The following is a 72,089-nucleotide window of genomic DNA, read 5'->3' as shown; positions in this document are numbered from 1 at the left end:
AATTTAGTTTAACCGTTAGTGCGAGAGAAGGAAATCAGTTGTACAGTTACTGGAAAAGAGGGAATCTATAGGGCGAGAGAGGGAATGTGGTTGTACAGTTTGTGCGAAAGAGGGAATTTTGTTGTACAGTAAGTGCGAGAGAGGGAATTACGTTTTACAGTTTGTGAGAGAGAGGGAATTTCTTTGTACGGTTTGTGCTAATAAGGAATTTTAGTAGGAGTTAGTGCGAGAGCGGGAATTTAGTTGTACAGTTTGTGAGAAAAAGGGAATTTAGTTGTACAGTTACTGGAAAAGAGGGAATCTATTGGGCGAGAGAGGGTATGTGGTTTTACAGTTTGTGTGAAAGAGGGAATTTAGTTTTACAGTAAGTGTGAGATAGGGACTTTTAGTTTTACAGTAAGTGTGAGAGAGGGAATTTAGTTGTACAGTTAGTGTAGAAAGGGAATTTAGTTGTACAGTTATTGCAACAGAGGGAATTCAGTTGTACAGTTAGAGCCAGAGAGGGAATTAAGTTGTACAATTAGTGAGAGAAAGGGAATTTAGTTTACAGTTAGTGCGACAGAGGGAATTAAGTTGTACGGTTAGTGCGAGAGAGAGAATTAAGTTTACAGTTAGTGCGAGAGTTGAAGTTTACTTGTACAGTTAGTGCGAGAGACGGAATTTAGTTGTACAGTTAGTGTGAGAGAGGGAATTTAGTTTTCAGTTAGTGCGAGAGAGGGAATTTAGTTTACAGTTAGTGCGAAAGAGGGAATTAAGTTGTACATTTTGTGCTAATGAGGCACTGCAGTTGTACAGTTAGTGCGAGAGAGGGAATTTAGTTGTACATTCAGTGCAAGAAAGGGAATTCAGTTGTACAGTTACTGGAAAAGAGGGAATGTACAGGGCGAGAGAGGGAATGTCATTGTACAGTTTGTGCGAGAGAATGAATTTAGTTGTACAGTTAATGCGATAGAGGGAATTGAGTTGTACAGTTAGTGTGAGAGTGGGAATTTAGTTGGTCATTTAGTGGAAGAAAGGGAATTCAGTTGTACAGTTTGTGCTAATGAGGAATTTTAGTTATACAGTTAGTGCGAGAGAGGGAATTTAGTTGTACAGTTTGAGCGAGAGGGGGGTTTAGTTGTACAGTGTTTGGCGTGATACTGTATAGGCATACACGGAAATCACTCACCGTCTTAACAAGTTTGCACAAAGGTGTAATTAATATTATTTAACTTTTTGAAATATTTTAACCACATGAGGACATGAAGTTCATATAACGAAGTGTACATGTAATTGTGCAAGCTAATTGAGTAACTGGTTAAAAACGTTCGCATTTCCGTCTTTCCTTCATCCTACAGAGCTATGGCCTCACGTCGCGATGTCACATTGCAGCGGTGTCACAGCTACAATGAACTACCATTGACATTTGTCTTGAGCAATATTCGACTCATCCTCTGTCATAGATAACACCGATATCTTTGACGATTTAATTTATTTATTTTAATTCTCGTCTGTACAGCTCCATTCTAGCAATAGACGCACTGAAAACATATCCAATGCACTTCCTAATTCACGGCTGATTCACCCTGAACTACTAGACTCGAGGTCAGCAGTCGCATTAATTTGGAGTCGCATTAATTTCAAGATTTACATTACTTACTGCGCATGGTTACTTTTCCAGATACATTCTCTCCCAGCATCGATAAATAGTATTGTTATAAGCCTAAAATGCCTCTCAAAAGCATTAGAAAATGATAACTAAATTGAAACAAATTAAACCGTTTATAGTTGCAATAATGAGTTGCATTAGATATACAAAGTCTGTGACAGAACTCTTAGTTCGAAAGACATTTTACATTTATCACAAGAGTATTCTGGACATTCCATATTTATCATTGGATTGGTTCCATGTTATCGTCGATTAGTTAATGAATCCAGCAGAGAGGTAAGATACTTTTCATCTGTAGCATCCGGAGTGAGCCACAAAATCAATAGAAAGATGATCAATCTGGCACGTAGGCTTCTGTATTTTTCCGATTACGACAAACATGAGTTCATGGTCAGATCTAACTTTTAACGAATCCAAATGAGGTATTGTGACATGTGACAAAGACAAGCTAGGCCCGAACACTGTAAAATTATACCTTCAACATTATAAGAGAGCGCGGTTTGCAGTCGATCGAGTCGAATCCCGATCGATTTAAGTTTTCCCATTTAGTGACGAGCCCGGTCTGATCCTGTCGTGATATTGATAGATGGACTGAGAGTAAGTAAAACTATGTGAGTATAAAGCTGGTGTTGCGTTTCCTTATTATGAGAGTATGAATGCTGATGGAGACAACTTGGAGTAAGCGTCGTTAGACCAATCACTCCTTGGAGCTGAGCCGATGTTGACAAGGCGAGTTGCACAGTCATGGCTTAACTGACCATGGTGACCAGGAACGGCAATACTTTCAGTAACTGTGTTTGTGTCGCAATTGACGCCCGAAAGCAGCTACGACAGGATGTGTTTTGATATTTGCGAGTTTTATTGTGTATTCGTGTTGTCATACAAGGTATCATGACGTCATAACATTCCAGAGTGACGCCATGTCTGTTTCAAGACTGAGAGATGTACGGAACATGGCTGATAACGTTTGTATCTCATAACGATAACAACTTAGGTTGAAACGAAGATTCCGTGCATGGAATACTCAATAACATCGCAAATCTCAAAAATATATTGACCTGTTGTCCTAAGACTGTGCGCACGATCTAAGATCCCAAAACGTGTTGTGCCTGACCTGTAATATGTGCCATATTTCCTCCATAGGGTCTGTCCTTGGCACATCTGATGTAGACACTGTCTGGATGAAGACCACCATTCAGGGCCACTTCTCCCAGTCACGGAACCACGGCACAGGCTCGACCTACAAAGAGGCGGCAAAGAATTTCATCTTGAAGGAGTTCGGTGACTACGGCCTGGAGACCCACACACATACTTTTGCCACAGGTGTCTCGACGGTAACGTCATCAACGTTTAACATTACCCAGCATTAGTATGCTTATGTCCACAGTTGGGATCCCGTTTTAGAATTGGTCCTCGGCAACCTGTGCTGGGTGTAAGAGGTGACTTGTCGGATCGGGTGTTCAGGTTCGGTCACTGGGTTGAAGGCGTGTCAACGTACCTCGACAGTGTGGATCGTTGCTCACAATATCAATCACGGGTTTGTATCGATTATTTACAGGCAACCTGTCATATAGCTGGAATACTGCTGAGTGTGGGATTACACAAGAAGCACACACACGCACGCATACAAATTTTTATTTTAATTTTCAAAAATCATAGATTGCATGTACATATGCAACCAAACGTACACTTTCAAAAAAGTCCATTGTGTTATGCTAAATAACGTTCTGCATTCTGCGCTCCTCAATAACTTTCCATGTTGCATTCCTGCGTATGTTCCATAATGCATTTCTAAATAACGTTCACTATTTCTCCCCTCACTACTATTCAATAATGCACCCCTCAATAACTTTCTTTATCATACACCTAGCAATGACACGAGGCATGTTGCATTTGCAATAGAGCCACCGTGGAGACGTTCCTATCACAGGGGTTGTAATAACCAGACACGTATTACATCCTCTGCCGGGCTGATATGGCTTGTCAATGCATTTTGAACGGGCGGACGATATGAGCCAGGGTGGTAAGAGTTACGTCCCTTAGTGGTCGTCTGCTCGTCTGCACAGCAAGCTTTCCCGAGCCAATGACTTCCAAAGAAGGTGAAACTGTTTGGAATTCACTTGCAAATAGATACATTTTACAATTTTATGTTATGGTATATGATAAAAAGGTTAGTATGTGGCAGTTTTCAAATCGGGGTGATATTCGGTATCGGGTTGACATGGGATGTGATATGAAAACTGCCATAGATTAACATCTAACTATTGCAGCCCTTAATGACGTCCTTTGTTACCGAAGTGGCACTGCATGTACGTCAATAGGTATCATAACACTTCTGTGGAATTTGTCTGGGTGCTACGCACACTTTGACCTTTCTGATACTACTTTTGATTGAGCAAGGGAGATACTTCTTTATTACAAATAATGGGACGTTTCGGTGTAATGTTTCGGTGAAATGTGAAGTAGGAAGGTTATATACATGTGGATAATTGATGCATATATGATACAGTCAATGTGTAAAATCATTCAAGTGGTAATGTGCCTAATTTTCACTGAGTCAATTTACGAAACGCCAACATATTTCAGTCACGATACAATTTAAATATTTTCCCGTCAGTGTAACTTAAAAGTATTGAGAATTTCATCATTAAAAACATCGATATACTTATTATGCTAGGACGAGTTGCTTTTATTCAAATTTCTTTAACTGATAGTTTCTCTATTTCAGGTCAAAGGCAACAACGTTATTGGCATTTCGAAAGGAAAGCTTTTCAAAACAGCCAATGACAGGATAGTTGGAGTCGCCGCTCATTACGACACTGCGACGGGTACTCCAGGTGAATTTGTGTTGCCAAACCCTCACTTGTGATATATTAAAAGGAAATACTTTAACATCATAACTTTATTCATGAATGAGTTAAAGTTTTTATACGCCTCAGTCAGAAATATGACAAATACATGTATGTATAAATGGTGTCTGTTAGCAAAGCCATTTTCCATTTGTTGTTTAACGCCGAAATATTCCAGCTTAACGCCCAACACAGCAATATTCCAGCTATATTGACGGCGGCCTGTAAATAATCGAGTCTAGGCAAAAACAATCAAGTGATTGACTTCATGAGCATCGATCCACACAATTGGGATACGATTCCATGCATCAACCAAGTCAGCGAGCCTGACCTCCTTTTACGACAAGCAAGGTTTGCTGAAGACCTATTCTAAACCGGGTCTTTACGGGACTACTACTACTACTACTACTACTACTACTACTACTACTACTACTACTACTACTACTACTAGTGCTGTTTATGATGTGCCTAAATTCTAACTAGTACTGCTGTTTAGCGGTGCTACATATTATTAGAGTGAGTGAGTATGATTTTACGCCGCGTTCAGCAATATTCCAGCAATATCACGGCGGGGACACCAGAAATTGGCTTCACACATTGTACCCATGTCGGGAATCGAACCCGGGACTTCGGCGTGACGGGAGAACGCTGTAACCACTAGGCTACCCCACCGCCCACATACCATTTGAAATCTGGTCATCAATGTATGAGTGTACACTCGAATTTCAATCTCATCTCCCTGGGCAGTAACTGCCCAATTTGCCTTCGAGGCGCTACCTGAAATGTTAACAGTCATTTGCCCATCTCATCGATCATCGACCTTGTATATTGGACAGTTATTATGTTCTCAACCAACGATATATGTACCTAATTCTATATTTAACTTTATCATAATTTCGCCTTTTAAACATGAGAAATATGTGTCAAATATGAAAGTTTACTTTATTTACCGGCCGCCTCCGTGGTCTAGCGGAGCGGAAGGTCCGAGATTCGATCCCCGGCCGCGTCATACCAAAAGACGTCAAAAGATGGTACTTGTTGTTACCCTGTCTGACGCTCGGCATTGAGGGGCTAAAACCAAGACTGGTCGTCTCGGAGTCAGTATACTGTGTCTGAGTGGGGGTATTCATGTTAAACTGCGGCATGGTAACTCGGTGTGCTAGCACTAAAAATCGGCATCAGTGCGGACTAATACAAGCTGACACACACACACACACACACACACACACACACACACACACACACACACACACACACACACACACACACACACACACACACACACACACACACACATACACACACTAATGTTGGACGCGACGTTAGACCACATTTCATCTCACCTCACCTGCATTCACCATTTTTTCAGGCGTGAATGCAAACGGAGGAGGGGTCGTGGCCATGTTGCAGGCGGCCAAACATCTCGCCAAGTTTACTCGAGACTACACCGTGGTGTTTGTTGCATTCGACTTCTTGGAGCCCGGATCAGGTTTGACTATTTTAAAGCAATGTTTTCCCCCAACAAACTAGAACCTGACATGAATTCAACGCATAACAACAATAACACCTCCAGGTGGTCACTCAAACAGGTTTTCCATCTATTTATTGATAATATTTCTGCCCGGAGCTGAATGTTTGAATATATTTGTAGAAATTTACAACAAGAAAAAAACGTATATTTTCTCCCTTAAAAATGACTTTGCATGTGAATTCCCTACCCACTAGAACAACAATGACACCTTCAGGTTCCCGTCAACTAAATGTAGCCAGCGATAATAGTAGCCACATTGGTACTTCATCACTACATTAGTCGCCCCCAAGCAATTGGATCATTGGAACCTTGTCTCTCTTGGATTGTGTACCAGCGCCGGTGCGTCCCTCAGTTCCTCCCTTTGACTTATGATCGCGGGTTTGAATGCCAGATTCCACCGGAGTATGATGCATAGGATAAAGCACGCTTCCGAGGTTTTGCTTGAAAATGTAAAACCGCTAGCCCGAGGCCTTTTCCCGAGATCAAGGTTTTACATTTTCAACCAAAACCGACAAGGCGTGTTTTATCCATTATGAACCGTTTAAATACCAGGAATATTAGAAAGCATAGGAAAACATCGAGGTACCTTAAAGTAAAACAAAACTGCGTGTCGCGGTCGAAGGAATTCGATCAAAGCGTTCTGGCGAAAAAACACGTGCAGCATGTACCAGCTGGAGTCATCACATGTAAAACTGAACAAATGTTGGAAAACTGAGTTACAGAACTTAACACGACAAGTGAGGTTACAGGTAAAGTGGTAACATGATATGCCGTGATATAATTGAAATACTGCTCAAAGCTGCGTTAAAAACATGATAAGGTTTTCTGTTTTGCATGCTTTGTCATTCTTTCGCCAATATGAACCGATGAATTACAGACTAAAAACATGAATCATAGATCGTTAAATATTCGGCGTAATAAACCATACCAGAAGTAAGATGTTCCCATTTACAATCCATGCATGGCTCACAGCATGACGGAATGAGGCAGCGCTGTAAGGTCTTTAAAATATGATGTCATTGTAGTGTAACCTTTTTGCGTGGCGTCATATTAATGTATAACGTAATTTATCAGTGGAATAGGGATTTGAATGAGAAATTAAGGGAATACGTAACTATGCCTGTTGGATAAATTTGTTCAACATTATTGACACCAACATAGAAAAACAACATTATGTAAAACTGTTAGCTTATTAAGTATTTGACCTATATGCCTCCAAACTGAGGCAGTTGGGTTTAACGCCGCTTTTAACAGTATTCCAGTTATATCACTACGTGTTAGCTTTATCAGGGAGTCCGAAGTGAAAAGGGTCTCAGACGTTTACCACTTTCGTGAAACGCACAAGCACAGGTATGGTGCTGACAAACCTAGAAACATAATCGGGGCGAACCTGGATTCGAACCCACAATCACAGGTTTTTGACATTCTCAAGGAACACAACTCTGCACAGCGAAGTGCGGCTTCTTAGACGACTGTGCGACGCTATAGTAAAGTATGGCGCGGCAGTTTACAGTGCTCATATATATCCTACTTATCCTAGAAAAAGTTCAATTCTTTTAAGAAGGTTTCATTGTACATCCATTCCCAGCCTGCACAAGTCTTGGATGTGGAAGTAGTGCGTTTATGACTGAATGGGTGAATTCATACTGGTCCACGACACCAACAGTAATCGGCGTCATTGTGATGGACAATATATTGAACTTCGATGACAGCGCGGAATCACAGAGTGTACCTACTGGATTTGACAAGGTAACGTTTTAGTTTTCCAAACTTTTCAGTTTGCAGTGACATAAATCATATCTAATTGACATCATTTAACAATGCGTTGCGTCATTTTCCACACCACTGAAGAATTGGATAGATTTTGTCGCTAGTAATTGAGATTGAACTTACAATTGTTTAGTCAATGCCGTTGATTGACATCGACTTGTGAAAACGTTTGAGTGTGAGTGAGTGAGTTCGATTCCAGGAATATCACGGCGGTGGGCACCAGATATGGGCTTCACACATTGTACCCATGTCGGGAATCGAACACATAAGTAAAATGTCAAAACTTGGACAATATGCCAGTGAGATCATGGCGGCGGACACCAGAAAAGGGCTTCACACATTTTTACCAATGTGGAGAATTGAGCTCGGGACTTTGGCGTGACGAGCGAAAGCTTTTATTTTTAACCACTGGGTTACCTCATCGTCCCTTTTCTAAGTATTAAAACAAAAGTATTTATTAAAGATCTAAACGATTTCGGAGTACTCATTTGCATACCCGAAAGTCCAAGTTAGTATTTAGGCTTGAAGATCCGTCTGACTCAATGTCTTGAACCCGGGTATGTAATGCTAGCACAATCAACCAAGTCATCGAGACGGATTATCCCATCACTTGACTCGCAGTCTGATGCTTGCCATTAAAAGGCGATTAATTGGATCTACACGACTGCTCGATAACTTAGTTAATAGCATGTTGTCACCTTGACACATGGATGGCTGTCATCGTATCTCAATTGTGTGGGTCGATGCTTATGATGTCAATCACTTGATTGACTGGTCCAGACTCGATTATTTACAGATCACCGTCATATAGCTGGAATATTGCTGACTGCGGCGTTTAACAACAAACAAACAAACAAAGAGTTGCTCGTGTATTTTTTCATTGGTTTATCTGGTCCACACTCGATTTTGTACATTCCACCTTGGTATAGCTGGGGGTTTCTGACTTCGGTGAAAAGACTCATGCATTTGTTGCAGCTGTTTCCCAGCGTTGTGAGCAGCATCGCCTCAAACAACAACAAAGGAGACTTCCTGACAGTCATCGGACGTCCTTTTGACTCAGGTGTTCTCAACTCTTTCATTCAATCCTACACCGCTCTGGGTCAGCCGGAGTTTGGCATGGAGAAGGTTTACATCTCCACCTTAACTGGGCCTTATGTTACTGCCGACGAAATCAGAACCTACAATGACCTTATGAGAAGTGACCACCTTACCCTCTGGTTGAATGGCATCCCGTGCATCTTCCTCACTGACACTGGTAAGAAGGGTTTGTTTGTAATGCCATCCAATCTCGTGCGTTATGCAACTATTCTAGTACGATAAATACTCTGGTAGATTCTACTTTTATATCTTCTTCGTTTGGAGATCATTGAGATGACACTTAAGTGTGCTTCTTCGTTTGGAGATCATTGAGATGACACTTAAGTGTGCTTCTCCGTTTGGAGATCATTGTGATGACACTTGAGTGTCATCTCAATGATCTCCAAACGGAGAAGCACTTCAATCAAACTATACTCACGATATTCAGAGACGTTGAGTGAGTGAGTTGGTTTAACGCCGCTTTCAACAGTATTCCAGTTATATCACGGCGTGTCAGCTTAATGTGGGCGGAAAGCCCGAAGTGATGCAGATCTCAGACGTTTACCACTTTGGTGAAACCCACGAGCACGGGTATGGTGCTGACAAACCTAGAAACATAATCGGGGCGAACCGGGATTCGAACCCGCAATAGGTTTCCGGCGTGCCCAAGGGGCCCAACTCTGCACAGCGAATCGCGGCGCCTCAGACGACTGGGCCACCCGTGCCCACGCATAGATGTTGAAACAAAATTGAAGCTTGATCGTTTATTTGTCATGATAATTCATGGCATTTGAGATATAATACACGGGTATTCGAGGATGACGCCTACATGACATTGGGAGTTAAATACCTACTGTTGCCACCATTCCGACCAGATCATAGAGGTATACATGGTATTGATTATGAAAGTATATTCGACGTAAATGCTTGTAAAATACTCGAACAGTCGTGAAGAAAGAGTCATCCACTACAAGGTGCATCCTAACGCGTGCAGTGGTCGCATTGTCGATGCATCGCTCACCACACTTACAACCCTGTGTAAAAATACTCATAGTCGGGGTGCAACCATTTCTAAGATGTTGCAAATGAGAAGGGAATTTAGGTCCACAGCAACCCATGCTTGTTGTTAGAGGAAACAAACGGGATCGGACGGTCAGGCTCGCTGACTTGGTTGATGCATGTCATCGTTCCTCAATTGCATTGATTGATGCTCACGATGTCCATCACTGGATTGTCTGGTCACTTGATTATTTAGTTGGTTGGCTGGTCTGTTGGTTTATTCCAGCTATATGACAGCGGTCTGTAAATAATCGAGTCTGGACCAGACAATCCAGTGATTAATATCATGAGCATCGATCCACGCAATTGGGATCGATGACATGCATCAACCAAGTCAGCGAGCCGGACCACCCGATCCCGTTAGTCGCCTTTTACGACAAGCATAGTCGCCTTTTACGGCAAGCATGGGTTGCTGAAGACCTATTCTACCCCGGATCTTCACGGGTCCTTGATTATTTAGAGACCGCCGTCATATAGCTGGACAATAGCTGAGTGCGGCGTAAGGCAACAAAGAAATAAACAAACAAATCAACCATTCTATTATCCGTGCAATTTGGACTCACACAATTTAACGTATTCTTGCAGCCAACTTTCGGGGTTACATGAAAACCTGCTACCATAAATCATGTGATGACATGAGTCAGGTCACGGACAAGAGGATCCAGTTCGTCGGGAAGACGACCCAGGCTGTCATTGACACTGTGGGCAAACTGGCGTCAGCATCAAGTGCAGGTAACTCTGCATGACGTACATTCCGAATGTTGTTCTCACTATGTGTCTAAATTGATTGGTGCAAGAATAGGGACCCTTCATTTTATATTTGTAATCCCTTTATCAGAATAAATAAAAACACTGACAGTCATGTCAGAACATTGATATAAATATAGTCCGTTCTTGTCATCGTCGGTCTGTTATTGTTTCCAGGAGTACACCGTCTAGATGTGTCTATGCTTGGAGTTCTCGTGGGGATAATCCTGTGGATCAACACTGCCTTTACTGTATAGACCCTCTGTAACCAGTTGCCCGCGCATTGCTGGCAGGACAGGCTGAAGTTTACACCAGTTCCCATTAAATGTTTTTGATCCGTTTCTCATCACCGACCAACTTTAATATACAAACTGGCCCTACTTTGTTGAACCTTCAAGCTAAATTCGGTTCTGATTCCGCAGTCTTGGACTTTTCGAATTTGCACATTTTTCAATACTCACATGACGAACAAAAATGGCGTTCGTGCTTTTTGCTATTAAAAGGTCATATTAACATATTCTGTACATATCTCTTGTTTAGTTTGTGCAATAGTAAATTATTATTACATAAATAGAACTTCCTACAAATTTAAAAAAGAGATGCTGAGAAACATGACCCTTTTTTCGTACGGCCTGATCTGAAAGCGTTGCTTCAAAGCCCAAAGTCTTCATCATCTTCAGGAAAGAATGGACAATCAAAGATTATATGTTTCTGTGTAGACAACAACATCGCCTGTTAAATAAATTCAACAAATATTACCATTTTTGCAAAAACGTGTATCGTAGACTTGTGTAGTTTATAAATATGTTGAATGTATTGTGAATAATGAAATTATGCTGTTTAGTATAATGAGTATTGTCAATGTAATTGTGGAGTAAAATTGTGACAAAGTGTTTTAATATAGTCCAGCTTTTACTATTTATGCTTTCATAACGCATATTAAGTTGTTGTCTGGAATTTCCAGATTAGAGGTGTTTGTGTTGTTCAGTGGATAGGTTTAGTGGTGAGCCTTAGTATTGGTAGTGTTATAAGGTTATAAGGTTATAATGCATCTCAAAAACATTGGAAAATGGTAACAAATGAAACCGTTATAGCTGCAATGAGGAGTTGCATTAGATATAGTTTGTGACAGAACTTTTAATTTGAATGGAATCAATATATAAAAGACATTTCACATTTATCACAAGTGTATTTTGGACATTTCATAATTATCATTGGATTGGTTCCAGGTTATCGTCCATTAGTTATGAAACAAATAGAGAGTTTCAAGGTATATTTCATTTGGATCTTCCGGATGCGAGTCACAAAATCAATAGAGAGCTAAGCAATCTGGCACGTAGGCTTCTGTATTTTTCCGATTACGACACACATGAGTTCAAGGTCAGATCTAACTTTTAACGAATCAAAATGAGGTATTGTGACATGTGACAAGGACAGGACAGGCCCGAACACTATAAAATGATACCTTCAACATTAGGAGAGGAGAGCGCGGTTTGCAATCGATCGAGTCGAATCCCGATCGTTCTAAAATTCCCCAGTTAGTGACGAGTCTGGCCGGTCTGATCCTGTCCTGTATTGATAGATGGACTGAGAGTAAGTAAAACTATGTGGATATAAAAAATGGTGTTGCGTTTCTTTATTATGTGAGTGTGAATGCTGATAGACACAACTTGGAGTAAGCGTCGTTTGACCAATCACTTCTTGACGGAGCTGAGCCGCGGCGGACAAGGCGAGTGGCAATGTCATGGCGTAATTGACCATAAGGACCAGGAACGGCAATACATTTGGTGACGGTATCAGGGTCGCACTGGACGCCCGAAAGCAGTTACGACAGTAGTGAAGTGTTATTAGTAAGAGTGGAGTATTTTAGTAGTCGTTTTATAGTAGCATTGGTAACAGTTCAGTATTAGCATTGTGATTAGTTTAGTATTTGTTTGGTATTAGTTTAATATTAGTAAGAAAAAAATAGGACTAGGCATTTAGAATTTAGTGGGAATTAAGTAATTGTTTTTGTTTTTGTTTATTTTCGCTTTGTAATAAATTGTTTTCTTTTAACTTTCTCTTGGGTTCTTAGATTTCATAAAATTCAAATATGTGTATCTATTCAGAATGTAACGGGAAAATGCTCAACGACAACAAAATATAATTGTATAAATGGCCTGACGGCCAACAATTTGTCTGTCTGTCTAAATATTTTTTTTCTACTGTTGAGTTGATACATTCTATTTACGCGTACATGTTGTTTTAAGGGAAGCGAAAGGCCCAACAAATTGCTATATACGCAGTTAACTTCCTTAGCCATGACTCGCCTGTCACAGGTTAAAATCTCAGATTGACCCTGACCTTGGATTGTGAGAACCATTTAGCTTATATAGTGTGTTTCACCAAAGTGGTAAGCATTGCTTTTGACTTGTCACACACATAAAGCTTACTCGCAGTGGTATATAACTGAACTCATGTGCAAAACGGCTTTAAACAAAAGTCCCACCCTCACTTCAGTGGCAGTAAAGTAGCTTCTGAAGGGGCTTTTTAATATACATTTCGACGTCACGTTCAATGCTACACGGTTTCCGTTGAAAGCGTTGTAAAATACATACAGTTGGGATTGATGCCTTTCTCATTTACCGTAAAACTGCAACGACCCAAGGCGCAGCAATTCTGGGGTCCTCTTGTATGTTCACCAACATGGAAGGTTTGTTTGTTTGTTGTTTAACGCCGCACACAGCTATAATCCATCTCTATGGTGGCGGTCTGTAAATAATCGAGTCTGAATTAGACAATCCAGTGATTGATATCGTGAGCATCGATCCAAACAATTTGGATGCGATGACATACATCAACCAAATCAGTGAGCCTGGCCATCCCATCCGTTTGCATGGGTTGCTGAAGGCCATCTCTACCTCGGATCATCACGAAAATCACGTGATATACTCGAAGTAACATTTAAGAGAAAGATTACACGTAGAAATACATTTGTCGTTTCCGTCGCATTGACGTCGTGCACTTGAAATCAGTGTATCATTGTCATTGTTTAAATCTATTTGTTATTACCAAACTTCAAGGATGTTACTGCAGAGTATTGTTTAGATCTATTTGTTATTACCAAACTTCAAGGATGTTACTGCAGGGTATTGTTTAGATCTATTTGTTATTACCAAACTTCAAGGATGTTACTGCAGGGTATTGTTTAAATCTATTTGTTATTACCAAACTTCAAGGATGTTACTGCAGGGTATTGTTTAGATCTATTTGTTATTACCAAACTTCAAGGATGTTACTGCAGGGTATTGTTTAGATCTATTTGTTATTACCAAACTTCAAGGATGTTACTGCAGGTTATTGTTTAAATCTATTTGTTATTACCAAACTTCAAGGATGTTACTGCAGGGCATTTTGGACATACACCAACTCATGTTATTATTAATTTTAGTCCCTACTTCTTTCCCGCGTGAACATTGGTAGTTACATTGCCACCACGTACACATGGAATGAAATTTGTAAAGATCCTTCGAGATAGTGTACACTGATGCAAGAAATCATTAAATTTGACATTCACTTTTGTGTGAATTCATTGGAGAATGAACCTTCAAAGACTGATTTGTTGGTTTGTTGGTTTGTTGTTTAACGCCGCAGTCAGCAATATTCCAGCTATATGACAGCGGTCTGTAAATAATCGAGATTCAGTAATTAATATCATGAGCATCGATCCACGCAATTGGGATCGAAGACGTTTTAACCAAGTCAGCGAGCCTGACCACCCGATCACGTTAGTCGCCTCTTACGACAAGCATAGTCACCTATTACGGCAAGCATGGGTTGCTGAAGACCTATTTTACCCCGAAACTTCACGGGCCCTTCAAAGACAGAGGGTCAAACATTGTATGAACGTCATCGCTAGCTCAGAGGTTCATACAGTTTCGCCCTACCTCTTTTAACACACGCAAAGTGAACGTCAATTCTAAATTGAAAATTCATAATTGTAAATCCGTCACTGTCAAGGAACCTGTTTTGGCTTTGAGCTATAGGATGGACCTCTTAGGCATCTCGTGATGCAACAGATATAAGAAAACCTTGAAATACGATATGACGTCCGGCATTATATTATTAAGACGCCGTAGAGTACTGTAACTAAATTGCGTGCACATATATTTATTTCGTGACCCTACAAGTACATGTGTGGTGTTTTGCCTTTATGAACTGAAGTTGGAGGACTTGAATCATAAGCATGGCTGTCTTGAGAGATGTTTCAAACACACTGGCAGTTGAACCCATGTCTAAAATGAAAATGAAAATAACGGTAATAATAATAATAATAATAATAATAATAATAATAATAATAATAATAACTGGAGTTTCTGAGAACAACCCATTGCAGACACTATGCACGAAGTAAAATGACATGCCGTAAAAACATGGAGCAAGGGAACTAATCTCGAGAAAATAATTTATGATACAAATTTTAAAACTCAGGCTTTCTTAGTATCTCCGAGATAAGCAACCACATTTCCATTCCTGTAACGTCAGTAGTTTCTTTCATTTCTCAAACTTAAACAGTTTTTGAGAAACTTTGTCTACCTTGAGAAACAGACGGACGGGGGATCAACTCCGTTCCCTTATCCTCACGTCGTGGAGGGCGTAAGCATGGAAATATAACTTGTCAGAGAATAATCAGTCTACATTTATCTGCGAATTGAATAACAAAATAGTGATGAACATTATATTATTGTATGACTGACAAAATCGGTGGTGACAACATGTTTTCGCGGAAAGGGTAAACCTGCCCTGTCGGTAGATAAAACAAACGATTGTCAAACAATAACGGTTTTCGCCGAAGGCCTCCTTTGCCCCCAACGGTTAAATTTACGTTATATCATCAGTTCTGTATTCACATGCCACCTTAAGTAAGCTCCCCACAACCTACGGTGTGTTAATACATGCACATACTTACGAAATTGTGTTGGCATTGTTGTAATGGATAACACATTCTCCGTGTCCACTGATGTTGTATTAGAAATGAGCTCCACTGTTGTCACATCCTGTGTCGTTGATGTTGTATTCGGAAACGCCATAGTGTTTACAACAGTAGTCGTCGAGGTTTCTGTACAGACAAATAGAATGGGGTGATGTGAGATGGCGATTTACTTTGCGTTCAAGACTATGTCACTCACATAGCGACGTGCACACGTGTGTGGGTGTATAGACATATGTACTATAGTCCTCGCAACCTTGAATAGAATCACGAAATATCGCGATGATTAATTAACGAAGATAGCTACATGTGTGCTAATTCTTATTAAGTCTTAGTCAAAACAAGCCATTCCGCCGATAAGGAATATCACGCACAGTTATGATAAAAAATGCAAAGTGCGGTTTTTAAGAAATATCCATAGTGTTAGCGATAAACATGAACATTGAATTATACACTGGTATATGGGAATATGTTTGGCCCTCACTCTATGAATGCTCTAAGAAACTCACACAATAGTGAAAGTCAGTTCTTACCAGCTGCAGGGTTACAACTGTGTGGGCACTCTGAAAAGAAAGAACACCTTCGTGATAGAGACATGTTATTTGATACCCTCAAGACACAGACACATTCTTGCTAACAGATCTTGACTTGCCATATCAATCAATGTCCTTATTTTATAGAATGTCCAAGTCATTGCTTAGAGTGAGTGAGTGGGGAATAACGGGGCTTTGAACAGTATTCTCGTCATGTCACGGCGTGTTCACTTGGTGTGGGAAAAAGCCAGGTTTTATGCCTTCACCACTTTGATGGAAGCACGGGTGGCCCAGTCGTCTAAGGCGCCGCGATTCGCTGTCTAGAGACCTATGATTGTGAATTCGAATCCCGGTTCGCCCCGATTATGTTTCTAGGTTTGTCAGCACCATACCCATGCTCGTGAGTTTCACCAAAGTGGTAAACGTCTGAGACCTGCATCACCTCGGGCCTTCCTCCCACATTAAGCTAACACGCCGCGATTTAACTTGAATACTGTTGAAAGCCGCGTTAAACCCAACTCACTCACCACTTTGGTGAATCCCACGGGACAAGAGACTAGAAACATTATCTGGGATTCGGACCTATGACCATGTGTTTCTGGTGTGCCAAAGGGACTGCAACACTGCACAGTGAATTGCAGCGTCCAGGGGTCCCCTGTTCCCCCGCATGCCTTTATTATAGATAGTGGTAGCGATTTTCAGTCGTGTACATTCCATTGTGATATCATTTAACTTGCTTCTTAACCCTACCCGCAGCGCTATTCCAGTAATATGATTGCGGTTTATAAATAATCGAGTCTGAACAAGAAAATCCAGTGACTTACATCCTAAGCATCGATCCACGCAATTGGAGTATGGGCATCAGCCATCTCAGCGAGCCTGAGTACCTGATCCCATTAGTCACTTCTGATGACAAGCCATGGTCCTTGAAGACAAATACCAACCTTTCATTTCACAGATGAAGTTTCTTGATTTGCTGCAACTATTATTTTCCCACCAGTACATGTTCTTAGAGCAGGCGAAGATACCACAGTTGTGAGAGCCAAATGTATCCTCAGGGACAGGTTTATGCGGGTTCCAGTCAGTATAGGGCAATCTTGTAGCATTGCTGCCGACATGGAAGTGTGGTATGGCCTCTGTACGAAGGAGGTCTATCCAGCAACGATATTCAGCCGCGATGTTGCCTGGTGGTTAGAATGGACTGTATCAGACGTTACAGAAATGCATAAAGTTATATGTTAGGAATGTTAGTGTCGGTAGAAACTATTGTAAATTTATTTATAGTAACTATCAATGGCAGCAAATGATCAAACTTCTGGTAGAAAATGTTGTCGTGGACAGAGTTCAGAGCTTACCAGAATGGATTTGTATTATGTGGTAAGGTATGGTATACTTTAAAGGCCCAACACATCCAATGTTTTTAAACAAGAGCAAACCGAGTAATGGAATTGAGATGATGAACGCATCTACTTCATGATCCAACTTATATATTAAAACAGCAGGTAATCACTATTTCATTTCTGAAAAGTAAGAAATAATTCCATAAAAAAACAGATCAGACAAAAAAAAGGACAAAATGTTGAAATACTCTTAATTTAATGAAGTCACGAAGCCTAATATTGCCCGCTGAGTTGAACCATGAAAATAGTGTAACCTTTTTATCAATGACAATGCAGGAAGCATTTGGCCCACTGTGTCCAAGACGAAGACTTGTAATAATTACCTCCCCACGTTTCTTCGGAATTCCGTCGACGAATTATCCTATTTGTTTTAAAAGAAGGACAAATTGAATTCATATGTCAGCCCCTTGTCCCATTACCCGACAACTATTCCCTGCTTGTGTTGAATGTTTTTGCTGACATTAAGTCGAAATCTTTTGTTTGAGATCTGAATACCGATGTTTTAACCTCAGGATATTGCAAGCGAGAGTTTGTCAGCTGTCTCATTTCCATGCAGCCCAACATGAGCTGGAATCCACACAATAACACACGTAATAAACTTTGAGTTAAAAAATGTATCGAACTTTAATATTTCATAAACTATGTCACTTTGTGAACCATTGATACCAGATAAAATTGCTTTAAAAGCTGCCATATAAGTCAGTAATACTTTCATAAACTCACACGAGGAATACCTTTAAGTACAGCAGCACATACTGAGTGATGGTCATTTAGCCTGAACACTCTTGAAATGCAAAATCCGATATAAAGATATATCTGGATAAGTTTTCATAAGTTGAAATAACGGAAAACATGACTTTTTAGCTTGTAATGAAATAGTCTCACAAGCTTTAGACCAGATAAACATGGAAGAAAATATAATGCCCAGGTATTTATAATGTGAAATTGCTGACATTTCCATAGATTTATAAAACCATTTTTTCCACTTTGTTAAGATACACACCATTTCTGAAAACAATAATATTTGATTTTACCATTTTTACCTCCATTGCCCATTTTCTGCAAACTTATTCTAATATATCTAATTTTCTTTGCAATTCTATCACGGAGTCTGCAAGTAGGACAACATCATCTGCAAAGAGCAGCAGCTTAATTGTTTCAATAACTTCACTTACAAAAATGCCCCGGCATTCACTTGCCTAAATTTCAGACACTAATTGATTGACAAAAAGGATAAACAATAATGGGCTCAACATACAGCCCTGTCTTACACCACTAGAGGTGTTAAAAACATCCTATCTGCTGTTACTTATCTTCACACATGCCCAAACATTTTTATACATATTTTTAATAACTTTATACATTTTACCATGAACACCTTTTTGGAGCAGTACTTACAGCAGTTTCTTTCTATCAACAAAATCGAACGCCTTTCTAAAATCTATAAAGCCGGTGTCACGAAATATATTCTCCCCCAGAATAAAATCTCCCCCCGGCGAATTTATACCGGTACAGTTCCGCCCCTCTCGAAATAAACTCTCCCCCACCCTACGAAATAAAATCTCCCCCCAGAATATTTCCTGCCCCGGTCGTTTCATAAATACTTGCCATGCAGTTGCCAATAGTTTTAATGTTAATTTGTTTATGTGTTTTTTTATTCATTTTTTTACTAGTACTTTAGTGTGTGTGTGTGTGTGTGTGTGTGTGTGTGTGTGTGTGTGTGTGTGTGTGTGTGTGTGTGTGTGTGTGTGTGTGGGGGGGGGTATTTGTTGATTTTTAATTTTTATTGATTTTGATGGTGTGGAAGGAGGGGGGGTCCACCTTTCCTTTCGTTTTTCATAATAATATATTTTTAAGTTGTATATAACGTATGAATTCCTTCTCAGATTATTTTATCTCAGTTCTATATGACGTACTATTTTACTTCTCTTTGTCGTTCTTGTTTTCCCTTCAGTGTAAGGTTAAACTGTATAATTTTTACTATTTTGATATTTTGCAATATGTTGTTGTCATCAGTTATGCAAATCAGTTTCGGTGTGTCTTTTTAACAAGATGTTCTTTATTAATATTCACCGCCAGCCCCATTGTAACAATTACATGTACACTTTGCTTTGACGATGCCGGTTGATGTTGTTCAATACAGGTGTTTTTGAATCTATTCATGCTAATCATTTTGGGAAGATGATACACATTTCTCTTTATTTTGGGTTACTTTGCTTATAAAGATTATACATTTAAACGTACGCAGTCTAAGTAGATTTTAAAGTAGATTTAAGCCACTGGTATTACACTGATACCATTTTAAAATCGTAGCCTGTGTTAAGGAATATATTTTAGATTTTAAATCAGAGTATAACGGCGTGGATATTTTGACAGTTTGTTTGTGGTTTGTATTGCTTGTTAGTTTCCAATATAATGGGGGTTGATATATGCCAGTATCAAATGGCAGTCGGGCGCTTTGCAACTATTCTTTATGCCAGAAATAGGCGCCGTTTTGACAAGTTTTTGTGTTTTTGTATAGTTTTATACCTATGTTTAGGGGTTCGTCACTTCTTAATAATATCAATATTGCTGCTATGCTCGGGGAATATTCACCCACTTCCGGGACCTCTTTCTATTGTACATCTGAACATAAGGAGCTTGAAGGATAAGGTTGATCTATTAACAGCAGAATACGGTAATTTTGACATTATCTGCCTTTCCGAAACCTGGTTTCATCCTGGCATTTCAAATGATGCAATTATGATATCTGGTTACCATCCACCGATTCGCAAAGACAGACATACAAGGGGTGGAGGGGTCGCAGTGTATGTAAAAGATCACCTGTATTTTACGCATGTCCCCGATCTTGATCTCCCAAACTTAGAAGCTGTATGGATTGAGGTCATTGTAAATAATAATAAATTGTTGATTGGTACATTCTATAGAGGGGACCTCAGGAACTACTACTGGGACTTAATTGATGAATCATTTGCGAAAGCTGCTGATAAAAACTCTAAAATGATTGTAGTAGGTGACTTTAATGCTAATATATTTAACAGACGTAACGACGTAAATATTTACAATTATTTTACAACCTAATACAACTTGTTGCATTTTCTGAACCTACACGAGTAACTGATACTACTAGTACTTTGCTTGATCTCATCTTTACCTCTATTTATAGCATTGTACATGAATCAGGTATTCTTCCTCCAGTATGCAGTGATCATAGTCCTGTATTCGTTTCCCTCAGGTTTGGAAAGGCACGTAAGGAATCTTTTAAGCGAATTATATGTGATTATAACCATGCTTACTACGATGGCCTAAGTGATTGTATTGCTGCCACTGATTGGAGAAGTATTATTGACCACACTGATATTGACATGTCTATTTCACTATTTACTTCAAAATTATTACAATTGATAGATCTGTACATACCCCCAAAAGAAGTGGTTGTACGATCAGGGGATTGTTCTTGGATGAATGGCTACTTGCGTAAGCTGATGAGGAATAGAAATCGATTGCATAGAACTGCTAAAAGAAGAAAATTACAGATTGATTGGGAGCGCTTCAGATTAGCACGGAACAAAGTTATTACTGAAGTTAGGAAAGCTAAGCGCGCTTATGATTTGAAATTAGATGATACTATTAATTCAGAATGTGGTACTAAATCATGGTGGCGCTTAATTAAAAAAAATATACAGCATAATAGAAATTCAAATACACAATCCCCTCCTATTATGATTAATGGGAACGTTGTTGATCATCCCAGTGACATTGCTGAGGCTTTTAATGACTTCTTTATTCAACAAGCCCAAGTTGAAGAACCCGAGAAGAAAACTAATAACTTACATGAGCCGGTAAATAAACTTAACGACTTGCTTTTGTCTGAAAAAGAAGTCCATGATATTATATTAAGTTTAAATACTACCAAAGCTAAAGGTCCAGATAATATTGGTAATAAGCTTTTAAAAAAATTAGCTAAACCTCTATGTGCTCCCATTACTTTACTGTTCAATTTATCGCTACGACTTTCCTCCTTTCCTTGTCAATGGAAAAAAATCTCTTATTGTTCCAATCCATAAAAAAGGTAGTGTTCATGATTGTAATAATTATAGACCAGTAACCCTGACAACTTCTCTTTCTAAGGTATTTGAAAAATGTGTATTTAAGCATGTCTACAATGTTTATTTGGATAATGATATCATAACCACTTCACAATCGGGATTCAAATCTGGAGATTCAACTGTTTATCAGTTAACTGAATTATACAATGTGATCTCCAAAGCCTTGGATGATGGAAAGGAAGTTCGCGCCATATTTTGTGATATAAGTAAGGCGTTTGATCGTGTCTGGCATGAAGGCCTATTAGTTAAATTAAAGTCAACAGGGATAGGGGATAATCTTCTGGACTGGTTTGGAAGTCTGTAGTAATTAATGGCTATATGTCAAATTATAAACCTGTTCTAGCGGAGTGCCACAGGGCTCAGTTTTAGGACTTCTGTTATTCCTTATTTATATTAATGATCTGACTCATGGGATAACAAGTAATATTAAACTTTTTGCTGATGATACATCTTTATTTCTAATTATTGAAGATCCTGAATCCACAGCCGCTATATTGATTAGTGATTTAGAATGTATATCAAACTGGGCAAGTAAATGGCAGGTGAAATTTAGTCCTTCCAAAACGGAAGCCATGTTGCTTTCCATTTTACTTCATGTTGTGTTACTCATTAATGTCTGCTCTATAGACTTCATAACAATCTGCATGTATAGTGTACAATATTAGGAGAAGCATTAATATAGGCCTTTTTGGCCTGTTTGTTAATCCTTTTTCCATTTTGTAATACTATGTAATGTAAAATCTGAACATTAATGGAAATAAAATACTGTTTAAACCATATTTTGACAGTTTTTACGTAGTTAGTGTTAACACCGAATGTTTGCGAGGATTAATAAGATTTCTGAAATCAGTAACATCAGTAGTTCCGGTGTCACGAAATATATTCGCCCCCAGAATACCCCCACCCCGGCGAATTTATACCGGTACAGTTCAGACCCTCTCGAAATAAACTCTCCCCCACCCTAAGAAATAAAATCTCCCCCCGTTAGATGTAAAGAATGTTTAGTAACTTTAAAAGTTCTAGCACAGTTATTAACACGTGTCATGTCAGCCCCATGACATTCGCGATTGTCCACTTCCAGAAAACATCCTGTGTTGGTTTAATATATAAAGGTTAATTAGGGATGCCCAACACGTTAATTAATGAAAGACGAGTAGTCATAACACTGTCATTTCCTGCCCAGGACATCACACCCCTACACGCTAAGGTCGGTGAGAAACATTCTCATCAAAGAAAACACACAGTCAAGACTTTTCTACGAGGACTCACGGAATATTTGCTCAATCCCCATTCATATATTTAAAAATCTGTTGAAACTAAATACATTGAAAATCCTGGTTTGTTTGCATTAAAATCAAAACAAAGGAATCTGTAATTTAAATGTGTAAGGTGTATAAAGCGTTTACATAAAAGAGCAAAATACATGGTGGAGAGTAAATACATAATTCTATATAATTTTCTTGAATGGAGCACATTCAAGAAAAAAAAGATAATCCAATTTATATCAGTCATATATTTCTAACTTAGATCACCGGTATGTAACCCAGGTAAAGCATGCATATCGGGGAACTTTGTAATGTTGGTACAGTTTATCATGTCTTCGGCTTTAGCATTACACATTGGCTTTTCATATTCCTCAAGGTTTTAATGTTTATTTGTTTATGTACTTTTTTATTTATTTTGTTCTCTCCTTTATTTTTAGTGTTAAAACCAAATGTTTGCGAGGATTAATAAGATTTCTGAATTCAGATACAACAGTAACCATACATGTATTTGTTACATTAAGTCATTTCATTCAAATTTGTTTGGTATGATATATAACTTATACTTATTTTAGGATGGAAGGTACACTTACCAAATATAATATGCTGAAATATCAATTCATTATGACCATATTTCCTAATCTATTTTTTAAAGCAACCCTCCTTACATTAAAGATATCTATTTAAAGAATATAGTAATTAAAGAAATTGCAACAAACCGAATATTCAGGGGGGAGACTTTATACTGAGGGGGGCGCGAAATATATCCGCCCGGGGGAGATTTTATTTCAGAACAGATTCTCCGGGGGGAGAATTTGTACGGGAGAGAGTTTATACCGGGACACCTGCATAAAAGCGATGTTTTGGTTTTCTTAAATACTTTGACACAATGCCTGCAAAACAAAAACATTATCAGTTGTTGAATGATCCTCTCTGAATCCAGTTTGGGATTCCGATAACATCTCGTTGATTTCACCCCTAGTATCTAAGTCTATGTTCAACAACAGAAGTAAATATTTTTCCCATTATATTTAGGAGGGATATTTCTCTATAATTGTTAGGATTTGTTGACTCACCAGATTTATACAAAGGAATTATAAGGCCAATATTCCAGGCACAAGGGAAAGTCCCTGTCTTTAAAATGGCATTGAAAAGTATATTTAAGTATAGGACGATATTCATGCAATATTTGTAGAACTCCATTTGTAGTATTCCATCCGATCCAGGTGCCTTTCCTAATTTTAAAGTGTTCACTACTTGTTATATTTCTTCATCTGTAATCATATCTGATAGCACCTCAGTTTCGTTACATTTCTCACAATTCAGAGGATCATGATGTCTGATAAAATCTGCAACAGATTTATCAAACTCATTATCAGAAACTTGTTCATGAAAGTAAGTCACCCATACAAACGGTGGCACCCCAGATTTTCGACTGCGATACTGTAATAAACGTTTAATACTACTCCAGAAAGTTGCCCCCCCCCCCCCCCCCCCCCGGTCATTTGCATAAGTGGTATTAAACTACTGATTGCATTTGTTGGTGCCACAAGATCATGTACGGTTGGATGTTGGCTGTGGAGTATGGAAAATTGTAACATACTCACAAGCCGGGTTTAGCCGTAGAAGATGTGACTTGATCTCGTTGTTAGCTACCAGAGTATCCGGGAAAGCTTTGTTCTTATAGTTGTCGTTGCAATAGTGTGTAGCCGAAGTCGATTTCTTCGAAGTATTTGCAATGAAGTAGCATTTACCTCCACTGACAGAGACAACATCATCTGGACAGCTGCCTCCTGTAGGGAGAATCCCTATTTTATAATTCCTACTTCGTATGCCTGCCTCACGCTAGCAACACACCCGAGGAATCCCATATTTGTCGTGAGAACCGATTGCAATATTTACACACCCACTTTATTTAATACATACAAAGCACGGTCGACCATAAACATTGCGAATCCATGATTCGAACTCATGACCATGTATCTTGGCACGCCTAATGCTTTTAATTCTGCACAGCTAATTCCGGCACCTTATAAGCTGACACAATAAACTACTTGTCAAGACAGATCATAGTCGTTTTCTGTCATTTTAAGACAAAAGTATCACAGTTAAATTTGTATTGCCTTTCAAACTGATTCACACTTATCGGAGGTGAAAGGGACAAGCCATTTTAATAAAGAACACAACAATTGTTCGGCCGAAACTGAATTTAAACCTATTATTTTGAGTTGTGCTTCTTGGTAATAGCTTGATCACAATTTGGTTTGATGACATTTGTACTTACCGTTAACTGAATGCTGCAAGATACGGGTGAGAAATAACCACAGTCCACGGGACAGCACCATCTCGTCGGACACCGTATTGCCCCACTGGGTCAACACATGCAGCTTTGTACTCTCGTTGCATTGCATGTTGACGACTCATCACCTTCCTCTTGACAACCTAGCGTGAACACAAGAATGTGTTTATGGGATAATACAAATTCAACTTTTGTGTCTCAAGGTGAAAGTTTAATGACAACGGTTCAAGTGAACAGTCACATGTGATTTTGATAAAAATAAGATATCAATCAGCACTTCGTATATCAATAAGACATGTCCGTGGCACTGCTATATGAAATCGTCGGGTTTGAGAGACAATGACGCAGTTGAGTTGAAAGGGACAGCTACTACTTTGTTCTGCAAAGTTACCTATAGTTCCAACGATGACATTATATGGTTGATGGTGATTGGTGCGGGTGTTGGAGTCTGCTGGGGCACGTGTATCACATAAGTCAAAGACATTACATCACAGAGTTGTGTCCCTTGAACTGTATGACACGTGAGTATCGGTTACAGTGCTTGTGTATCGGTTTGGTTTGGTTTGTTTGTTGTAGGTTATATTCCAGTTATATGATGGCGGTCTGTAAATAATCGAGATCCAGTTATTGCTAATATGAGCATCGATCCACGCAATAGGGATCGATGACATGCACCAACCCAGTCAGTGAGCCTTGACCACCCGATCCCGTTAGTCGCCTCTTACGACAAGCATATTCACCTTTTACAGCTAGCATGGTTTACTGAAGACCTATTCTATCCCGGATCTTCACGGGTCCAGTGCATCGGGGACGATGTTTAATCATGGAGTACCTTGTATTCTGTCTAAACATTGATCTTTCCCACCGAATAGCGTCGGAGAGATCGTGATACTGTTCATTTATTGAATTCCTAAAGGGTTTCTCCAGGAAAGTGGACGAAGCTGGTCCGACTGTGCTTTTGTCCCATGACATCTGACACATACCTCCAGTGAACGAATCATGAACAGCAAATTGTCAAATAGTTAAAAAAATAAACCACGAGTGGGAGTTGTTTATTTGATACATGGGATTTCAAAAAATGAACACGTTTTAAAGCTGTTTACCGTATTAAAATAATGATGACTCCCTGAATAGCATCCAACCTCAGCAATGTCGGACAAGTCCATTTCAGGAACAGGGGGGTTACGTTTGGTATTTCCCAGTTGTTCTCATAATTTTTACGTCGGTTATCTGTACCTTTTCATTCAATACCGACAATCTTTCCCAATTTTTAATACCTTCGTTCGGCAACTGCGTTAATCTGCGTTGATCAATAACGTCGTTCAATTTATGACGTCATCAAGCTGCGAGCGCATGTTGGAATCTCCAGAAATGACGTCATGTTAGAACAATGTTTCATCGTAATTTGATCACGCATCGTTCTTTGTTGTTCTTTGAGGTTTATCGCGTACCTTTCGTATATTTAAAAATTAAACGACGAGTGGGCCGGAAGTTGTTAATCGTACATTAAAGCACAACAGGGAGATAAAACCACGCTTCGTTCTTTATTGCTCTTTGCGATTTATCGCTTACCTATCTTATATTCACCAATCAGAGCTAATAAAATGATGGCAGAATAAACGGGAGTTATCCATGACAAACTGAAAGGGGTAGAAAGGACGGTTTAGTGTTGATCACGTGGCAACAAGTACGTCAGCAAGTCGAGCCCTTGGTCTTTTATTTACCTAGTGTAAGACCTTTGTCGGTATGCAACAACAAACTGTCACAAAGCTTTACGATCTATCAATACTGGTACACATGGCTCACTTGTGCAGTTACATCATGTGCCTGTTTGTGCTTGATTTTGTTTGTTTGTTTGCTACAGTGATTGTTTCAGGTTAATTTCTACCGCCGGCATATCAAACTAAGCTCAATACAGCAATACGAGCCGTACATTTACAAGCCAGCTCTTGTAGTGGCAAAAAATCCAGTCAGACATGGTCATGTTGATGTAAGCAGTGTTAGCTGAGACTGATCAATGTGCAGCATCAGGCATTGTACATCCGAAGGCATAATGACATAACATGCTGTGACACTTACCAAGGCTGGAGTATGGAGAGAAACACGACACAAGCTGCCCTGTGTATGTGCTCTGATCAATACAACGTAATGGAAATGTGGACATCAGCACAAGGTCTTATTGATAAACACACACACAATGTTTTTGGTTTGGTTTGTTGCTTAAGGCCGCACTCAGCAATATTCCAGCTATATTACGGCGGTCTGTACATAATCGAGTCTGAACCAGACAATTCAGTGATTGACATCATGAGCATCGATCCACACAACGATGTGTATACGATGACATGCATCAACCAAGTCAGCGAGCCTGACCACCCGATCCCGTTAGTCGCATCTTACGACAAGCATAGTCTCCTATTACGACAAGCATGGGTTGCTGAAGACCTAGTCTAACCCGAATCTTCACGGGTTGTTTTGATTGTAAACTGTATTTTGATACAATTCATATTGATTATTAATTGTGTGATCGTTCACGAGTTTAACAAATTCCGTGCGAACCGCTTCCTTGGTTACCTGCTTTTCAATATGGAATTTCGTGAGAATACGTACTGCAAAATACCTTCAATAAATATGGTTTACTTCATATGCATGCGTGAATACAGTGCATGGTTTTATAAATATTCCTGCCACGTTTGTTAATACATGTAGTTCGCAACAGCAATAGTACTTAGCAATATTCCATGCCATATACCAACCTGTATCATTCTCGAGGTTCGAGTGCAATCGTTTTCCAAACAAAATTCAAAGTTATTGAATCTTTGTTAAAAATCCATAAGTTGAAAGCTCACAAGGTTTATATCCTCATCGTGATCTAATCTTAGTAAACGAATCTAAACATTGAACGCACACAAGGTTTATTTCCTTATTTTTATCCTTATTCTGAAAATAACGTAACAGGGTATTGTCATGTGACTGTTAACTTTTCCTTTGCTGTTTTTTTTACAGAAGGACCCCTAGCCGTAACTCTCTCCCACTTGATCTTGTTTGTTTTACTTTTTGTTCAATCAAGAGACACTGGTTCGTACAGTTAACAAACTAAGATATGGTTTGGGATGATAGATGGAATCTTACCCCTTGTGTTTTGTATTACAAATACATCAACACTCTTCGGTAAAAGGTTATATTTGACATTACAGCTAAAATGGATAAAATTATCATTATAGCTAAAATGGATAGACTTATCATTAAACCGCCCGCATGTTATCAGAAATGAGCGGGCCACTGTAACTTGATAATGCTCTCATATTGCTTGACGACGGGCCATTATCACGCCGGTTGTTGGGTGACGTCATAGGATAGGGATAGGTGACGTCACGTTCAATAGTGACGTCATCTGGTTTATTCTATGGCGTTTCAATATTTGTAAAAGTGTGTCAGTGACATTCGTGTTGATTGCAGTAAATGTTTCAAAACCGACATTCGTCGGGAAGTTGGTGGAAGACTTCGGCTTCTGATAATGCCCTGAAAAATAGCTTTACCCTTATATTAAAACTACCGAGATACTCGGTTAAGATTTATTATAGGTGACTCACCGGTGGAAAAGGAAACAATTTTTCTGTATTATAGTAGGACCCGTAGCTATAACTCTTCTCTCCCACTGAATGTGATTTCTTCGGGTTTGAGGGACAAGGAAACATTTGAGTTGTAAGGGACATATACTACTTTGTTCTACAATGTTAACTATGATTCAAACGATGGCATATTGTGTGACTACAACAAGAACAGGTCGTGGCTTGGAATATGATGGTACACAAAAACGATCCAGTCATTGGTTAACTTCTTGATGATCTAAACAATGCCTGATGTATTGACGCTTGGTGTTGGGGCACAGGTGTCACATAAATATTAAACGTCAAGGCCAGAGAATAACCAGTCTTGATTTCCCGACAAAACAGATTCCATTGGTCGTTAAAGGCAAATTAGCTGATTATCACCAGTAGTTCGCAAAAAGGATAATCATGTTCGCTCAACGGGTATCAACACCCCAACTGATAGACCTGACATCCAGTCACACGATAACGCATTTACTAAAACCGCAATGTTAATTTTGAATAGTTACCGTGTACAAGTGCAGAGATCCTGCAGAAAGAAAAAGTGTGTGTGTGTGTGTGCGTGTGTGTTTCTTTTATAGTTGACTCCGTGTAAATAAAAGAAGAAATCCTTCTCACGACCTGAACTTTAACTTTAAGTAGTTTGCATTCAATGGTGGACCGAGAAGAAAAGGTTAGCTTTTGAACAGGAAAAGGCTACACATTTATCAAAAGGATATTAACCATACGTGTTTCTTTGAAAATATCGTGCAAAACGGTGACGTCTTCAGCCATGGAAGTGTCAGCGTTTTTATATAGTTCCAATAGAAAATATAATCATAAGCGTTGACAGCTTATCAAGGGAGTGTGGCTCAGATAGCTGAGTGAACGTGCTTTCAAAATTGTATGATCTGAATTCTAGCCGGTACATGACAAAGAGTTCATGAATATTGTTCAAAACCTCTGTCGTCAAATACATGAATGCACTCTACACGAGATAGAATATAGTCAATGAGTAAAAGTTATTGATGTGAATTGGACATTCAAAGTCAGAAACGGGCGTTTTCATTATGAAATACACAGAGGGTGTAATATGCCAAGAAGATCGAACGTTATTGCTTGTCAAATACATTGTGTTTTGTTGTATCCCAAGTTTGTTAAAATACATGTGCCTTCGAAGTTGCAAGTGGGGGTTATTCGGTGTCATAATACACTGCATACATAGGATGTAACAATCCATATTTGTACAGATGACTTCATGTAAGGATGTCAAAGTTTACATGTTCATTCCATATACGTTTTATGTATCATAAGAAAATGGCATTCTGAGCGTCTCTCACTTAACAAATATTTCCAGTGTAACAGTGAAAAATCTGTCCTGAGAGTCAATACTAGATACGCCCGGTAAAACGCATGCCGAGCAGTTGTTTCACACACCTGATACGCCTGAACAATGGGCGTCATAAAGGGAAGGGTGTGTGAAGTACACTACATATTAACCAGATGCGAACATGCACACATGCTTTTCATATAGTCGGAATCGGCAAATGGCCAATGTTGATTTCTTGTGATTATGAAACGGGTTTTTTCGCCTTTGTTTTCGAATAATTTGAACAGAATGTTCAGAATGTGTAATGTACAGCTAATAGAGGATGAGTACCATTTCGTTCTCATTTGTCCATTTTATCATAATTTACGAATTGCGTACCTACATGTACATCCATCATGATCAATTTCCAATATTTTTCAGTTTAATGAATTAATGTCTTCTACAAATATTTATGTACTGAAGCCTTTGACTGCGTAATGATAAGATGAGTGACTTAAGCAAGTAGAAATCAATATGTCCACCCACTACCCACAAAGATATTCACTATAGGCCTTTCAGTATACGTATTTCTGTAATAAAGATTGATGGACAAAGTGTGTGGGAGTGAATGCTAACACTATTTATTATATAAAATCACTTGAAATGAATTGGTTATATTAATTGGAGGAGTGTCAGCCTTTGCCCAAACTGACTGTTGCTCGCTAGCCAAGGTACTGGTCGATTAATAGTTCACATATGTCTGCCCTGCACATCATGCAGGAGAAGCAGATCTAACAACTCTGTTGTTATCTTTTATATGTGAGTTTGTCAGTGAGTGAACGACGATGTGATGGGAATACCTAGTCATATATTTCTGTGAGATCCGGGTTAGAATAGGTCTTCAGCAACCCATGCTTGCTGTAAAAGGCAATCCTTGTCGAAAGAGGCGACTAACGAGATCGGGTGATCAGGCTCTCCGACTTGGTTGATGCATGTCATCGTATCCAAACTGCGTAGATCGGTTGTCATGATGTCAGGCTCGATTATTTAGAGACCGCGTCATATGGCTGGAATATTGCTGAGAGCGGGATAAAATAACAAACAAACAAACATAACCATGTCACAGCGGGAGACAACAAACATGCGGTTCACACATTGTACCAACTTAGGAAATCAAACCAGGGACATTGGGGTGCCGTGCCACCGCTTTAACCATCCGTAGACTCAAGAATGATTTTATATCAGCCTCAAGTAAATAAAGAACCAGTTAAACCTGATGAAAGTTTTAATATATTATATAGATGATGTTAGCTTACGCCTCTGGGCAAAATGTAATGGTATATCCCTGAGAAACAATAATTTTATTTTTTTCCCCATTGCATTTGCCATAGAAACTGCATATGTTATGAACAAACCCTCCGTATCCCATTGTCAACATATCTGAGTCGGGTTTGTCTACAAAGTAGACGCTGGTCTGACAAATCAGCCAGTTCTACTGGTCCGGTACTGGAGTAGGTGGACAATACATTTATCCACCTTACTTTGAAGTACACTGAATGTCACAGTCAGGAGTAGTCCACATCTAACAAAGGCCTGTACATTATTGAGCCCAAGTAAATTGATTTGCACTCAGCCTTCAGGCATATGGTTCTAATTCCATATGACCAACACCATTAAGTTTTATTTGATTCATATAATACAACGGTCCTGGTCATTGTGTGTCAACGTGTGTGCATCTATCGCGTCAGAGACACGTTATTAACACATAAAACAACCCCTTGAAGTTATGTATTGACCTTTATTTCTTGTTATTTCGTTATTACGACAATACGTTATTTTCTGTTTAATAATGAAAAGGAAAATTAATACAGTTTGCAAAATATTAAGCATAACGGTTATCTGATAGAACTATGAACATCTAATTCTAAAATACTGAAACCGCTCTATAAAACAGACATATCCTCTACAGAAATCAGTTACATTTATCAAAATAGTTTGGACACAAGTTTATTTTATGTGTCGAAAAGAATCTCGCGGGACTGTACCACACTGAATGAAGTACTTTGTTTCTGGAGAAGGATGTCTCTCTATTCTGGCATTGCGAGTCTTGAGTACAGAGCCACGAGACATGCCAACAGGACAGCATTGTTCCCAGGGATCCCTGAAACATCAAACAAGGATTGTAAACAGCAGCATGCATTAAAACTTCATATATGTCTTGTGACTCAAAATGTGTTATTGACCCACAAGATCTGTTGAATTAGAGACCCGTGAAGATCCGGGGTAGCATAGGTCTTCAGTAACCCATGCTTGCCGTAAAAGGCAACTATGCTTGTCGTAAGAGGGCTCAGACGTCTAACGGGATCGGGTGGACAGGCTCGCTGACTTGGTTGATGCATGTCATCGTATCCCAATTGCGTGGATCGATGTTCATGATGTCAATCACTGGATTGTCTGGTCCAGACTCGATTTTTTTACAGACCGCCGTCATAGAGCTGGAATATTGCTGAGTGCGGCGTAAAACAACAAACCAACCAACCAACTGTTGAATTAGAAATGCAGAGATAAAGATAAGGACAGCATTATAAAAGTTATCAGATGTGTTCAAAGGAATAAGAATGTATGTGTGCCGTGTCAAACCTCCGACTGTTCGACCCTGCACCAGACAACATATGTTTTATCGCAGCAAACCAGTCTCCGAGGTATAATTTTGATCAAGACGGCAAATTTTCATAACTTTTATCCGACAACCTTCCATTGACAAAGAGAGACTTCAGGCAGTAATGGAAAACACCATCTGTTGTAGATACAAGGGGCGTTCAATAAGTTTTGCAACTTGGGCATTTGTGTTTACACAAACAATGTCAACTTGTGGAAGGTGTGACACGTGTCATAACATCAGATTGACACGTGTCATAACAACAATAAGTTAGATGTGATGGCTTCATTCACCTGAGGGTGGTCACAATCATGGATTCTCTCAAACATGAACAACGCGCTGTGATAAAGTTCCTCCCCAAGGAGGGATGCAAAGCAAAATTAATCTACGATCGCATGTTTAAAGTGATGGGTAAGGATGCTCCTGACTATTCCACAGTTTGCCGTTGGTCTCTACAGTAAGGTATAGGGAGGGAGTCAATAGACGATGACCCAACGTCAGGCAGGCCTTCAGATGGCACCCAACCGGAAACCATAGCTGCTATAGAAAGAAGAATTTTGTCTGACCGACGAGTGGAAGTATGTGAACTTTTTAGGGAATTCCAAATATCAGTTGGAACTGTTGGAACCATTATTCATGAGCATCTTGGTATGTCCAAGGTATCTGCAAGATGGGTACCTAGAAACCTCAGAGCTCAAGATCGCCATCAGAAAACTGAAAGTTGTCGAGACCTCCTGGATCTCTGTACTGCTGATGAAGCCAGATTTCTTTCTCGTCTAGTGACAGGTGATGAATCATGGATCCACCACTGGGACCCAGAAACTAACTTGGAATCCATGCAATAGAAGCACCCAAATTCTCCGCCTCCGTAGAAGTTTCGCACTCAACCATCGGCGGAAAGGTTATCGCCACCATATTTTGGGATGCAAGAGGCATATTACTGACTGATTACATGCCACCAAAGACTACAATCAATAGACAGTATTATGCTAATGTAATGAAAGAACTGCGAAAATCTATTCGCCAGAAATGCCGTTCGATGTTAACACGTGGAATGCTACTTTTGCATGACAAGTCGAGAAGTGCCGCCATATGTGAATGTGGATTCGAACAGTTAAATCACCCACCCTACAGCCCAGACTTAGCCCCCAGTGACTATTTCCTGTTCCCGCAAATGAAATCTGCCCCACGCGGAAGACGCTTCCAGGATGACGAGGACATAAAGGCTGCCACAGAGGCGTGGTTAGAGGGCCAATCTGCCGATTTATATAAAAGCGACATTAAAAGCTTGAAGGACAAATGGAATAAGTGTATTGAGGTGAATGGAGATTATATTGAAAAATAAAAGTGCAAAAGTTATTCTGCGACTTGGTCTTATATTGAAGTGGCAAAACGTTTTGAACGCCCTTCGTATATGTTTGGCAGCGTATTTTGTGTCGCCACCAACCAGTGTTGAATATAGTTGTTCACTGGTGTTCTTGGTGGCCCATTTTCAAAAGGCACCACAATTCTCTGTGGAGGGTTGTTATCCCTTGCTTCTTGTGTCCTTCTGATACGAAAGTATTATGTGTCACTTTTGTCGCAAATTCCACATTAATCTGACAAGCCCTGACATGATGTTAAAACCACTGCTTATCCATCGCAAGTCAGAGATAATATTTCAGGAATAAGCCAATGATTTTCATCAAAAGCTAACAAATAGTGTGTGATGGCTAGAGTTACCTGCCCCCGATACATGTCCGGTAGATGGTGCCAGTTTGTTGACTGTACCAATGACAGCTTGGGTCGTCTTGCCGAGAAACTGAATCATCCTGTCAGTCATTCGGCTAAGATTATCACAGGAGTGATGGTAGCAGACTGTCATGTACCCTCGGAAGTTAGCTTAAAAGATAACGTTTACATTATTGTAAGAAATAAAACAAAGTTCATGTTCTCACGAGATAAAGTTTATATATACTGGTGGATATTACTAATCACTGCAACAGATCATCGGGGATACTGCAGCGCAATCGTCACAGGGGCATAAATCAGCTATGCAGAGCAGTGTCCCTTGGGCGTGGCAGGATCCTATAGTGGTACCGGGATTGGAACCCCCGATAATTGGCTTCTGGCATGCCCAGGGGACTCTGCACAGCGAATTACCACCATCCCCTCCCCCCAAAGCATTAAGTGTCACTTGTCTCTCACATTAAGCTGCCACGACACGACATAACTGGTATACTGTATCTACATGTACATATTTCAATATTCCGTTTTACCAGGACAAACACATTAACATTTGAGTGGCGATGCTTTGTTAAACGCGATATTACTAAAATATGTTCCCTACTTAAGTTCAATTTCTAAAGAATATAAAAAAGATATCTCGGTTATCTCTCAGATTCAAACAAGTCACATGACAGTGGATCACCTGTGTCCGTCAGGAAGATTGCCTTGATTCCGTTTGACCAGAAGGTGTAGTGGTCACTCCTCATGAAGTCCTGGAACATCATGAATTGCTGTGGTGTTACTGTGGGGCCAGTCAGAGCGGTGATGTTAATCTTCTCAAGCTCGAACCCAGGTTGACCCAAGGCGGTGTAAGAAGTGACGAAGGCTTCAAGGACGTCGGAATCGTAGGCACGGCCAATTGCAGCGATGAAATCTCCCTTCTTGCCGTCTGAGTTAATGCTCTTCACAACGCCCGGATTAAGCTGGAGATACATGCGGATTTAACAATTAATCATTCCTGTCTCGTCATCCTTTGTTTCCTATCCTTCTCGTTTTTCAAAGTAGTAATACTTCCTGCAAACACCCCTATATGTAATAAGAAGTCGACCGTTCCAAACGTCTGCACGAGGCACCTCTGGTTGGAACAAAGGCCATTAGTTACGTTCTAGCATATGATCCATTCACATAGTTTTCACCGAATGATTTGCCGTTTTACCGAAACCGCTAAAGCGGGTATTCGTATGACGAAAAGATCAGCAAAGCTATCCGAAAGTCCATGATTTTTAATGGGGTTTTTTTCACCGCTATTTTGCCTTTTGCACTCATTGGAATTTGTTTTGACGGATATTCGAGACTGGTTATGCTCTGGCTTTGACGTTATATACACCGTAACTGTTAGATACCGAAACCACGAAAGCAGGAATTCGTCAGGCAGAAGGCTCAGCAAAGCTATCAGAACGTACAAGATTTGCAAAAAGTACACCCTAGGCTGATACAGAAATAGTTTTTAATGTTCCCTATGAAGAGAAGAATCATTGCGGGTATTCGGTAATAAACATTTGAATAACTATCCAAGTCAACTTGGTGTCCAGTCAGATACAATATTAATGCAATTACCACCTATAATATAATATGTTACGGTATGATGATTAATAATATGTTGCCACTACCATATCTAAGCCAAGTGGGAGTTGTTGGGTGTTTGGCATTTCCTGTATGTTAAAAATGGTGTCCATGACGACGACTCCTTTTACAACAGGTGTCGTGCTCCAAAACGTGGGCACCCAGTCACTGAGGAACTTTCTGCTTCCACAGCTCAGGTTTCCACACGCCACTTGGGGAAGATCTTTTGAAATAGAAAATGTCATGGGCGACTGTTTTGATACAAATATTAAAATAACTAGAGTAAGGGAAAAACACGGATTTACATTTCTTATAAAAAAATGTACATTGTTATCGCGAGTAATGTGTTTGGTTCGAAAATATTTTGAGCATGCAAAACATTCTAGTCTAGTAGTATCCACTAACAATGTTAGAGTACCGACCTCCATTTTCCCATTCTTCGAAATCAAAGGCGGCAAAAACCACGGTGAAGTCTCGTGTGAACTTGGCGAGATGTTTGGCTGCTTGTAACATACCGACAACTGCAGCGCCATTGTCGTCAACACCTGCAAGGAACGTATGGGACGAGTTTCTTGTCAAATGATGGTGTATGAATATCGATATCTGCTGTCAAGATTTTAATGTTAAAATGAGGATATGTTAGATGACTCATCCAGAACGTTTTCACTTGTCGAAGCAGCGACTTGTAGAATCTAGTGTTCACAATATCAACAACTTGCAGGATTTGTCTGGTACTGGCATTTGTACACGTAAGCAGCTGTGATGTAGCTCGAAAAATGTTGAGTGCTGTGAACAACACACCAAATACAAATAATTTGTTACCTGACTTTTTACGTGCCAATGTACCAGAAGGCGTGAATCGTTGATCGTGCTATGAGGCACTGGTCATGTTTGTTTACAGGTTCCAGTAAAAGAGTGATAATGCTGAATACCTTGAAAAAACATGAATGAAAACTCGACTATTGCATTTCTGATGCAGTTGTTTGACATGCTCAGGGAATGTGAATGTGATCATGATTTAAAATCAATTGATTATCTGTTGTGTCCCTCATGGTGTTACGACGGCAATTCGTGTGCAGTAGTTTCGGGTAATGTTTGACGAAAGTGATTGTTATGAATCATGATTACAACCAAAATCCTTACCTGGTGTGTCTCTCATGGTATCATAATGCGCAGCGACTCCAACTATTTGATCTTCAATTGTTCCGAAATTCTTTCCCTTCGACATTGCGATGATATTTACACCTTTCACCTGTAAGGTAAAGAGGGTATGACACGGTGATGATCGAGACACTAAACAATGATACGAGTGCCTCACGTTATAGTGGTCCGGTTATATAACCTCGTGCCAGCTTAGTGTAAGAGGCAAGCCCGAATTGATATAAGGGTTATGGTGCTGTCAAAGTGCGATTACACTATTTCGTCAATGTGAGGAACTAGTAGCTAAGCAAAACTGAGAGTATGTGTTATGCAGTGTTTAATTTTCAATCTTCTAAATTGATCAGGCGAATATGTTGAAAGATTCAACGTTATCCCACATATATGTAACGGCATCCCTGATCTCGTGAAGAGAGAGAGAGAGAGAGAGAGAGAGAGAAAGAGAGAGAGAGAGAGAGAGAGAGAGAGGGAGAGGACGGTCAGTGGTTTGATCCAGTGGTCACACTAAAAGAAGATACTAGTTGTGACCGTGCAGAGCTCTCGGCATTAAGGGGATAAAGCAAGGAATCGTCAGCTCGGAGTCAGTATAATATGTGTGCGGGACCGGATATCCATATTTCAACAGGGGCGTGGTATCTCAGTTGGCTAGCACTTAGTCTATAAAACCCGTGCCATTACTCTAGACTAGCAAAACACACACACACACACACACACACACACACACACACACACACACACACACACACTAATGGCCTGTCTGTATGATGTGATAAATCCTTAAAAATCGTAATAACACAGCGTGTTAAATCAGCATTACCGTCACAAGATCCGTGTCAAAACGTTGAGAGTGTGTCTCCAATCCGTAGCTTTTGAACTCCTTCATGATGAAGTCCCTGGCTTCAGCTTTGTATTCCGGGTGTGTGGCATGGTGTCGAGGTTTGGAGAAATAGTTTTGAAGAGTGGTTTTCATCCAGGTAGTATCTACATCAGGATTCGGCGACACCAGGCCTGTCACATTAAAAGGACATTGGGCATTACACAGGAATGAGAAATACATACTATTACTGCAATGCATGTAGATAGATTTGACCATGGAGAGCCACGAGTCTAGTTGTGGTACATGTAGTTTTACAATTATTGGTACAGTCAAACACCGTTGTGTCGAACTTGCGGTTGTCTCGAAGTTAAAGTTTGGTCCCTGCGTATTTCTTCTTTATCAATGTTTATCATGTTTGTTGTAAAGAACCTCGGAGGTCCCTTCAATTTTGACACAAAGGTGTTTGACTGCATGAGAGTCAACTAATGTTCTTGGTTTCGGAGTTGCCTCAGACGACTGAAGGAACGTCAGCATCCTGATCTGGAGTTGTCTCCCATGCTGGACGTTCTGAACACCCGATGTTTAAATAATAAACTACATATCAATAAAGGTTATCAATTATCAATCAACTGTTGCGCATTTCCGGATTCTTCGATCCCCATGACTGGATTTACCTTCGTTTGTGGTGAAAATAAAATAAACATTTCCGCTTTCGACAACTATCTGGGGCTCATTTTAACATAGATTTTAGAATACGAGATAAAGCTAGGGGGAAAAACGGTAGCCAATGGCGGTATGCAACATCAATATGTCGCGAAACATAACGTTCTGTTAATCTATAGTTGTACTGTAGTGTAATGTATCCACCTAAAGCGAGTCTTAAAATAATCTGCCTTTCTCTCTGTTGGTACAATGGTCAGATATTATCGAAAGACATAGTTTGAAAAGCTAAGGTCATACGATGGAAACAAGAAACTTGGTATATCATGTATAGTTACTGATACATACACCGAATTCTCATATGTTTGAACCACACACGATTGTGGATATATATATATATATATATATCATTTTATACACTGTTTTAAGCAAAGATGCAAAGCAAAAAATGGACGACTGGCAAGATAAACCTGTATCCTCACCTCGTTTTCTTAGTCCACATTCAAATTTATACTTGAACCAGAAAAGTGCCTATTGGAGTTACAAACAAAATTAGTAGCCGATAATCTGTGCCGTAAGGACAACATGTAACAGGGTCATTAGTATGGACATGTCTATGCAGTCTTACTGAAGTTGAACATTAACGTTTAAAGTACGTAGTGTCAATTAAATGTTGCTCTGTTGCACAAATTGCTTTGTTCACAGCTCAGGAGACGCACGACAGGTCTTGTACCTGGGTAAGAACATCCTGTTTACATAGATAATGCGATATTGTCGTGTCGTATGAAGCAAGGGATATGAAAAGGTAAAGACCAATACGAAATTAACAACGTGTTTCACAGGTAAGCAAAAGGTACCCACCAATCACCAACAGGAGGACGAGTGATGAACATGCAATCATTTCAACGTAAATCCAAATTATACCCAGTGTTAGGTGAGTGAAGTAAAGACAACAGGGTGTATGCATACGCACAAATCCTTTCCAGCTAATACAAGGTCACTCGAGAGATAAGCTAAACTTCCTTGAACGTTATCTGTCAAAGTTTTTTTTAACTCGGTGCAACATGTATTGACAAGATTGGCACAAAACCCTCCACACAAGGGCCTTATAGACTGTAAAGCGGCATGCTCCTAAAGGAACAACGCATACATGGCTACAATTGGGTGAGAAGAAAAACTGCAATTCCGAGAAGGATTATTACGCAGCTTCCACGAAATCAGCCCATAATAGCATTCTTTATACGTTGGTCGGTCGCCAAGATGCATATCAATTATAAATGTGTTTGAGTTGTTGTTGTAAAGCTGTCAACCATGTGAACAGGGTTGTACTATATCGGCTGTTCGTATCTAAAGGTTACTTTGTGTCTCTGCTAGAATACGTCCGCCAACAGCGTAAATTGAGTGGCTGGTGTATGTTGACGTTTCTTTTTCTATATGTAGTTGTGTTCCTTGGCCGCGTAGGGATCCGCTGACCATGCGTTCGCAATGTATACAATACTCGGTAACCTCTCAGTCTGCCTACAGCTCAATCTGCCTGCACTTTTTTGTAGGCAGACTGAGTGTAAATTAGTAACTAGTGTAGGCAGACTAATTGAAATGCTATCTTTCTGCTATCAGGTATCGCCTGAACAATTTACAGTGTAGGCAGACTGAGATGTAGGCAGACTGAGAGTGAACCCAATTCTCAAGCTCGTGGGGTTCTTTAAAGTGGTAAGCATCGACATCCTTCGTCTATGGGACTGTACGATCCCAACTATATCATTGGGATGTGTTTAAGAATAGCTTTCAAATAGTGATGATACCAGGTAATCGCGAAAGGGTGAGCGTATCCGGGTGAAGTCCGTCATTCACACACGCAGAGGCAAGTCAAATGATCACCTGAGCAAAACAGGAACATATGGTAGAAGTCAAAATAGGGGAAATTGGACATGACTGTCATTGATGCGTCAAATTAGGAATTAGAATTGTCCTATACATGTCTACCATGGAATTATTTGAACACTTGGAATTTACTGAAACCTTGAATGTTATAACCCTGGTACGCCGTGATATAACTGGAATACTGTTAAAAGTGGCGTTAAACCCAACTCACTCACTCACTATAACCCTGGTCAAACAACTTAAACCCATAATTGGTAGACTCATGCGATCACTGAAGTTTAACAATCCAATGAATGGGAACCATATACAAGGCTTCCCGCAAATGTATGGCGGGTTATATTATCAAAAAATTGAGTTTCACTTTCACGATTGGATAATAGTAGATACGCTAGGCGTTGTTATTGGGGTATCACATGTACGAATGTTGTTTTAAGCAGATGGATCTTCACATGTATAATTTCTACAAGATGGAGGTGATACTTAATTGTCTATATTGATGTTTTAACAAAGATCACTTGATATACGGTTTGGCACAAGACACAAAAGAATGGCATAAAACATATGATTCTGTTATATGATTGTATTAAATAAAAAACACTTAAATCCGAGTCGTATGTAACCCACTATGGACCCGAACTAAAAATAGACATGATGTCATGGTGCAGTACTTTTTTAAAACTGTCAAATGTGGTTACATCAGCAGCTTTGAGGAGTTATTAAGAAACAAGTGTTGTTTGTCCAAAAAGGAAAGTGTCAATAGGAGAGAGATGTCAGCATATTTCCCATGTGCATGTAGGAATTGACGAAGTGCACATCTTCCTGAGGCAAGAGAGTTAACTGACTATAAAAGTCCAGCTTCCATCCTTGCCGAACTAGGCTGGTATTATGGAGTTACATTTTTGGAATCTGTTTGGTACATAGGAGAGGCTTAGCAGGGACATAACTCGTACTAGCTACCGGTGGCGCTACGATCGAGCCCAGGAATTCTGGGTGGAAACGGTGGAAACTGGATTTTAAAAGTCAGTTTACTCTCTTGCCTCGGGAAATGCGAAGAGCATGGCTATCCGATTTACTATGTATATATATGATTTTTGTAGAAAATTGAGATTACTACATGTAAATCATTTTGATATTGATGTCAATAACGAAGATACTTCATAAGTTAGAAACAAAATCACCTTCATTCCAAAACCGGGTAGTAACAAAGATTTTCCCTTTACTGTAAACCCTCAAAGAGGTAAACAAAACATGAACGAGGGTCTCTAAACAGATTATCAAACAACGAGTCAATTGTTATTAAAGAAGCTGATAAGGGAGGCGCTATAATAATTATGGACAGAAATTATTAAATATGTTAAACGATTAATCTTGTTACAGAAAGCTTTCAGACGGTTCGGAGAAATCTGTATTACTTAATCTTAAAAGATAAGTATATTCAAATTCTCAATGCCTTACTCAAAAGTAAAAGACAGAGCCAAAATCTAAAACAGATTCTTACTAGGACTTCTTTCTCGAATGGAAAACAAGAATGTAAAACAGTACAAAAGTGTAAGAGACCAAATTGTGGTACTTGCCCTCATGTTTTACAAATGAATGTTGTTCTTTTACATTCTCGAATCAGTGACATCTTCATATGATCACAACCAGACGAGATAACTAAATATTGACTCTAGATTCGATTGCACGAAGAGTGAGTTTGCATAACCGCCCGCATCTATTTCTCTCTTGATCTCAACTCACTGGAATGTATACAAGTCATTATGTCATATCACGTGCTATGTTATTACGTAATGGCTTATGCTTCACAGTGAGAATGAAATATTCAACTATCAAACATGCATTCGTAAAAGGAAATACAACAAAATGAATTCTTCTGTGCATATTTATTATAAACATATTCTAACATTTATGAAAACATGCCGTTCTAAGAAAAATATATTCAGATTAAATGAATATCTTTAACCATATATTTCTAAATGTTAAAGAACCATCAAAAACAACATTAAAAAACATTTTATTCGTTTCCGAAACTAATGCTAATAAAGTCTTTGTAAATTACTTTTACATTGTGAATAAAAAATATGTTGAAAAAACAAAAATATTACAATCAAATTCACCCTGGCCAATTCCTCAGTCAGGATCCGATGCTGTGGGCAGAGGATCAAGCAGTCTTCTGGCATGATGTGGTCAAATGCTTCATTCAGTTTATTGGCATCTTCTGTCCGTTTGGCACTTATAAAACTCATCTAGCTATCTGTTGTGTTACGTTAGTTGTTTAACGCCGCACTCAGCAATATTCCAGACCCGTGAAAATTCGGGTTAGGATACGTCTTCAGCAACATATGCTTGCTTTATGAGGCGACTATGCTTGTCGTAAGAGGCGACTGACGGGATCAGGTGGTCAGGCTCGCTGACTTGGTTGATGCATGTCGACGTATCCCAATTGCGTGTATCGATGCTCATGATGTCAAGCACTGGATTGTCTGGTCCAGACTCGATTATTTACAGACCGCCGTCATATAGCTGCAATATTGTTGAGTGCGGCTGAGTGTCATCTAACCTTATTGTTAGAAAATGTAAAACTGCATTGTATCATTTAATAAATTTGTAGAGAAAAAATAAAAAGACACAGGTCCCAGTTTATGCTTTTTTACACACATCTTGTGACGAACGCGTCCTTCGGACTTTACCCATGCAATTTGAGCGATGACACGTGATCATTAATGTCAAATGTGAAGTGTGACTCGGTTAGCTCCGAGATTCAGGAGACGTTCATAGTATTGCGTTTTAATAAAGGTTATATTAGTTGTCAGGAATGTTATGTTAGTACAGTAAAACATGGAGTATAACGAACTACAAGGGGTTGGAGAAATCAGTTCGGTACGTACGTTGTTCGCTATATACGTTTTCCCGTGGAAACGTCCGCCACCTTGGCTAAAACAATGGTATTGACAATGGTTAGTGGTCAGGAATGTTATGCTATCTAATGTAAGCGGTGGTGTGGAAGATGCTGTAGGTAGATGCTTGTGTAGTCAAGTGTAAGCCAGCATTGTCTGGAATCTCCCAGAACAGCTATGGACTAATCCAAAATGGCATGCAAGTTTCTAGAAGGTATTTTTACTATATATAAGTTGGCAAACGCATGCATCTCTCATCTCGCATTACATCAAGACCAGCTTTTGTGTTAAGATCATTGTTTTCAACATGGATATCCAGCCTTTCCAGCCTTGGCCTATTTTGTACTGCCATTGAAATTGGTGTGCGGTAATTTGTATTGATTTGTAAATCATTTCATTTTATAATACAATTGTTAATTGTATACCATTTCTATGTTGTTTGTTGGTTTAACACTGAATTCTTTTACCTACAGATTTTTGGTTTAACTTATTTTTTTCCATTTGGAAGCCTATGCGTAATATAGTAACTTCCACACCACTGCTTGTATTATATAGTACTACATTCATGACAACTATTTACTAATTTCCAGAATTTTAATCCTAACAGAAACAAAGTTATACAATTGAAACATTGTTAAACAATAAATTACGCTGCCATATAACAGTATTCCTGAGAAATATGTGCTAAAAGCAGTCTATTGAACAATTCTTAATATACGATGAGCGTGTGTTTATGAATCACTATCAAATAGGGATGATACCAGGTGTTCGCAAAGATGTGTGCTTTACCTGTCCCACCGGCGTCACCCGTCACAAACACATGCAAAAGCAAGTCAATTTTTCACCTGGTTTTCCAATTTAAATAATTTTCATTTTAGAATTACGATGTTAAAACAACTCTACGATGTAATATACAGTCGAACCTCGTTGTGTCGAACTTGGATGTGTCGAATTCCCGGTTGTCTCGAACTCATCTTCCGGTCGCTGCGACTTCCACCGATATTATCATAATCGATACTCGGGTCTGTTGAACTGGATGTGTCGAATTCTCGGTTGCCTCGGTACCATACACTACTGCTGCGGATTACGTAGATAGATACATATCGGCCATTAAGAAGTGTCCTTTACAGCCCTGACAGGTATAATATATCATAAAGGATGCATGACTACAGGAAGAATATGCCGTTATTTGTGTTAATAAATATACAAAATATTAAATATTAAACTCCCTTCTATAACCGTTTCTTCCGGAAGTATTCTACAGTCGTCTCCCCGCCAACACCATGATTTTGCCACAGAGACGCTTTTCCTTAGAAGTCTCCTTCATGCACAAATCTTCCATGTAGGGGCGGAAAGATTTTTCGGGAGTAATGATCATGAAATCTCGAGTATTCATATACCGTAACATCTTGACTACAATATCCATTTATTAGGCAATGGAGATATGGTTTCTTATATGCTGTTTCTTTGTTTGCTTTTCCTGAGTGGGTCAACTTTATATTTGGCTGCCACGTCATCCTGAAATGAAAGAGATTTGTTTGTTCATGTATAACATACCAGGTAATGAAGAGAGCGGATGACGTCTCTCACTCCAAAGTGTACTTGTCATGTACATCACGTGTTTGGATGAAAACATATATACGCTAGGTCAGAAGCCTCTTTTTGTTTGTTGTTTAACGCCGCACTCAGCAATATTGCAGCTATATGACGGCGGTCTGTAAATAATCGAGTCTGGACCAGACAATCCAGTCATTTACATAATGAGCATCGATCCATGCAATTGATTTGTTTGTTTGTTGTATAACGCCGCACTAAGCAATATTCCAGCTTTACGACGGCAGTCTGTAAATTATCAACCAAGTCAGCGAGCATGGCCACCCGATCCCGTTAGTCGACTCTTACCACGAGCATAGTCACCTTTTATGGCTTGCTGAAGACCTATTCTAACCCGGAATCTTTACGGGTCCTCTTTTTGTGTGCTGGTGTAGTTGACAACGTGTCAGTCTTATATTGTGTTATAACATGGTTTACGCGAACCCATACCCTTTTTCTGAAACACCTTTTTTCATCACATTTTCAGTAATCCGTTCGTATACTTTTTTACCAAAAGTGTGCCTTTTACGCACAATGGAATCTCTTTCCTCTTATAGTAGAGTGATTATTCTCTGGTGTTAACGTAACTTATATCCATATTCTCCGATCATAAACGAAAAAAGGTTGGGTGAATTTCAATTTAATAGGGAACAATGTGTGGGTGGAACAATTGTCCACCCTGGCAGGTACAAATGAAGTCAACATTTCTTCAAAGAAGCACTTCGTTTTCACTCACTTTTGGAATCATCTTCCCAAGGCAAGGGAGTTAACTGACTATAAATAGTTTCCACCCTTGCCGAACAAGGCTGGAATTATGGAGTTACATTTTGGCTGGACTAACGAGTCTATGCATAGTCGAAACAAAATCGCGCACCGAACTCGAAATCCGGTTCGTAAACTGTCATGCAGATTTCGGTCGATTGCAGGATATGCAAAACATGTGCCAACTCTTTGCCAACATATATTATCCAAATCTTTTCATGTTTTTAATCAAGGTGTTTGCATGATTTGATCATGATGTACTTCGCGATCTTCCCGGGTGCCCTCGAACTGTGATAAGATCTACTACCACTATATAGCAGGTGTTTCCTGCGAGATTCAGGTTCAATGGTCACAGGTTGACAACCAGTCGAGCAGAATCTATCACCATAACAATTCCCAATAATGGTTGTATTTTCTGACAAATGTCCATAATTTGAGTGCAGTAATACAATGACTTCGATATTCTTGCTTTCTAATTTATTAATCAGTGAGTGACTTATTAATCGTTTTGAGCTCCTAAACTATTGAATAAATGATCTTTAGAAACAAGATATGTTGAGAACGTTTTGCAAGTGTCTCAGTATCTGGGAGGGCGGGGTAGCCTTGAGGTCTAAGGAGGAGAAATTGTATCCCTTAGTTGTGTCAGGATCCTTATGTCAGCTTTGGATTTCATCAACTTGGTAAGGATGTGCGACCTTTTGTTGGAATTTTGTCTCGCACCTAAAGTTGACAGCTGCGATGCAACTGGAATATTGCCCAACACGGCTTTAAACCAACTCACAATGTGAGTGAATTTGTTCGTTATGTGAGTCACAATGTTCGTCCAACTCACCACAAACTTCATTTGATTACTATGGTAAGGTATTCCTCCGAGACTGTCACATAATTGCATGTGTTTGCGCTCAGGATCTCCAGCAACCAGCACTTCCGTTTCTCCGTCCGCCTGAAACCATAGTCGACGTGGCTAACAGAAAGTGTGCCAATAGAGGCTCATTTCAGTTTACAGTGTAGAGTTGTAATTGTGTAATTATTAAAACATATCGACTGAATATTTTTGTAAAATGTGACTGTATACCCCTTCATATTCAATCATATTCGATCTCATTTAAATCCGATTTTTCAATCTGATTCGACTCCGGCCCTCGTGATCGATATAAACCTCAATAGATTTACACCTACAAACTGTGGTCGCCCAATCCAAATGCATAATGTGAGGGCTCCATATTCAAATAGATTGATATTTTTTAAACGAAACACATATGTTCCCCCGACAGAAAAACCATTTGGGTGTATATGCCATTGCTCTCAGAAAAGATATAGTGCACATATAGTGAAATCAGATATGCTGCCCCCAATGCTTCTCTCACTATTCCCTGAAGTTAAGAATCCCCTGCGGTGATCGTCAAAATAGACAATAAAGTGACTGGAGAGATCTGAATTTAAAGATATTGAAACACATTTTTACGATGATTCGGTTTCATTTTTATAACATACCGGCTCCAGTCCTCTGCAGTGGTCCATGAGCTGACTCAGTCTGTCTTCAAATCCTGGCGCAAAAGAACTTGGGTCGATGGCAACGAAACACTGGCCCTGTGATAGATAACTGCCAGAATTATAGTATTATAAACTGCCGGACACCCAGTATACACCCATGTTTGATGGTGGCTAAGAAGGAAACAAACAAGAAATGGTTATTCCATAGTGATGTTTATGATACTTGTATCATAGTTGGCAGTGTTTCGGTGACTGTTTCAAGCCTTATAACGTTTTGACAACGTTTGTAATTGTTTTGGTCAAATTCGGTTTTAAGGTGTATGATTACGTCTACCCGTCAGTCTAGTAACAGATGAAACAGATAATAGCATCACATAAGAAGGGGATTATAAGAAGATATGATTTGAACAATAACTAAGCTCGATATATAAATTATTTCCATTATTTACGGGATACGTGAATGGGTACGTACAAAACACAAAGTGATGTCATGATCATAGTGAATGTGTAAGGTGCAGATCAGGCTAAGAACCGCAACTCTGTTGTTCGGGGCCACAAACAAAACCTTTTAGATATGTCCTCTAGCACCTTAAATGGCAGTTAAATAGTTTCAGCCTAAAATTCATCTAAAGGCCAAAGTCTCACCAGATTGGCTTGCTTGGCATGAGATGACCAATGTCTGATGAATGGTCCAAAGTCAGATCCGCTGAGGATGCCGCAAAATATCTCCACCATCATGGCCAGACCAAAACCCTTGTACCCACTGGTGTCCTCTGTGCCCCCGAGGGGCAGTAATCCACCCTGGTGTAGCACACGGTGGGTGTCAGTGGATGGCTAGGAAAGTAAACAGCAGAGGAAGTCAGGACCACACGACATTCACGTTCACATTCGAGAAACGTTCAGCGTTTGATGCATGTGTCGAATTTAAGCAAATATTTACTGTGGGGAGTAGAGTATGTTTAGGTGATATTGCGTTTCTCGATATCTGGATTTAGAGGTGTGAGTGATACAGTGTGTCATGGTATAAAAGGCAAAATCACGTGCAGCAATGACACAACTGAAGTCATGTCAGGTACAATTGAACAACCTTTCATCACCTGCCCCGGTGGCTCAGTGGGAAAACAGCGGGTTACAAAACTTTACACGTTATGTCAGGTTGCAGATTTTATTCAGGTCATGGATTGTTCATATTAAAAAAAACGACTTTTAACCAGTCAAAAATTAACATGATATTGATATCAAAAGGCCAGTGCACATAATGTCAATTGTTAAACCTAGGTCTTACATTTGGAATTTAAAACCTCAAAGCAAGTTGAGAAGTGACCCAGGTTTGGCAGATGAACTGGTGACTGATTTACTTTCCATCAATGTTTAGCTGAGGTTGACAGGAACCTAATGCAACATAGGGTAATACGGTGATAGGTTTATAAGTGTCTGGCCTACACGCGTTCCTGTAACTGATTCACTATGCAAATATTGCTGGAGTATCACTGTAGCTCACCTGCCCAGTTTCGTCCACGCCCCAGCCATGTGGAAGATCCTGTCCCAGTCGGTGTTTTATTTCTACCTGTTCAACAACGGGATACACATGTGGTCATGTTCCTTCCATGCAATGTAATGACCATAAAAAGACAGTGAAACCTAATGTAAATTGGTCAACAAACAGATGAGTGAGTGAGTGAGTTGGGTTTAACGCCGTTTTCATCAGTATTAGAGTTATATCGCGGCGTGTCAGCTTAATGCGGGAGGAAAGCCCGAAGTGATGCAGGTCTCAGACGTTTACCACTTCGGTGAAACCCACGAGCACGGATATGGTGCTGACAAACCTAGAAACATAATCGGGGCGAACCGGGATTTAAACCCACAATCATGTTTCTAGCGTGCCAGAGGGACGCAACTCTACACAGCGAATCGCGGCCACTCGTGCCCCCCAACAAACAGATGAACAAAATTCCAGTCCTTGTGCTTATTGCTGGTTAAAACTCAAATCCATTGAGAACGTTTATCCGAAAAAAATAAAAAAGGTAACATGCATATGTCTCCTTTGAAGAGGCTGTTGGGCATGTGTGACATTTCATAACAGGGCGCACAAGAGTCGTTATTTCCTGTAGGGGCCTTTGATCGTGAAGATACCAATGGGAATACCCACTTGTCTGAATGTTCTATTCCCAAATATTATCAGTCAGCAACTCCTATATGTGGGAATCTGAATGAATGCTTTCAGTCTCAACAAATTAAGCGAACCAAACTGAAACAAAAGAGTGACATTAATATTTCAGACCCATAACCTACCTTTCCTTGTGCCACACCCGTCGTTGCCATGTCAAGCACAAAACTGTCACCATGGTTACACGGTGCTGCCACACAAATAGGATTGGTCCCAAGTGATTTCTAGAATGTGAAAATAACGGTAGTCATACATTCTTGATATAGAGTTTCAAAATACGTTGATGAAAAACTTTCACTATCCATTTAGAAAGTAAATAAAAACAAAAACGTCCCAGAAATATATGTATTGTTTTTTACATTCTGGTGATTAAAACGACATTTGTAATTTCTTTGAACATTTCTGTTTCAAAGTCAGTAAAGTGTGACATTAGCCAGTGGTTGCAAATGTTAGGGGTTTTGAAAGAGGCTAAGATGTGAGAACACTGCTGTACCTCTCTTGCACGTGTAGGAACCAAATTTGGCGAAGTGTTACAGAAAGCCATCCCCTGTAATGGAAAGAAACACAGGCACAAAGTATCATGATCTGGTTGCTGATGTATACTCTTCAAAAAAAAGAAACTTGACACTGACTTTCAAAACGTAATATAATGCGATTGTTTCAAAACAAGTACAGAAACCATAACTGAAACACTGTTTGAAGATCAATGTACACAATGTTCAAAACATTAATCGTGTCACCTAGACAGACACATGTACATAATACGGTTAAAGTCACAGGGGTACAGAAAATGTCAGTATCGGTTGTGCCCACCACGTGCATCAATCACCGCTTGACACCGACGACCCATAGATGCAATCAAGTTGTCAATAACACGCTGTTGGATGTGCTGCCATTCATGCTGAAGTGCAACAAGAAGCGCCGGAAGTGTTTGGGGCGGTGGATTCCTTCTGCGAACGCGTCGATCCAACTCGTCCCACAATCGGGGACAAATCTGGTGACCGGGCTGGCCAAGATAATGTCTGGATGTTGTTGTGCTGTAAGAAGTCCTGACAAACACGTGCAATATGCGGTCGAGCGTTGTCCTGCTGGAACTGTCCGCCATGAACGTTGACGTGAGGAAGAACGTAAGGCTGTAGGATCAAGTCTCTGTAACGCACACCTGTCAATGCACCTGCCACATGCACGAGAGGCGTCCTACCACCGTGATGAATTCCGGCCCATACCATGACACTCGCGCCGCCAAATAAGACAACCTGCTGCACACAGTTGGGGGCGTAACGTTCACCCCGACGTCTGTAGACACGTGCGCGCCCTTCAGCACGTGTGAGTAGGAAACGGGACTCGTCAGTAAACAGTACATTTCTCCACCTTGCACGTGCCCGTCTAACTCTCTGTTGATACGAAAGCAGACGGTCCGCCAGATGACGTGGGGTTAATGCATGACGTTGAACAGGTCTTGGTGCAAAAAGTCCAGCCTCCCTCAGTCTGTTGCGTACCGTTTGATCTGATATTCTGCGTACCCCAGGGATCTGTTTGGTTGTAGACATGGCTGTGGTAGTGCGGTCTCGGAGGTGTCGCAGCCGGATGTATCGATCTTGTGCTTGGGTTGTCACCCTTGGTCTTCCTAACCTTGGTCTGTCATCAACTCTGTTGGTGTTGTTGTATCGGTCCACAGTGCGGAGATTGTCTGTCTGGATACGCCAAGTGCCTGGCCACTTCTTGCTGAGTTGCTCCAGCTTGTAATCTCCCAATGGCGTTGTTCTGTTGAGCTGCATTCAGTCTTGGCATTATGTCACCGCCTCTACTGCCATTATAAGGACTGTATGACCAGCCGTTGATGTGGATTTTTATACCCATTCAGCAGGGGGGGCTGCATGCCTAAATGCAGGATCCTGTGCTGCACGTTTTTTACAGGCGGTTGCGTTTGGATGAAGCTGTAAAATTGATCCCCAAACGCTACGTTTATGTGCTTTGCATGTGTTTAAGCGATTTATAGACACATCATCTTTCTGTTTGACTTATTTGGTTCTTATTTAATGTTATTATTTTAGATATTTGGCAAAAAGTGGTTTAACATCTATGTCAAGTTTCTTTTTTTGAAGAGTATATTATATTAAGTACCTGTGCTAGTGATGTTTGTGACATTGAAAAGGTTGACGTTTATTCTATTATATTCAAAAGGTGGATTACCTGTACGGACCGACCATCAATTTAATAGGGGGTTCATTTTCGGAAATCTTTGGTCACTGTTTCAGGATATTACAAAGATGGGAAACAAAAAGATTTTTTTTACAAATCGATTTGTTATAGGTGGGCTTATGCTTACTTTGGAGTTATGCACGATTCACCCACTCACACACTCAGAAATTACCCTGAAGCATTTAATGACATTATATGGAAATTATGTACTCATATGAAATGTATTCTTTGGTGAGTAATAATCAAGCCTGGCTTACAATTAACCCTTGCTCCATTGCACGAAGGCCGTACCAGCCAGCGATTCCAAAGTGGTTTGATGCTGTCAATGAACAAATAAGTATGATAAAATGGTGTACAATATCTCTGGAAAATGCTCGATGCCGTGGTATGGAGCCTACGTAGAGGTTCCATGATCACAGTACCCAAAGCTAAAACGGTAGGCAGTTTTCATTTCATGTTCCTTGTGGAGATTCGAAAAAAACCTTTTAAAGATCTTCACTGTCATATGATTGTCGTAATGAGCATCGCATCGTGAAGCTCGCTTTCTTGGCTAATTGCATGTCATCGTGCCTCGATTGCGTGGATCGGTGCTCATGGGGTTACAATGAGTGGCTGTGGCACCTTATACAGCTGAGATGCCAGGAAAGTACCCGATTGTTTTACACGCTACTGTAGTACAATGGACTTATTGCTGACTGTATCGTTAACAATATCTTCTCACTTACTCACTCACTCCTTGTTAGACAAAATTATCAGTCGTAGAGAGCATCCTTTTTATTCCGGGGTAGAGTGAGTGAGTGAGTGTATTTTGGTTTAACGTCGCTTTGAACAGTATTTCAGTTATATTCTTGTGACACCAACTCTCAATTACAAGCACCGAGAGGCGACTAATTAAGATCGGACGGTAAGGCTCGGTGACTTGGCTGATTGCACATCCTGGCGATGTTGGAAAGTCCTCACAATAGTAAGCACTGGTGTGTCCGGTCCAGATTATTAACAGACCGTCATATATAGCCGTAATATTGCTGACAATGGCGTTAATCAAAAGTCACTGGATTGATGACAGCAATGCAGCATTAAGTGACAAAGAGGGTTGAAGTTTCAGATACCTCTGGCTGTCACCCATCCGATCCCCGTCTCCTTGGCCTTCTGTATTGCGAGGTCCATGCAGAACCTGCCAACAACGGGACCTGAAAAAGTTCATAAGATTACGAAGACAAGGTATGGTGAGGTGAGCTGAAATAAGGTTTAACGTCACGTTCAAGATTGTTGCACTTAATTAGCGAAGTGTGCAAGCGTGCGTGCGTGCGTGCGTGTGCGCGTGCGCGTGCGCGTGCGTGTGCGTGTGTGCGTACGTGTATGTATGGCTACATGTATTAGTCCGGACTAATGCCGATTTTATAGTACTAGCCCACTGAGATACTATGACGCAGTATAACATGAATATCCCATTCAGACACAGTCTGCTGACTCCGAGCCTACCAGTCCTTTTTTTAGCCCCTTAATCTCGAGCGCCAGACAGGGTAACAACAAGTCAATTCAATTCTTGTATGAAAGGCCTTAGACTCATATACAACAGAGTTACATAACTTATTTATATGATACAAAGTCAAGGTAACAATTCACTTCGTAACAAAAACGCATGATGTATGTACAAAGCCAGTTGATTTTGTGTTAGAAGATCCTTGCAGGACAGTAATGAAGACAATGTAAAAGCATTAAAATGATACCACTAAGACCACTGCGGTAAGTACTTGTTTCTTTGAATTTCGTATATAGGGCTGCCAATTAAACATAAAATGGTATTCATCTTCGACAACAATGTCACAGAATGGGCATAACCTCAGGGATTTCTCAATAGATGAAAGTCTCCCTGTGTTAAGTTTTAGAACATTCAGGCCAAGTCTAAAACGAATAATGATACCGTAAATTTGATAAATGCTATTCTGGTTCAATCAATGACTTGAACTGGCGATATCTTGAACTTTTGTAAATATCTGAATGCCATTTCTGATGAAACATATCAATGGCACGCATGCGAAACTACTTAATGAAAACATTTGCGTTACCAATTGGAGATGAACCTTTTCAATTGTATAGAACTCTTTACAACCCCATATCTTAATCTCGAGCGCCAGACAGGGTAACAACAAGTCACAATCGATATAAAGCACTGATCAGCGGATCCTGGCACGCCTCATCCCGTCAGACGCTGAAATTCTGAACTGTACATTTTCAGGAATCATAGACGAAAAGCTGAAGACTCAATCAATTACTTAAAATGACACGTTTGAACAAATCTCGCCCTCTTAGTTCCAATGTGAGGGTCCATGGTGCTCGGACGTTGTTCGAAAGCACATCGAATATTGAAAGCCTTTGTAAAGCTTTCAATTTTTTATGGAAGCCACGTGGAGGTAATTTCCAAATTTGTCAAAAAAGATGTTTGATGCAATATGTTTTTTTCAGGTGAACAATTGACTTGCTTTTGCATGTGTTTGTGCAGTTTTGCAGGATACGGTCACCTTTTGGCGAAACCTAGTATCACCATGATTTGATAGTGACTCATAAACCCATGCTTTTGGCACAGACTCTTATGGACTTGGAGATTTCTTATGATTATGGAAAGGATTTTGAACGCTTTTAATTATCTTGCATGTACCTAACATGTAAACTATTTGAATTTTATTGGACAATGACCTTTTGATTAATTTCCATATACCCGGCGGAGAAACAAAAGCTTCGCCTCTCAATATCCGTCTTTTTTTCAAATTGTCGTAAATGATAAATATGGCGGTGAGAAAAATTCGTTGTTGGCTTTTCCCTCGGGGGAATACGGTTGTGTACCTTTTATATGGCCGGGTACTGCTCGCCTGCCACCGCGGGGCCCACGGCCCACACATAAGGTATATGGCTCGGGGGGCTCGAGGTACACGGTCACAGACAGGGTTCATAGATCGAGGTACACGGCCACAGACAGAGTAATGGCTCGAGGTACACGGTCACATAAATCGGGGTACATGGCGACAGACAGGGTACATAATTCGGGGTACACGGTCACACATTGTACATCGCTCGGGGTACACGGCCATAGACAGGGTATATGGCCACACGGGGTACATCGAACCATATTCTCAGAGGGATACGCCTACATCTGTACAATGAAACCTCCCGTTAACCAGGAAATGCGTCTTCCGGGTGATTATTTATGAGAACTCGCTACCTAGCAATAATTCGTCAGGCCCTTATCTATTTGTTACGTGCGATTCACAATAGTGTGAAACTAACAAGCAACCAACAAGTAGTACACAAGCAATAAATGTACTACATTTTCTATACACTTCCCTCAACAGTCTAACGGTACTAGAACATTAAACATATACCGTCTGCGGTATACCGAACCGGAAGTGTAGACACCACGCTAGCATCTAAACATAGTAACTTCCTGGTGACTGACCACTGTCCAAACACAATGCAATTAGCGTTTACCAAATCCCAACAGAAATAATGCATCACAGCTGCAACAATATAACAATTTATATGTATGTTTAAATGGAATTATGTGTATGCTGTAAGATATACTGACGACCACAGTACTGTTAGCATGACACTCACCTAGCACATTCTTGCCATCTACAAGAGCTGTTGCCACCGTTTCCTTCACAACCTCGGGTTCGTCTTTTGATGACGTCATTCCCGACACGATATCATGTAGGTAGCTCTCTGCATCAAAGTTCAGACGGTGAATATCTCTGTATCGAAGTTTAGATGGTGAATGTCTCTGTATCGAAGATCAGTGGGGAATGTATCTGTAGCCACGTTCTGATGGCTAATGTCTCTGTATTATAGGTCAGATGGTGAATATGTCTGCGTTAAAGGTGAATGTGTCTGTATAAATGGCCAGACGGTGAATATGTCTGTATTAAAGGTCAGATAGTGAATATGTCTGTATTAAAGGTGAATGTGTCTGTATTAAAGGTCAGATGGTGAATGGGTCTTATTTAAGGTCAGATAGTGAATATGTCTGTATTAAAGGCCAGACGGTGAGTATGTCTGTGTTAAAGGTGAGATAGAGATGGGTTCTGTGGGAAATGATCTATTATTGAATATCAATTGCAGACAAATCACGCTACGTCAAATACAATAACAACAAACCAAATATCGCCATTTTACTCTTTATAAATATTATTTTTTCTTTGCCTGCATTATTATTGGCCTACATGAAATATATTGTCTATGAACATTACGTTAAAAAGCATATCTGGACGTCTGTCCTTTATCAAAACAACAGTAATAGTTCTGAAACGTCTGCAATAATCGTTGCAGAAAATGCACAAACACAAACACAGAATGGAACGCCACGTTGGATAGTGTTCACAAAGTCACGTTTCGCGTGTGCCGTTAGAATGATATATGTATATGTACATTCCACACTCAACTAACACTTACATGATCACAACTTTCTTAACATTGCGACACAGGGAGAATAATTCAACAAACCAATTCAAAATCATAACGTAAACTGTAATTGAATAAAATGCAAGTTAAGCATGTAATCAACACCATCTTTTTAAAAAATCCCAGCTACTTACCTCACTGTCCACAGCAGTTACTTTTGTAAAAATGCATTAATCATAGTTACATAAATTTTTTCAAGTACTTCTAAGTTTTCTTTATATAACGTTTTGTTGCCACTCGGGGATAAGTTGTTTTTACCTTGCATGGGATACATTTGTCATTGTGTACATTTTATTTGGGGACAGACGCTTTAAAAAAAACTTTTAAACTATTTGTAATGTCGCCACTCAAAGGCCCATTCACAAAACTATGAACTATGATAGAATGATCGCGTCAACGCTTTAGACAAAAAAAATACCGATTTGCAATTGAAAAACGTTTAAAAGATACTATTTTCATGGCTAAACATGACACTCTTTCCTGAGATAAAATTCTTTTAGCGCAAATGTTGTTTTCTTTTGAGGTGACGTTTCCCTGAGGGAATCCAAATGTTTTTCCCTTCCCACCTGTGAATGTAAACTACAAAATCTTAATCGTTGTCTTCTTGCATTATAGCCACGTTAAAACATAAATTATTGATCCAGTCATGATGTACATGATTAGTTGGTTGGTTGGTTTGTTGTTTAACGCCTCACTCAGCAACATTCCAGCTATGTGACGGCGGTCTGTAAATAATCGAGTCTGGACCAGACAATCTAGTCATAGACACGCAATTGTGATCGATGACATGCATCAACCAAGTCAGCGAGCCTGACCACCCGATCCCGTTAGTCGCCTTTTACGACAAGCATTGTCGCCTTTTACGGCAAGCATGGGTTGCTGAAGATCTCTTCTACCCAAAACTTCACGGATCATGATGTACTTGAACCAGAATTACATGACCCTGTATTCAGGTCATGAGAATCGTTTTAAAGCCTTCCAACCCGTGAAGATCGATTAATTACAGACCGCCGTCAAAAAGGTGGAATAATGCTAAGTGGGGCGTTAAACAACAAAACAAACAAATTAACAAACATTTTTAAGCCTTCCATGTTCGTATTGGATTATAATGCTTTAATGACGTGTTTTCCCTATTGAACTAGAATTTACATAAATAAATGTTCAGGTTGTGATGACATGTCTTTTCCTCCCTTCCTTGTATTACATTGTATCTGTCGTTATTGACATTTTCCATCCTAAGACCTACGAATTTCTGTTAAAATTACACAATGTAAGACATACTGGATTAAAATATGTCTATTCAATATACTTCTTGTGGAGCAAATTGAAAACAACTGGCCTTGGGCGACAGGCGACCAATACATGAACACTTGTCACGCACGGTTAAAACAGTACCAACTCTTCTAGCCTACACACCTGAAACATACGGCGTCTCATTTGTTATCAGTTAGTTGTTGGGACCCCTACACTCGCCGTAGCCCGTCGTTAACAACCCACTCATGTCAACACTGGCAGTCCGACCACCCGCCAATTAGCAAGACCCCAGGGCTGAGAAATGCTCCTCAAAACGCAGTGAGCATGCCTGCAACTCGTTAACCTGCATCTCGGACACCCGTAGCAGATGATGGGCCCCATACCCGCCGTTACCCGGTTAAAAGGGAGTGGATTTCAGCCCACCCAAGTCAACACTAGTTTCTATCCTAATATAAGGTAGTCCATGTTATAAAGATGGTTGTTTTCACAAGACGAGTAGAGTAACTGAGCATGCCACTACTTGATCAATGAAGTACATATTATTATAAATGTTTACAGTAGTATTAACAGAACCAGCCATCGCTAGACAATACAGGTTTAACGCATAATAATCATTTAGAAAACGACTTAGGTATTAATAGCCCTATGTTAATTGTTTGGCAAAAAGACAACACAATTAACATTTTTTTGACAATTGATAAGCGTTAATCTACATTTGAACTTTTAAGAGAAGAATAACTGTGGACGAATTATGTTTTATTAATAAACACCCATTTGATTCAGAATTTACAGGATAGAGTTTCACACCAGATTGTGTTCCCTAGTCTTTCCGTGTTGATATCAGGCTGATCGTCCTCACTCGGTAGAGCTTCGCCGCTGCTGTTTTGAATAACAACTGTTTCATATCGAGATGGACGAATATGTGTAAGGCCATTGAGCGAAAATGCAACGTTTTAATAGGTATTGTCAGGTGATGCCATGGCGAACGTTGGTAATCTACCAAACTCTATACAGAAACAGTGATCGTCTACAATTAAACTCCACGTGATGACAACTTTGTTCTTTAACTCTCGGTAGTTTCCGGAATACCAGTAGGTTTTAACTTTTTTGTCACAAATATTGCCTTAAGTTCTTTCCCTCAGTATACTAGTTTAAATATGCTTTATAAATGCTTTAATCCCATATCAGTGGTTCACTGTAAATCTCCTTTGAGTGCATGACTAAAGATTTATTGAATGAGGATTAAAACACATATACTTACTTTTAATGTGCTACACATACACATATGTACCGAAAGTGTTTTTTTTCGTAAATCCTTTAAAAGAGCATATTGACAGAATGAAGCGATGGTTGCTTATTTGGTCTGATATTATACTTAGCTTTCTTTCCATCAACATTGCGCCTGCGTGCACGACCGCTCACAATTGATAGATTTTTATGGACGCAACCGAGGCCTGTCCTGATGTTGAAAATGGTGTGTTTTTTTGTCTAAATTATGCTCACAAATCAATCATAAGCATTGCTTAATAATATGGCTTGGGGATATATTGATAAATGTCAATATCAAACAAGTTCACCCTGATAAGATCATAACTAGAATTCAGGTACAGGTTAAAAACAAACCGGGACAGTCAGCAAGTCAGGGTAAACTACAATGCTGTCTGTGTCACCAGAAATCTTCAGGACAGGTACACAGCTATGTGACTTTCACAGCGAGCCAGTCGGTAACCTTCTGTTCTATTTGTAGAAACTGACAACTCTCACCTAGACGGTTGAGGCCATGGCTGTAGTGACCTCTGTAGTCAGCCATCACCAGTACCTCTGTCAAACACGTGGCCTGCTCTGTCCTGGCGCCAGCCGCCTCCAGACATCGGATGCAGAAACTGCAGAGATCATCACGTTTGACAGTGTAGTCATCCCACCCCGCCATTACGAGAAACAGTGAGGCTCTTCAGGCAGGGGCACGCTATATTTATGTCACGGTGTGGTATAGCCGTAGTGTGATAAGCTTTCAGTGCGCGCGAACAAACACATACATATTCTGCTTGTGGACTGAACACTTTATCGTTGCAATCACTCACCTGGACAGCTAGGGGTAGCGTAGTGGCTAAGACCTTCGTTTAAGATCTCACACTGAATGCCTGGGTTCGATTCCTAATATGGGTACAATGTGTGAAGCCCAGCTGTAGCCCCCCTCAGATTGCTGTGACATTGCTAAAAGCGGCGTTTAACTCTTACTCAACTGCTCACTTGCCCGTCAGTGCATTTTATGAAGCTGCCAGTGTTTTTGCACTGAAGAAAAACTAATTAAACAAACCAATGTATGCATAAATACATGAATGCACGCATTAATACATAAATTAAACAACAAGTAAGAAATAAATTTACCCCATTCAATGGATAAGGGTGTAATCCAATAATTCCATTCTCAGCTTCCTGGGGAATATATAACCCAAGCTGCCTTAAAGGCGCTAAATGGCAAACAGTCACATTACCATCTTCTCCCACTATGTGTCCATTCATTGAGTCAAATTGGTGTTGGGCAAAAGACCGAAATGATACAATCTCATTAAAATTAGATCTAAGTTCTCGCTGCCGCTAAATAAAGATCTAAGGACATCCATCCCGTTACGGGTCACGTCAGAACGACCTTTGGCGAACTTTGACCGACCACTGAAATGACTAACAGCCAGTTAGAAAGCAGCTTTCTTGAGCTTAACGGAACTCGTTTCAACCTGGCGACTTCCATTGCAGACTACGCTTGAAAAATATGTTGACACAGTTCTCTATTCAAATTTGGAAAACTGATGGTGAGATTGTATAGCAGTGCTTCCCACATACTGTGCAACACGTACGCCTCCTCCGTTCAAATGTTTATCCCACGGAAGCGAGAGATAGACGATAATTTTGACGGAATCAGTCGTTTGGAATACTCCGTGTTAACGTTTTCGAGTCTGCCTGATTAGACCGTCACTTTCATGATCCGGTAAGCGACGCTTTGATTGGTCGGATGAAAGGTCGTTCTGACGTGACCCGTAATGTGATGTCCTCAGATCTTTGTTTGGCGAGGGGCGGTCGGGTAGCCTAGTGGTTTAAGTGTTCGCTCGTCACGCCGAAGACCCGGGTTCGATTCCCGACATGGGTACAATGTGTGAAGCCCATTTCTGGTGTCCCCCGCTGTGATTGTGCTGGAATATTGCTAAAAGCGGCGTAAATCCATACTCACTCATTTTGTTTGGCGATAGCGAGAACTAAGATCTGATTTTAATGAGATTGGACATGATATTATTTTATTATTTTTAAGTTTCAGATGGCCTTCGGTCACCGGTTATTGACCGATAAAATTTCATTTTGACCGATGGTTTGTTGAAATAGTCGGACCATTGACCGATAGAAATGCTAACCAAGGCGTCGTGCGTTTCACTATTAAAAAGTAAATAGTGAGGAATAGTCCAATTCAACATACAGTTTCGAAAACAATGCCAACCATCAAAAGGCGTAATTGAAATTCTTAGCAACGTGTCTTGGCGTCGTATTTCTGTATCATAGGGAAACGCTGTCAGGAGCTTTTGTTTCTTAGTCAAGCGCCTTTCTTGACGCGACATTCATTGGCCAGATCGGATATTTCATCCAATCAGGAACGACATTGCATTAATTCGCCATTTTTGTTGATGGAGCACGTGACTTATATAATCGTTCGCGATGCCATCTAAAACAAACAGGGCAGACTGTAGGCTTCCGTGTCACGGACAGATGTTGATGCAGGTGCACAGAGCGCTTAAGTCGTCAAACGTAAATTTCAGCAACGATGACTGAACCTACACTCATGGTTGACGTGCGATTCAAAAACCGGCCAAATCACTTGTCACTTGTGTGTGGACGCAAAACGAAGCAACACATTTACACAAGGGTATCACAATTATCGACTATCAAACATCGAGGATCATCTCAAAACGAACGACCACCAAACGGAGATCCTTGCCCCAGATCGAAGATGCGATTTGCGTGAATTACAAAATCAGCAAAATTCGACTCAAGAGAAGGGTGCCTTGATTGGTCTTAAGGTGGCCTATTGGATATGCAAGCTTTAAGGAAAGTGTTGCACTTGTGAAATATAATTCGCTGATGTCCCTTTTGAGAGAACTGAATGTGCCAGACATTTCTCCCCTACCTGTTTCAGACACTGTGACTTCTCGTATGCAGCAAGTGAATTTATTGAAGCACTGTCTGCGTCTACTGACAATGAAATTAAGTGCAAAAGTGAAACAATCCCTCTATATTTCCTCTATTTGATTGGTCCAAGATGGCGGACGTGAATGGTCATGGTAATTTGAGCACTCGCTTTGAGTTCGAATTTATGCAAGATAATGACAGTATTCAGGATATGAGTTACACAGAACTAAGAAATGTGGATCCTAGGACTCTAATGAGAGAAAGTTTGAAACAGAATCGTGGATTTGAAGACACATATGGTGAATTTAACTCGTCTCAGGCTCGACATGGAGACGAGTGTAGTGACATCCAATATGGCGACACAACCGATGTGTTGAACTGTACTAACAACAGAGATGATTATGACTTTATATCTGCATTCACTGCCCAGGAATCACCTGACTGTCCGAAGGATATATTTATAACTACCACACTAGATCTTTTGAATGGGGATATAAGTGACCTGGAATCTACACGACTTAAACTTCTGAAGAAAGCGAAAAGACAAGATGGATTTCCATTTGAAAAGTGTGTACTGAAGAGGAGACTTGAACGCAGAGGCAAATCAAGTGAGTGTTTACAAGTAAAACTTGCAAGAGACTGTTATCATTTATTCATGCTATGGTGAGTTTTCTAATGACCTAAATGATATACTGTGCGTTACAAAAGATAAGAGATCAGAAGATCCTACTCTTAAACCAAGCGACGATTTTACATTAACTCAGTTGACTAATTTAAAAAGCATTGTCGTAAGATTGGACAGGGACATGATCTTATTGAGGAAAGAGCATGCTCAAGATGTTGACATTTTCACCAAGCAAATTAGTGAATTGAGGTCAATAGTCGAAACACAAGCCATGCGTATTGACAAACTCAATCAGAAACTGAATGAAACACGACCAGAGACTGAGGTTACCCACGAACCAACCCAGACCCATTGTGAAGTTGATGTAATCCAATCAGGATTGGAGCCAGATAGCAACTTGCAATCATCAAGCGACACTACACCCTGTGATAACAGAGAGCTGGAGAGTACTAATGTCGCTACAGTGGAAGCTGAGGTGTATAGTGAAGGCCATGAGCCGCACGTGCAGAGGGATACAACCACTTGTCAGGTTATATCTGATGATCGGGCTTGCACTAAAAGAGACTGTAGGGAACAAGTGTGTAACGGTAGTAACTCTTACATCAGAGAACTCAGTGAATCACTTGGATTACCCTTACCTGTCTGTGACACTGCTACTTTGAACAACGTTGAATCTCAATTCCAGTCCGTTGATGTGGATAATATCAATAGAGAAGATGAAAGAATAGGCGCTGACACACAACCCCTTACGCGTAAAGCGGCAATGTCGGACCTTAAGATAACATTAAATGCAGGTGAGGGGTCGACACGGAAAGTAGAATCTCGTAAACCTGTGGGATTGGGTAGCTTTAGAGCCGCGTTACCTAGGCAACGTGTTGCTCGTTTCTTCATTGGACGTATTCATGCAGACGTGAGTGAAACCGATATAAGAGACTATCTTGCTAGTCGTGATATTAATGTGACCTTTATCAGACTGATCAACAATCGCAGTAGATATACAGTGTCAGCTCAAATTAATGTCCAATCATCACAAAGACATTTAGTTGAAGATCCAAGTTTCTGGCCAGCAGGAATAACGGTACGAAAATGGATACCAAGATCACAACTTCAGTCTAACCAACTATGATTGATAAACTAAGACTGATGAGCTGGAATTGCAGAGGCATATCCTCTAGTGAACCATACCTTCGCGGTTGCTTGTCTGATAACGATATAGATATATGTGGACTCAGTGAACACCAGTTAGGCCACCATAACCTGCAGTTGTTGAACCAAATTGCTGAACCATTCACAGTGTTTGCAAGGTGTTTTGGAGACGGAGCTCTGCTGAATGAAGGCACATATTCGCATCCCGAGGGGGAGTTGTCCTACTGATATCAAAGAAACTAAGTTCTTTCTGTCATGAAATTGACACGGATTATGACTTTCTGATTGGGGTGGAGTTACATGTTCCAGGTTGCAAGCCGATGTATGTCTTCAGTGTATATCTCCCAGCAGTAACGAGATCAAATGAACTTTTCTTCTGGTGCCTGGACGTTTTGGACGATCTCTACGCTTCAGGCGAGGTGATAATAATGGGTGATATAAATACCAAGATAAGGAGTTCTAGATCCATGTTCAAGGAAGATACCCGCTCAAGGCGCATGAGTGACCTTTTGAAAAAGACAGGTCTTACATCAGTGAATACCCTTGAATCATGTGCTGGTCCACAATGGACATTTTGCTCACATCAAGGCGGACCAAAAACCATGATCGATCATATCTTGATCCCAGAATCTTTAATGTGTGACGTCATCTCTCCCATCGTTCTTGATGACGCATGCTTCAATGTATCTGACCATAACCCTGTTCTCTGCACACTAGAGTTAGCAGCACCCATACCAGAGTGGTATGTGCAGACTCAGCCACCTGTCTCCTGGGAAAAAGCGAGAAAGCAAGGGAAGATAATTGCCTATACCTATGCTGTGTCACATCTTCTTTGGGCTGTTCGACCTCCGACAACAATTGAGAATATCGTCATTGTAGAAGAGTACTACACACAAATAGTTGACGCTATATTGCGCGCAAGCAAGGACACCCTGCCAACAAAATCATTCAAATCATACCTGAAGCCCTACTGGAATGATGTACTGGATGATCTTCACGCCGCAATGTCAATTAAGCGCTATCTATGGCTAGAAGCTGGTCGACCAAGAGGTAATGATCATCCAACGTATAGAGAATATAAAGCTTCAAAATCAGAGTTCCGGGCACAGATGCGAATAGCTAGTAAACAGCACGTAACACAGACATTCCATGACCTGGAACAGTCTCATGAAATGAATATAAAAACATTCTGGAACAGAGTGCAATCATCAACGAGTACATCAAAATCAAAACTCAGCCCCATTATATCTAACGGATATGTACAATGTGAACCTGAATCAATACTAGACGCTTGGGCAAATCACTTTGAACACGTATACTCTTCTGTTGGCAACGAAAACTACAACGCATCATTCTGTGAGAAAATAGAGTCTATTGTGAATGAGGTCAGGAATCAGTGTAAAAGAGAATTCGAGATATCGCCACCAACGATAACCTTATTAGAAGTTACAACGTGCTGTGCGAAATTGAAGAACAATAAAGCCGGTGGAGCCGACTCTATTGTGTACGAACATATCAAATATGGTGGGAAGACCCTGATGTTTCATTTATCATCCTTGTTCAACATCATCCTAGAAACTGGATATATCCCTGCAGCCTGGCGGGAAAGCATAATCGTCCCTCTGTTCAAAGGTGGGAATAAATCAAAGAAGGATCCGAACTCCTATCGGGGTATATCCCTGTCGCCTGTACTGAGCAAGGTCTTTGAAATGCTGCTATTACCAAGGTTGAAAGGGTTAGATCAATCTGACAAATTTCCCGACCCTCAACAAATGGCATACCAGATCGGATTGTCTGCCCTTCACACATCATTCAACTTACAAGAGACCATCCACCACTATCATGAGCAGAATGAAGATGTCCATGTTGCCTTCTTAGATACGTGTAAGGCATTTGACACGGTGTGGCATGGTGGTCCTAAGTACAAGATATTCGAGTTCGGAATCAAGGGGTCTCTATGGCTAGTGCTTGACAACATGTACACAGAGATGGTTAGCCGTGTGTGTGTGGACTCAATGTGCTCTAGACCCGTATTCATGAAACAGGGAATAAGACAAGGTGGCGTGTTGTCGGGGAAGTTGTACCTCTTGTACATTGACGCCCTCCTCCAGAAACTATCGAAGTCGAGACTTGGTGCTGTGGTTATGGATTTGAATACCTGTTCTCCTACGCAAGCCGATGATGTAGCCCTTGTTTCATCGAGAGTGTCAGCATTGAAATTAATGTTGAAAACGGCTGAGGACTACAGCTGTGACTGGCGATACATATTGTCATCTTCCAAAAGTGAGATTGTATCATTCCCCTGCCGCAAAGGGACTCAACACATATCTGAACTGAAGCTGTACAGTGAACCCATTCCATGGACGAACACCATCAGACATGTTGGTTTGGTACTCTCTGGCAACATGTCATCCCTTGAACATGTTACTCAAGCTTCAGTCAACCTGAGGTCAGGGGTAAGAACGCTGATTTCACGAGGTTTTCATCTTAGGTTCCTGAATCCTATAACCAGCTTGATTGTGGTAAATAATATGTACCTCCCAAAGACTCTGTATGGATCAGAACTGTGGTCAAATCTATCGAAGGTAGAATTGCTGATGCTGGAGAGGTCGTTCAGATATGTCATAAAATCTATCCAAGACCTGCCGCGACTGACCCGTACTGATGTCTGCTTGAGTCTTCTTGGTGTTCTACCCATTGAATACCATATAGATCAAAGAAAGTTGTATTTCCTGGAGCGCATCATCAACATGAACCCGAAGTTCCTGCCTCATCAGCTGTTCATGACCAGACTGATGTGTTACATTCACCAACTGACAACCTCATCATCAGGATTTGTTCCAGACGTCATCAGATTGTTATCCAAATACAATCTCATGGATCCTCTGCTGTCGTTCCTGCGGAATGGTATCTTCATAGGGAAACAGAGATGGAAACGATTAGTGAGTAAAGCACTAAAATCTCACCACGTCTCAGCCTGGAGGCAGAGACTTGCTGCTGATCCAGAACTCCAGATGTTTAGTCGAATCCATCGACTATATGATGTCCATCCAGCCTGGCAGATCTCCTTAGACGACCCAACTCTGAGACTGAACTCTAACTTTGTGATAAGGACGTGTGCCACCGCAAAGGACATGTGTGATACAGGACTGTGCCACAAATGTGGTCTTGTGTATCGTGATCCAGTGACACATGCAGTTGTTGAGTGCGAATGTACGTGTGATATTCGGGATCAGCTCTGGATGGAGTTGATCAATATCGGTGATGTCGACTTTAGCTGCTACATGCATGGTATGGACTCAGCAAAGCTCACTGAATGCATGTCTTGTAGAACAGATTACAGACTATGTGACAAAGATGCTGATGACTTTGCACGAGTGTGTGTTAAATATGTCAAGCCAATGTTTAAAATGGTGTTCAACTAACTCTCAATACATCAGCATTACCATTCTGCATATTTAATGCAAAATAATATGTTGTTCTGATAAATGTTCATCTATTAGTTTCTGCTTTTTTGTACTCTTCTTTATGGAGGAATAAAAGGTTATATATATATATATATATATATATATATATATATATATATATATATATATATACGGCGTCTCATTTGTTATCAGTTAGTTGTTGGGACCCCTACACTCGCCGTAGCCCGTCGTTAACAACGAATTTCTGTTAAAATTACACAATGTAAGACATACTGGGTTAAAATATGTCTATTCAATATACTTCTTGTGGAGCAAATTGAAAACAACTGGCCTTGGGCGACAGGCGACCAATACATGAACACTTGTCACGCACGGTTAAAACAGTACCAACTCTTCTAGCCTACACACCTGAAACATACGGCGTCTCATTTGTTATCAGTTAGTTGTTGGGACCCCTACACTCGCCGTAGCCCGTCGTTAACAACCCACTCATGTCAACACTGGCAGTCCGACCACCCGCCAATAAGCAAGACCCCAGGGCTGAGAAATGCTCCTTCTCAAAACGCAGTGAGCATGCCTGCAACTCGTTAACCTGCATCTCGGACACCCGTAGCAGATGATGGGCCCCATACCCGCCGTTACCCGGTTAAAAGGGAGTGGATTTCAGCCCACCCAAGTCAACACTAGTTTCTATCCTAATATAAGGTAGTCCATGTTATAAAGATGGTTGTTTTCACAAGACGAGTAGAGTAACTGAGCATGCCACTACTTGATCAATGAAGTACATATTATTATAAATGTTTACAGTAGTATTAACAGAACCAGCCATCGCTAGACAATACAGGTTTAACGCATAATAATCATTTAGAAAACGACTTAGGTATTAATAGCCCTATGTTAATTGTTTGGCATGAAGACAACACAATTAACATTTTTTTGACAGTTGATAAGCGTTAATCTACATTTGAACTTTTAAGACAAGAATAACTGTGGACAAATTATGTTTAATTAATAAACACCCATTTGATTCAGAATTTACAGGATAGAGTTTCACACCAGATTGTGTTCCCTAGTCTTTCCGTGTTGACATCAGGCTGATCGTCCTCACTCGGTAGAGCTTCGCCGCTGCTGTTTTAAGTAACAACTGTCTCATATCGAGATGGACGAATATGTGTAAGGTCATTGAGCAAAAATGCAACGTTTTCATCGATGGTATTGTCAGGTGATGCCATGGCGAACGTTGGTAATCTACCAAACTCTATACAGAAACCATGATCGCTTACAATTAAACTCTCCACCATGACATCACGTCACGTGATGACAACTTTGTTCATTAACTCTCGGTAGTTTCCGGAATACCAGTAGGTTTTAACTTTTTTGTCACAAATATTGCCTTAAGTTCTTTCCCTCAGTATACTAGTTTAAATATGCTTTATAAATGCTTTAATCCCATATCAGTGGTTCACTGTAAATCTCCTTTGAGTGCATGACTAAAGATTTATTGAATGAGGATTAAAACACATACTTACTTTTAATGTGCTACACATACACAAATGTACCGAAAGTGTGTTATTTTCGTAAATCCTTTAAAAGAGCATATTGACAGAATGAAGCGATGGTTGCTTATTTGGTCTGATATTATACTTAGCTTTCTTTCCATCAACATTGCGCCTGCGTGCACGACCGCTCGCAATTGATAGATTTTTATGGACGCGACCGAGGCCTGTCCTGATGTTGAAAATGGTGTGTTTTTTTGTCTAAATTATGCTCACAAATCAATCATAAGCATTGCTTAATAATATGGCTTGGGGATATATTGATAAATGTCAATATCAAACAAGTTCACCCTGATAAGATCATAACTAGAATTCAGGTACAGGTTAAAAACAAACCGGGACAGTCAGCAAGTCAGGGTAAACTACAATGCTGTCTGTGTCACCAGAAATCTTCAGGACAGGTACACAGCTATGTGACTTTCACAGCCAGCCAGTCGGTAACCTTCTGTTCTATTTGTAGAAACTGACAACTCTCACTTAGACGGTTGAGGCCATGGCTGTAGTGACCTCTGTAGTCAGCCATCACCAGTACCTCTGTCAAACACGTGGCCTGCTCTGTCCTGGCGCCAGCCGCCTCCAGACATCGGATGCAGAAACTGCAGAGATCATCACGTTTGACAGTGTAGTCATCCCACCCCGCCATTACGAGAAACAGTGAGGCTCTTCAGGCAGGGGCACGCTATATTTATGTCACGGTGTGGTATAGCCGTAGTGTGATAAGCTTTCAGTGCGCGCGAACAAACACATACATATTCTGCTTGTGGACTGAATATTTTATCGTTGCAATCACTCACCTGGACAGCTAGGGGTAGCGTAGTGGCTAAGACCTTCGTTTAAGATCTCACGCTGAATGCCTGGGTTCGATTCCTAATATGGGTACAATGTGTGAAGCCCAGCTGTAGCCCCCCTCAGATTGCTGAGACATTGCTAAAAGCGGCGTTTAACTCTTACTCAACTGCTCACTTGCCCGTCAGTGCATTTTATGAAGCTGCCAGTGTTTTTGCACTGAAGAAAAACTAATTAAACAAACCAATGTATGCATAAATACATGAATGCACGCATTAATACATAAATTAAACAACAAGTAAGAAATAAATTTACCCCATTCAATGGATAAGGGTGTAATCCAATAATTCCATTCTCAGCTTCCTGGGGAATATATAACCCAAGCTGCCTTAAAGGCGCTAAATGGCAAACAGTCACATTACCATCTTCTCCCACTATGTGTCCATTCATTGAGTCAAATTGGTGTTGGGCAAAAGACCGAAATGATACAATCTCATTAAAATTAGATCTAAGTTCTCGCTGCCGCTAAATAAAGATCTAAGGACATCCATCCCGTTACGGGTCACGTCAGAACGACCTTTGGCGAACTTTGACCGACCACTGAAATGACTAACAGCCAATTAGAAAGCAGCTTTCTTGAGCTTAACGGAACTCGTTTCAACCTGGCGACTTCCATTGCAGACTACGCTTGAAAAATATGTTGACACAGTTCTCTATTCAAATTTGGAAAACTGATGGTGAGATTGTATAGCAGTGCTTCCCACATACTGTGCAACACGTACGCCTCCTCCGTTCAAATGTTTATCCCACGGAAGCGAGAGATAGACGATAATTTTGACGGAATCAGTCGTTTGGAATACTCCGTGTTAACGTTTTCGAGTCTGCATGATTAGACCGTCACTTTCATGATCCGGTAAGCGACGCTTTGATTGGTCGGATGAAAGGTCGTTCTGACGTGACCCGTAATGTGATGTCCTCAGATCTTTGTTTGGCGAAGGGCGGTCGTGTAGCCTAGTGGTTTAAGCGTTCGCTCGTCGCGCCGAAGACCCGGGTTCGATTCCCGACATGGGTACAATGTGTGAAGCCCATTTCTGGTGTCCCCCGCCGTGATATTGCTGGAATATTGCTAAAAGCGGCGTAAAACCATACTCACTCACTTTGTTTGGCGATAGCGAGAACTAAGATCTGATTTTAATGAGATTGGACATGATATTATTTTATTATTTTTAAGTTTCAGATGGCCTTCGGTCACCGGTTATTGACCGATAAAATTTCATTTTGACCGATGGTTTGTTGAAATAGTCGGACCATTGACCGATAGAAATGCTAACCAAGGCGTCGTGCGTTTCACTATTAAAAAGTAAATAGTGAGGAATAGTCCAATTCAACATACAGTTTCGAAAACAATGCCAACCATCAAAAGGCGTAATTGAAATTCTTAGCAACGTGTCTTGGCGTCGTATTTCTGTATCATAGGGAAACGCTGTCAGGAGCTTTTGTTTCTTAGTCAAGCGCCTTTCTTGACGCGACATTCATTGGCCAGATCGGATATTTCATCCAATCAGGAACGACATTGCATTAATTCGCCATTTTTGTTGATGGAGCACGTGACTTATATAATCGTTCGCGATGCCATCTAAAACAAACAGGGCAGACTGTAGGCTTCCGTGTCACGGACAGATGTTGATGCAGGTGCACAGAGCGCTTAAGTCGTCAAACGTAAATTTCAGCAACGATGACTGAACCTACACTCATGGTTGACGTGCGATTCAAAAACCGGCCAAATCACTTGTCACTTGTGTGTGGACGCAAAACGAAGCAACACATTTACACAAGGGTATCACAATTATCGACTATCAAACATCGAGGATCATCTCAAAACGAACGACCACCAAACGGAGATCCTTGCCCCAGATCGAAGATGCGATTTGCGTGAATTACAAAATCAGCAAAATTCGACTCAAGAGAAGGGTGCCTTGATTGGTCTTAAGGTGGCCTATTGGATATGCAAGCTTTAAGGAAAGTGTTGCACTTGTGAAATATAATTCGCTGATGTCCCTTTTGAGAGAACTGAATGTGCCAGACATTTCTCCCCTACCTGTTTCAGACACTGTGACTTCTCGTATGCAGCAAGTGAATTTATTGAAGCACTGTCTGCGTCTATTGACAATGAAATTAAGTGCAAAAGTGAAACAATCCCCCTATATTTCAATCTAGCTGATGAAAGCACTGATATCTGTGTGAACAAGAGATTGGTTATTTACACCCAACTTGTGGATCCAGTGAATATGCAACCAAGCACCAATTACCTAACCATTATGCATATTACAGAATGTACTGGAGTGGCTCTTTCACAGGAAATTAGAAAAGAACTTTCCAGAAGAGGAATTTGTGTCAAAGGTGATGGGACTCGGCTCTGGTGGAGCATCGGTCACGACTGGTCATGGCAAGGGTGTGGCAGGTATGATGAAGAGAGAAAATCCTGGAATGGTCAAGGTGCACTGCATCGCACATAGACTTGCACTGTGTACAAGGCAAACCGCACAAGGTGTTACAGCCTTGGATGCCTTCCAACAAGCGCTCACATCAATTTATTATTATTTCAAATATTCGCCAAAGAAATCTGCCCGAATGGCAGAAGTAAATGCCATCCTAGACTTAACCAAGCTTAAGTATAAAGAAGTCCACTGAGTCAGATGGCTATCATTTTACAGTGCACTTGAGACCATGTATGGGAGGACCCTTAATGCCCTTCTAGCTTATCTTGCTGAAGTCGACACATCCAAAGATCTAAAGGCGGCACATTTCCAGACAAAAGTGAATTTTGTTTCAGAATTTACATTCATTCTACTAACATTGCAGTATTGATAGTTCAACAACATTCTTATTCATTT

The 72,089-nt window shown here is 40.3% G+C and overlaps 4 protein-coding genes across 4 annotated transcripts in view; 1 reads left to right on the top strand and 3 right to left on the bottom strand.

The window, feature by feature from the left end:
• LOC139470134 (uncharacterized) overlaps window positions 1–12,285 on the top strand; it is a 21,358-nt gene extending 9,073 nt beyond the window's left edge. The window contains exons 2-8 of the mRNA XM_071252433.1: window positions 2,792–2,982; window positions 4,377–4,485; window positions 5,867–5,986; window positions 7,617–7,777; window positions 8,774–9,053; window positions 10,520–10,666; window positions 10,859–12,285. Of these exons, the coding sequence (XP_071108534.1) occupies window positions 2,792–2,982; window positions 4,377–4,485; window positions 5,867–5,986; window positions 7,617–7,777; window positions 8,774–9,053; window positions 10,520–10,666; window positions 10,859–10,938 (1,088 nt within the window). The 3' untranslated portion in view covers window positions 10,939–12,285. The remainder of the gene's footprint in view (window positions 1–2,791; window positions 2,983–4,376; window positions 4,486–5,866; window positions 5,987–7,616; window positions 7,778–8,773; window positions 9,054–10,519; window positions 10,667–10,858) is intronic.
• Window positions 12,286–14,830: 2,545 nt separating this feature from the next.
• On the bottom strand, window positions 14,831–25,299 carry LOC139470400 (uncharacterized). The gene is made up of 6 exons (XM_071252815.1): window positions 25,239–25,299; window positions 24,562–24,747; window positions 17,128–17,367; window positions 16,184–16,213; window positions 15,630–15,779; window positions 14,831–14,955 (listed from the first exon to the last, which is right to left on the bottom strand). The coding sequence occupies exons 1-6, from the start codon at window positions 25,297–25,299 to the stop codon at window positions 14,831–14,833; spliced, it is 792 nt and encodes a 263-aa protein (XP_071108916.1).
• A 6,656-nt stretch (window positions 25,300–31,955) lies between these two features.
• Window positions 31,956–39,889, bottom strand: LOC139470111 (uncharacterized protein YfbL-like). Its single transcript, XM_071252404.1, has 8 exons — window positions 39,638–39,889; window positions 38,117–38,307; window positions 37,285–37,393; window positions 36,564–36,686; window positions 36,189–36,364; window positions 35,222–35,501; window positions 34,534–34,692; window positions 31,956–32,313 (listed from the first exon to the last, which is right to left on the bottom strand). The coding sequence occupies exons 1-8, from the start codon at window positions 39,741–39,743 to the stop codon at window positions 32,240–32,242; spliced, it is 1,218 nt and encodes a 405-aa protein (XP_071108505.1). The 5' UTR covers window positions 39,744–39,889; the 3' UTR covers window positions 31,956–32,239.
• Window positions 39,890–44,303: 4,414 nt separating this feature from the next.
• Window positions 44,304–59,411, bottom strand: LOC139470148 (uncharacterized oxidoreductase YjmC-like). The gene is made up of 11 exons (XM_071252446.1): window positions 59,246–59,411; window positions 55,385–55,492; window positions 52,882–52,962; window positions 52,030–52,091; window positions 50,064–50,117; window positions 49,696–49,794; window positions 48,905–48,970; window positions 48,049–48,237; window positions 47,404–47,499; window positions 46,742–46,852; window positions 44,304–45,072 (listed from the first exon to the last, which is right to left on the bottom strand). The coding sequence occupies exons 1-11, from the start codon at window positions 59,409–59,411 to the stop codon at window positions 45,007–45,009; spliced, it is 1,098 nt and encodes a 365-aa protein (XP_071108547.1). The 3' UTR covers window positions 44,304–45,006.
• Between the last annotated feature and the right edge of the window lie 12,678 nt (window positions 59,412–72,089).

Source organism: Haliotis cracherodii, unplaced genomic scaffold, assembly GCF_022045235.1.
Source record: "Haliotis cracherodii isolate W230 unplaced genomic scaffold, xgHalCrac1.p SCAF_20, whole genome shotgun sequence".
In the NCBI taxonomy this organism is placed as follows: domain Eukaryota; kingdom Metazoa; phylum Mollusca; class Gastropoda; order Lepetellida; family Haliotidae; genus Haliotis; species Haliotis cracherodii.
This window is presented reverse-complemented; position numbering and strand designations above follow the sequence as displayed.

What these genes read in the sequence shown, in the direction of transcription:
- LOC139470400 (XM_071252815.1), bottom strand. Translation starts at nt 25,299, where the DNA reads ATGGTGCTGTCCCGTGGACTGTGGTTATTTCTCACCCGTATCTTGCAG. An exon ending in CTTCATCTGTGAAATGAAAG is followed by an intron (nt 16,214 to 17,127) that starts GTTGGTATTTGT and finishes CTTTCTTTTCAG; the next exon opens with AGTGCCCACACAGTTGTAAC. An exon ending in AACAATGCCAACACAATTTC is followed by an intron (nt 14,956 to 15,629) that starts GTAAGTATGTGC and finishes TTTTCATTTTAG; the next exon opens with ACATGGGTTCAACTGCCAGT.
- LOC139470111 (XM_071252404.1), bottom strand. Translation starts at nt 39,743, where the DNA reads ATGCATACACCCTGTTGTCTTTACTTCACTCACCTAACACTGGGTATA. An exon ending in CGAAGAATGGGAAAATGGAG is followed by an intron (nt 36,365 to 36,563) that starts GTCGGTACTCTA and finishes CTATTTCAAAAG; the next exon opens with ATCTTCCCCAAGTGGCGTGT. An exon ending in TCCCACTTGGCTTAGATATG is followed by an intron (nt 35,502 to 36,188) that starts GTAGTGGCAACA and finishes ATGTATCTCCAG; the next exon opens with CTTAATCCGGGCGTTGTGAA.
- LOC139470148 (XM_071252446.1), bottom strand. Translation starts at nt 59,411, where the DNA reads ATGGCGGGGTGGGATGACTACACTGTCAAACGTGATGATCTCTGCAGT. An exon ending in CGGATGGGTGACAGCCAGAG is followed by an intron (nt 52,092 to 52,881) that starts GTATCTGAAACT and finishes GTTCATTGACAG; the next exon opens with CATCAAACCACTTTGGAATC. An exon ending in CAATGGAGCAAGGGTTAATT is followed by an intron (nt 50,118 to 52,029) that starts GTAAGCCAGGCT and finishes TTTCCATTACAG; the next exon opens with GGGATGGCTTTCTGTAACAC.